This window comes from Dama dama, chromosome 33, assembly GCF_033118175.1.
Source record: "Dama dama isolate Ldn47 chromosome 33, ASM3311817v1, whole genome shotgun sequence".
Taxonomy (NCBI): domain Eukaryota; kingdom Metazoa; phylum Chordata; class Mammalia; order Artiodactyla; family Cervidae; genus Dama; species Dama dama.
This window is the reverse complement of record NC_083713.1, coordinates 77,084,549-77,156,637: the sequence shown is the minus strand read 5'-3', so window position 1 is coordinate 77,156,637 and position 72,089 is coordinate 77,084,549.

Below are 72,089 nucleotides of genomic sequence, written 5' to 3'. Positions count from 1 at the left end.
GGTCTAATCCAATTTACAGCACCTAAGATCTTTTGAAAATCATTTAAGGTTGATAATTTATCAGTACAGATCTGAGTTAGTTGGGGAATAATGCATTGTCTATTAACAACAAACCCTAGGTAATGGTAAGGTGTAGAGGTTTGAATTTTTTCAGGGGCAATGATTAATCCAGAGTTTTTTAAGCATAGTTGAGCTATATAAAACATGTGTTGAGTTTCTAAGATAGATGGAGCTGAAAACAATATATCGTCCATATAATGAATTACAAGAAAGTTAGGAAATTGTTTTCTCACAGGCTCAAGGCCTTTAGCTACATAATACTGGCACATGGTGGGAGAATTCATCATCCCTTGTGGCAGTACAGTCCATTGGTATCGTTTATGAGGTCCGATATGATTAAGATAAGGGAGAGAGAAAGTGAATCTCTCTAGGTCTAAAGGGTGTAACAGTATATTAAAAAAGCAATCTTGTAAATCAATAATAATAATGTGCCAATTTTGAGGAATAGTGGTAGGCAATGGGATTCCTGGTTGTAATGCACCCATAGATTTCATAGATGCATTAACTTTTCTAAGGTCCGTTAGGAGACGCCATTTGTTAGATTTCTTTTTTATAACAAAAATAGGAGAGTTCCAAGGGGAACAAGATTCCTCAATATGCTTTAATTCCAGTTGTGTATCTATGAGTTCCTTAGCTGCCTGTAATTTCTCTTTCATGAGGGGCCACTGCTCTGTCCAAATAGACTCGTCATGCTTCCAAGTTATTTTAATAACTGTATCACCTGTTAAATGAGCAGTGGCCCCTAGGAAAAATGTGGAATGGATATCTGAGTTTGCCTGCATAAGTAAATCCCTTCCTATTAGATTAAGGCGTGCATCTATCACATAAGGTCTTAATGTTGTAGGTTGGCCTTCTGGTCTCTCACATGGATAAATTTGAGTGCTCTGATAAGCCTTTTGTACTTTGGTCTGAGTAATCCCTGTAATTTGGCAAGAAACTTTTGTATAGGCCAGGATTTGGGCCATAGATGTTTGGAAATAATAGTAATATCAGATCCAGTATCGAGAAGGCCAGAAAATCGTTTACCATTAGTTTTGATATTGATATTCGGTTGGACAAATTCAGATATCAATGATGTCCATAAGGACTGTTTCTGATTTATATTGCCAAATATGCCCATCCGTACATTGTTAGAGGAGTTAATAGAAATGTAAGGCAAAAGGAGTAATTGAGCAATTTTATCCCCCTTTTTAAATAGCCATAAAATCTGAGATGACATCATAATTTGAATTTCTCCTTTATAATCTGAATCAATTACTCCAGGGTGAACAGTAATTCCTTTAGAAGTTAAACTAGATCAGCCAAGTAAAAGATCGAAGGTTTGTGGGGGCAGGGACCCAAAAAGTCCGGTAGGTATGCTAGAGAGGACTGCTTGAGGGTAAAGGAGAAAGTCATTTAGGGCTGGTATATCGACGGCAGCACTGCCGGATGTTGAGGGTTTGAGGGAGAAGATGGAATTTGTCTCTGGTTTTTGTTGCAGGGGACCTGGGGGGGTCCTCTGCTTGGAGTTTCCTGGAATAGGTTTCCCTTCAATGTCAAATTTAGATTTACAATCTTTGGCCCAATGCGTTCCTCTACGGCAGCGAGGGCAGATTTTTTTGGAGGTTTTTTTATTAGCTTTCTTAGGGAAGTCTCTTTTTAAATGGTTCTTATCTCCACATGTAAAGCATCCTTCATTTCCCTTTCTTAAAGCAGCAACCATTGTTTCAGCTAGCATTTGCACCTTTTGAGTTTCTGATCCTAGATTGCGACAAGCCTTCAAATAATCAATAATAGTCCTTGTCTCACGGATTGGGGCTGTAGCCTTTTGACATTCCTGATTTGCATTTTCATAAGCAAGTAATTTCTCTAGTTGCCTTTTAGCTTCTTCTCCAATTACAGTACAGGAAATAGCAGTTTCTAATCTAGCTAAAAAACCAGCAGGTTTCATTAGGTCCCTGCAATATTTTAGTGTAGCTACCTGTTGGTTCCCCTGGAGGAGTGATTTGAGCCCAGGCTTCAAGGGCCACTGTTTTTAATTGTTTGTGCAACAAAGGAGGGCATTGTATTTGCGCTTCTATAGCGTCAAATTGTCCGGTGCCAGTTAACATATCAAAAGCAATTTGATTTTGGGGATCGCCAGCTCAAGCATTTCTGTTAGCATGATCTCTGGCTATATCATGAGACCACGTTATCCATTGAAGACATTTTCCTGGTTTAAGGAAAGCTTTTATTAAAGTTTGCCAATCATGGGGAATAAAATTTCCAATAGTGGATGTTATAGAATTTAGAAGTGCTTTAGTAAAAGGTGAATGTGGGCCATACATAGTTACAGCTTTTTAAATTTGTTGCATGTGAAAAAAGTTAATACCCTCATATTGAGGTATTATGTGTCGTTGAGTGTCAGGATTTCTAAAAACTGGAAAGGCAGAGAAACCTTTGGCTTCAGAGACTTGTGATTGCAAAGCCAGCAATTCAGAGAGCCTCTGTCGTGAAGGAGAGTGAGTAGGCAGATTATTGTTATTCAGAAAGGTGTTGTCGGTTTTAATGTCAAAAGGTGACTTAGGGGGGTCATTGCCAGAATCATTAGGTTCTAGCAAGGGAGAGACTTTGGGATATGTGCCCATTGGCAGGGGAGGAGAGTTTGGAGCAACCAGGGCAGGCTTGTAGGAAAATTCTGAAATATTTTATGTTGTTTTCATTGGGCCTTTTGTAAGGTTTCATCGTCTAATTCATCTTCCTGTAATAAGTGTTCTGCTTGTTGCCGAATATCAGGAGGGCTAGAATTACCTTGGAATGACAGAATCACAGCTTCAGTGAGAGCCCATAGAGGCCAGAAATCTATCGGAATATTTTTTCCATCTGGCGGCTCATTCAACATTCTATTTGACCTGGTGCCAAATTTCTAAATCAAAACTACCTTCATCAGGGAACCAAGGGCTACACTGTCTGAAGGCAGGCCTCTATTTGCTGGCGCAAAACGGAAAGCACCTGAACTTTAAATAAGTGGTGAAGTGAAGTGGAAAAGTGAGGGGGCTTTCCAGCCGATTGACCCATGTCTTAGTACTTACCGGCCTCAATAGGCCCTGGGGTCACTCTGTCCGAATCTGCCACGTGTACCAGGCCCTGTTCTGGGCGCCACTTGTGGAGGTCCTTTAATGGACTGGAGCCTGGTGGTCCGGAGTCAATGATAAGAAAGTGAAAGAAGGAAAGACGGTAATATTCCCTGGATTATGCAGCCGGCCTTCATGCTCCAGGGAATCAGCCAGAAATAGAGAGAGAAAGACCCAGGGACCCAAGCTCTGATGGAACAAGGGTGCTTTATTGGATTCTGTAAGAGTATATATACCGTAATACAGGATAGCTTCTTCAGATAAAGATCAAGAGACCAGACTTTACAAGTTACCAAGGAAGCAAGGAGCAATAGAGGCCATAAGGCCAAAAAGTGATGCATATCAAAAGAGGGTCATATATAATCCCTTTCACCAAACGGAAAAGCTAATGAAGGAAATCCTATGCAAGCATCCCATCTCTTTGATCTCCATCCTGTGTGAGGCTTGCCTGCTCCTCTCACTGGACATGGCCTGGTAAGGAACAGAGGGCTCAAGAGAGATGGGAAACAGGGATCCTACTGTTAAACATTCCCTGACACACACTATTACTCATTTACTTAGGTTTTCAATTTCAGTGACCTTAAACAGCTTTACAAACTAAACATCAAATTAAATTATTTCACTTTCTCCTATTGTTTCCTATCATTCTAGGTACTTCATTAGTTCTAGTCTATTTCCGTGGACTTTACATGGCAATGATTCTCCATCCTGACACTTACTATAGTTATCAGTAAAAATGATTTAAAAAAAAAAAAAAAAAGCATTTGCCTAGTCTCCACCTGTGGGAATTCTGATTCAACTGATTTGATAAGCATTCTGAACATCCATATGTTTTAAAACTGTCTTCCTATGTTTCTAATATGTACAGTCTCTCAATTATTGATAGTTCCTTTCTTTCTTTATTAGAAGTGCAGTCGTCTCTAAGTATCCACCAGAAATTGGCTCTAGGACCTACCCCAGATACCAAAACCCGTAGATATTCAAGTCCCAGAGGTGGCCATGTGTATCTGCTGTTACTCATCTACAGCTCAACCTATCATGGTGCTTGCACTACCGTATGTATTTACTGGGGAAAAAAACGTGTGTCTAAGTGGACTCTTGCAGTTCAAACCTGTATCGACAAAGGTCAACTGTATTCAGTTTGATGTGGACTCATGGCTTCATCCTTTGTCAATAATCTTAATTCCCCTTCTCTTCGGTCCACAAAGCTCTTCAACCATAAATGGGCCCTCACTTCTGCATTTCAACTCTTCTAAATTTCAATTCCATCTCTTTACCATGGGCTTCTCTATTCCCCTTTCCTTCTAGTCTCTGATTATCAAGACTCAGAAAAACCTCCTTCCTTCTAGACCAGTCTATAGCCTGTGAAGGGAGATAGTTATACATATTCATTCTGCCATCTAGAGCAGCAAACTCCCAAATAATTTAAACTTTGTTGCATTTGTTTTGTCATGTTTTATTACTTAATTCAGGCTACCACAAAATCTAGTATGTTAATGTTAGTAACTCAGTCGTATTCAACTCTTTGTGTCCCCGTGGATGGAGCCCACCAGGCTCCTCTGTCCATGGAATTCTCCAAGCAACAGTACTAGAGTGGGTAGCCATTCCCTTCTGCAGAAGATCTTCCCCACCCAGGGATTGAACCCGTTTCCTTTATTTCAGGAGGATTCTTTACCATCTAATCCACCAGTGAAGTCAATTGTCATAATGGACAATATGAATTATTCAATGGAATATACAGTACTTAGCATTTCTAAAAGTAACTGGTGTATGAAATTCTGCCAATGTACCATTTTTTCCCTTTTTTTTTTTTTCCACTCTTTGGGAATTTCTTTTTTTTTTTTTTTTCCATTTATTTTTATTAGTTGGAGGCTAATTACTTTACAATATTGTAGTGGTTTTTGTTATACATTGACATGAATCAGCCATGGATTTACATGTATTCCCCATCCTGAGCCCCCCTCACACCTCCCTCTCTACCTGATCCCTCTGGGTCTTCCCAGTGCACCAGGCCCGAGCACTTGTCTCATGCATCCAGCCTGGGCTGGTGATCTGTTTCACCCTAGATAATATACATGTTTTGATGCTGTTCTCTGGAAACATCCCACCCTCGCCTTCTCCCACAGAGTCCAAAAGTCTGTTCTGTAATTTTTTTTTTTTTTAAATACAGGAACACAGAATATAAGCTCTGATTATAAAATACTCAGTTCATTCAGGGTTATGATTCAGGTTCATGATTGCTAATCATTCAGTCTGAATTTTCCATCAGATGTTATATTCCAGTTTCTTGCATCCAAAGTACTAAGTGATAGAAACTATAAATGTTAGATAGGAGCAAGTGAGATTCTTCCCTGTGCTCTGATCACTAAAGTCTGTGTATCACAGCTGAGCATTAAAGTGAACACAGACACCTCTCCCTTTAGAGTCACAAGTTGGCACAACAGCTTAAGACACTCATTAGAAAAACAAAAACACTGAGAATGGGCCTTTAGTCTTTATAGCCAGTGCTTTTCAGAGTTTAAAGGAAAGGCTCAGATTTATAAGTCCTCCTAAGAATTCAACTCACCCTACCCTGATTTGATTTGCACATCTCCTAGTTAAATCTATCTAATATTTTTAAATGGTCTGGATGTTTTCTGATGAGATATAGGCTACATTCTGGAGGCATGACAAGGATTCTAAGACTGATGATTTACCCCCAGAGGATCAGGTCCTCCAACAAGGGCTTACATTCCTGACAATATAAGAGAAACAGGGATTACTGTTTAATGTGGTGGCCATATTAAAGTTTCATGAAGAAGAAGAAGATTAATTTTTTTTTTTTTTTTTTAATGACCAAAGGCAGAAAAAGTGAATGGCCTGTCTAGCAGAGGGACCAAAATGCTTCTAGCATGTTTAAGGATGATAGACAGATAGAGTGTAGTACTAATATTAGAGAATAATGGATGGTGCAGTTGCAAAGGTACCATCAAACCAAATTCAAAGGGCATATATACTAGATTAAAGCAAAGTTGCTAAAAAAAAAAAAAAAAAGCAAGGTTGCTTAACCTTAACATCTGTGACATGTTGCATGAGACAATTACCTGTTGTGGGAGCTGTTCTGTGCTTTGAAGATTAAAAGAATCACCAGCCAACTGAAGGATTTTGAATGAGGGAAAAAAAAAAAAGGTGTTTTATGGAGATAATTCTGGTGATAATGTACAGAATATATTGGAAGTAAGAAGATCTCATTTAGGTGCTAAGTTGCAATAACACAGAAATCCAGAACTAATTGGTGACTCTGGGAAGAGGAGGACAAAATATTAGTAAGAAGACGGGAGTTAAGTAAACCAGGTTCATCAGAACGATGACTGAGTTTGAGGAGAGAGAAAAGAAATGCTGATGGTTTTGAAGACTTACATGGATACAGTGAATACTACTGTATTATTCCTTTTACTCTTCCAGGCAGATTTTATTGTGATTTCTTTCCCTCCACATTTATCCAAGTACAAGTTAAATATTTCTTCTTGATATGATGGAGAGAATAAGTTGATGGTGATTTAGAAATATCTATAATTTAAAGATGGAAAACAGTTTGTGAAACCAAGCAGGATGGGATAGTCCTGAATACAAAAGCCTTCTCATGTCCCTGTTTCTTCTTTGTAGGAAAAAGGCTTCAGCTTCCTAGACACTCTCTGAGTCCCAAAGGGCAGATTCAAACAGTTACTTCTTGGGAGAGGTAGATGTGAGGGAATACAGAAAGAATCAGTAGTGCAGCTATGGAGCAGGGTCCTGGTTCCTCCTGGTACTTCCTCAAAGAATATACATAACAATCTGATGCAGAGCTCTGAGTTTTTCTGTAAGAACTAAGGCCCCTACCCAGGTGGAGGATGGTAACTTTGGACTGAGCATAAACCTGAGGACACCAGACCAATTGGAACCAGAAGTTTGATTCCTGGACCACTCTAATTACTCACCACCAACCAACAAGAGGAAGGTCACACACCTTGCAGATAGTTCCCCAAATTTTGCCTATAAATCTCTTCCCCAAAAACCAGTGGAGAGTGTGCCTTTTGCCCATGAGCCACCCGTTCTCCTTACTTGGTCCTTGCAAATAATCTTTTTCTGTTCTAGACAATGAATCTGCTCCAAAGTCCAACACATCAATTTGTTTGGAGTCACTATGTGTTGGGCACATCAACTTGGGTTCTACAAGTTAAAAATTGGAAAATGACAATGTCATAGGTGAAGATCTTTATGTAGAGAGGAGGAAGAAGGCAGGAGGTGGGAGAAGAAAATGTCAGGAGGTAAATAAAGACTCTAAGTCAGAGACAGAAGAAAAAAAAAAAAAACTTTCAAGAAGAGTAATGTCAGCTTCAATATTTTGGACACTAAATATTGTGAGATCTAACAAGAAACCAAAATATTTGTGTGAATAAAAGATACAGGCATTTATTGAGTAGTTTTAGGGGCAGGAATTAGATGGATGTGAGCTATGGAATGGTGGCTAGTTATGTAGAGGCATAAGCTGAGTACTTTTTCAGTATTTTGTTAGGATAAGAAAATAAAGAAATGGAATGCTATCCTGGGAGTGATTCCAGTAAACACTTTCTGGAGGTAAGAGAGATCTACATACATAGGAGGAATGCATACATTAAAAAAAAAAAAAAGAAAGAAAGAAAGAAAACTTGAGAGGTGAATTCTAAATATTACAGATTTTGGTTAAATGCAGGCCTATCTCTGTGTTTTGTGTAACTGGGAAGAGCCAATTTTGACTCTTCTGTGGTAGATCTATTTTGGGGTGCACTTGAATTATTATAATTACACATAATGGCCTGCCTAGGAGAATCCTGCCCCTCTGCCTGACTGTTAAGCTAAATTGCCTTTGTTCAGAAAACTGACAACCTGTAGATTGCAGGAAGGAAGAAATTAACATATTTCCCTGGATGTGAGCTATGGAATGATGGCTGCTTATGTAGAGGCATAAGATGAGTACTTTTTCAATATTTTGTTAGAATAAGAAAATAAAGAAATGGAATTGTTGCAGGAAGGGAGAACCCTTCAGGGCCTGAAACTGAGCTCTTCTCTAACACTAAGAAATGAATTGTCCGAGGAGACACACGTGCTGACAAAGCAGGAGATTTTATTGGGAAAGGGCGCCCGGGTGGAGAGCAGGAGGGTGAGGGAACCCGGGAGAACGGCTCTGCCCCGTGGCTGGCAGTCTCGGGTTTTGTGGTGATGGGATTAGTTTCCGGGTTGTCTTTAGCCAATCCTTCTGACTCAGAGTCCTTCCTGGTGGTGCACGCCTTGTCCAGCCAAGATGGATGCCAGAGAGGGGGATTCTGGGAGGTGGTCGGACATGTGGTGTCTCCTTTAGACCTTTCCCAAACTCTTCTGCTTGGTGGTGGCTTATTAGTTCCGTGTTCCTTACCAGGACCTCCTGTTGAAAAACAGCTCGTGCAAATGGTTAATATGGTGCCTGGGCAGGGTGGACGTTCCAGTCAGTGTGCTTCCCCTGACAGAATGCTATCATGGGAGCGACTCAAGTAAACATTTCTGGAGGTAAGAAAGATATACTTATATAGAAGGAATGAGTAAATGAAAGAAAAACAATTGAAAGCTTGAGAAGTGAACTCTAAATCTAATAGATGTTGGTTAAATGTGAGCCTGTCTCTGTGTTTGTGTAACTGGGAAGAGCCGATTTTGACTCTTCTGTGGTAGATCTGTTTTGGGGGGCACTTTTGTTATTATAATCACACATAATGGCCTGCCTCAGAGAATCCTACCCCTTTGTCTGACTGTTAAGCTAAATTTCCTTTGTTCAGAAAACTGACAATCTGTAGATTGCAGGGAGGATGAAATTAACATACTTCCCTGCCTGAATCTTGCCATTCTAGGAGATACTTGAAAGATTAAATGGCTTTTTTAGCTTGTTTTCTCACAGCACCCCCCCACCCCCCATCTCTGATCCATAAAAGTTGGGGTCTGGCATCCAGACCCAAATAAGATGGTTATTTTGAGATACTAGTCTGCCATTTCTTGGTCAGCCTTGCCTCAGCGTTTCATCCCTTGGATTCACTAGCCTCTTGTATGGCAAGCAGAGTGAGCTTAGACATGGTAACTTTTGTGTAGACTTTCACAAATGAACTACTTTCTGCTTCAATATCTTTGAGCTGTGTTAGGAAAAGCATGTCTACAAAAAGGGAAAAGAAGTAACTGTGTTTTCCTAATGTCAAAATCATGAACAGAAGCACATCCACAAGAATCAATAAGACTGGTGTATTTCTAGCCAGTGCTTCTGGATGGAGAAAAAGGTGGCAGTTTTCTTTAGTGATCTTTGTACTCTGGCCATTTGTTTGTCTTTAAATGTTTGCCATATTTTTGCAAGAGGCCCTAAACTTTCTCAGTAAAGCTTGTTAACCATACATGCTAAAACATCAAAGTTCCACAAGCCATGTTTACCCAATTTGTTTCAGAAAAGCAAAGTAGCAGAAATAACTTATTTATTGGCTCTAAAGCAAGGAGCTTTAGTCATTTCAACTGAAATACTTTATTTTTGTTTTGGTTTAGACATCAAAATGAGGACTGACATTAAAATGCAAAGCCTCAACCCTGCCTGTCTATAGCTCACTCAGTTGCCTCCTGCCTGTCCCAGATTTCCACTGTTGCTTTCAGCTGGGGAAAGTAAAATATTCAAATAGATATGGGGTTGGCTCTTTGAGGTAAGTTAAAATTGTGGACAATATGAGCATTATTCAGTTAATGCTGTGTTTCAAGTCAAGGGTGAAAAATGACTGCAGTTACCAGATGCTATGAAATAATGCAACGCAGTTTTTTTATGTACAGTCACCCTTTGTATCTGCAGGGAATTGTTTTCAGGAACTCCTGTGGATACCAAAATGCGTAGTAGTTGTTCTGTTACATAAAATGGTATAGTACTTGCATATAACCTATACATATCCTCCCATATACTTTAAATCATTTATAGATTACATATAATACCTAATGCAATGTAAATGCTATGTAAATAGTACTATTTACAATATAGATGCTGTGTAAATAGTTGCCAGCATGGGGTAAACTCAAGTTTTGTTTTTTAGAAGCTTCTGAAATTTTTTTTGGAATAGTTTCTATCCTTGATTGGTTGAGCCCATGTATATAAGACCTCTGGATAATGGAGCCCAACTGTATGGTTATAGCTGGTTTTTGTTAGTATTTAACTTTAAATTTGCATACTTAGTTATTTAACATATGTTCCTTCACCACAGGCTCAAAGAAATCAGGCATCATCAATGTTTATTACTATAGATGTTATGAATTTCATCTCTGCTCCCACTTCCTACAAGTTAAAAACACAGACTGCAAAAGCTATTAGTTAACATGAACTCATTTGCCATCCCTAGCATTTTCTACCCACATTGTGTTCAATATTATTTACTGGAGAAAGACTGGAATTCCTTTTTTATGCAGGCCTTATACTAGAGAATAAGGATGAAAAGTGGAATGAGAAATACTTCCTACTCTCTTGTGGCTCAGAAGATGTACACGGTGTGAGTGGGGAGAAGTCAAGGAAACCTTGAACAGAGGAGACCCATGAATGATATGTTGAAATATGCCAGGTCATCAGTTAAGGTTACTGGGCATCCAGGAAATTAAAATAGCATGAACAAATCTGGACTCTGATAGGACATGATAGATTTGGGAAATTGTAAGCATTTCAGAATATCCAAAGCTTAGAGAATATGACTCCATGGTTAAAATAAGGAAAGATTTAGGAGTGAAAATGTGAGAAAGATACAATCAAAGGAATGTCCTGGAAACTACATTTCCCTAACAAAAATGCTAGGAATAGTGATTGAAAGTGGCTTTTGTGCTAATGGAGAATATAAGAGTGAGAAAGTCCATGCTGCCCTCCAAATCCAACATCTGGAGATTTCTCTAAGGATGGAATTTTTATAAGAAATTAGGCAAGAAAGTCAGGGACTAGATCTAAAAAAGCTTCTCTCCCTGTACTTTCTTGAGGTGATAGAAGTCATAAAATGTTCTTGCCAGGATGAGATACTGGTTTCAAAACTCAGGAGACCTATGGGATTCAGCAAAGTCTGGGCTGGAGTAGGTTAGGACTGGAGTGAGGGCCCTTTACGTAGGTAGACCCCTTTCTTGGAATTAAAGGACACAAAGATGTGACTGAGATGATGCCATGAAACTCCCGCTGATGACTGTGTAACAGATTGGCATTGGATTTGTCTGTCATTGATCATATGTTAATTACTTCTATTTTCAGGCAGTATCAGGTGATGTAGTCAGACAGTTTCAGATTAGACTTAGCCCAATCCTTAGCCATGAGACATCCAGCAAATTCTGAACCTACTTTCCTGCTTCCATCCTTTTCTCTGTTCCTTTCTTTCACATTAAAAATTTTATTCTTATGCATTTATTTGCATAGTATAGCTTATTTTTTAATTATGCCTGTACTCAATAAAAAATCAATTTTATGAAAACTGCTGTAAAAACCCAGAAAATCCCCACTTTCATCATCTCAACTCCCATTTCTTCAAGCAAAATATTATCAGTATTTATGTGTTATTTTGGTATTTGTATATTATTAGTGTTTGTATGTTATTTATATATTCCTTCAGGCAAGATATATATTATATATATAATTGGTGTTTATTTTGGTATTAGTATTATTTTGATACTCATTTCTAATTACCTTGTGAAATTTATTATTCTTCATTTGCATTAGAAAATTATACAGAAAAATTCTCCCATAAAATATGAAGTTCTAAATTTCTGTCACATAGTACTCTGCCTCTGATGGCACAGCAGGTAAAGAATTTGCCTGTAATTCAGAAATAGAAATAGAATGAGAGCTATATAAGTAAGTTTAAAGTTCAGAGCATTTCTAGGTTAAGGAGATCATTCATGGAAATATTGTTTCCAATCTTCACACAACTGTGTAAGGTAAGTATTATTATCACCACTTTAAAGATGAGAAAATACCGATTTGGAAAATAGTTGGAGGATTTCTTCAGCTAGCTGATTAAACCTGCATGTTCTACAGCAATATCACATGCTGCTGCTGCTAAGTCGCTTCAGTCATGTCCGACTCTATGCGACCCCATAGACGGCAGCCCACCAGGCTCCCCCAGATTCTCCAGGCAAGAACACTGAAGTGGGTTGCCATTTCCTTCTCCAATGCATGAAAGTGAAAAGTGAAAGTGAAGTTGCTCAGTCCTGTCAGACTCTTTGCGACCCCATGGACTGCAGCCTACCAGGCTCCTCTGTCCATGGGATTTTCCAGGCAAGAGTACTGGAGTGGGTTGCCATTGCCTTCTCCAAATATCACATGAAGATTGCATTAAATTTTTGTTTACAAGCATAAATTTAAAATGAAACAGAAGCAGAAACAATGACTATAATGTTTTTGGAAGGTGCAAAGCTGACAGATGCATGTGAAATAACAGAACAGAAAGTGATATTCTGTTAGCTAGCAGTGGGGGAAAAAGAAGCTCAGTATATATCAAAATAAAGGAAGAGAGAAAAGAAGGAAAGAGGAATAAAGAAAGGAAGAGAAAGAAAGAAAAGAAGGAAACCAAAATGTGCATAACTTCATTCTAACAGGTACAATAGTGGGGGTAAAGCCAGGACTAAAAACATTATATTTTCTCATAATGGAAGACATTTACTTCCTCTCCCACTCTGCCTAGTTGGACAGCTGCTTCATAAGGAAAAAAGGAAAGGTTTATTTTCTGTAGAATACAAAACAGTGTTTATTGTATTGGGGATACAAGCCCAAAATTATCCCCTTTGGGCCCAGAGGTATACCTGAGGTAAAGATAGTTACATTAAAAGAGGATATTTAAATGAACACTTATAAATAGAAAATCAAGTTAAATATGGTTAAAACTCTGAATACTCCAGACAAAGAAAAGATAATGGCAAAACTGAATGCCAAAAGATTAGAAAGCTAAATTGTAAATTCAGGACAAATATCTCCCAAACTAGACATCCTTACCCAACCAGTGTATGAGTTTGTTTTGATAATACAATAAACCTGTGATTGTTTATAAAGTTTTACTTTTCTTGCACTTTTCCTAAAAAAGATACTATAAAATATTCTCTATCCACCAAAACATTTAATGTCTTCAGGATAAAACACAGTGTGAACAAAATCAGATAATGACAAAAGAGAAAGATTTTACCACTGGACCTTCTCTTTTATAAAAGTGAACTACAAATTCAATTGCAATTTGTTTGCACTTTCAAATCGCATTACTTTGTAAGACTGTTCATTTGTACTATGCTGTTAGTAGCTTGTGAAGAAGGAAATGGCAACCCACCCCAGTATTCTTGCCTGGAGAACTCCGTGGACAGAGGAGCCTGGCAGGCTACAGTCCATGGGGTCACAAAGAGTCAGACATGACTGAGTGAATGAGAACATTAGTAGATTGTACTATGACCTGCAGATAGATAGAACTCAGGCCAGCTATGAAAAAAGTAAAAAAAAAAAAAAAAGACTGATGAGGCCAGAAATGTTTAAAATGATATGGATTCTTTAAATGAATCTATAATCCTCAATTTGCACACCATTTTAATATTAATTTCCTCTGACCACAGTCACTTCCAAACACACCCAATGCATTTAATCATCCCTAGTTCCCTATTTCTGATACAAGAACTGGGAGATTGATGGAACAGAGGTACCGGGCTGTGCTGGGACAGGCAGCTCCAGCAGAAAGCCTGAATAAGTATAGATCTGGAACTAAGGTCATGCAGCATGAACATTGTTAATCCCTTGGAAGAACCAACAGGAATTGATGAGCAGACAAGAAGACAAAGGGAGGAAATGGAGATTGAAACAAGGTTAGAAGAAACAGAATAAAGACATCGACTTGCATCTGGATTCAAAACAAACTTCAGACATCCTCAGAGCCTGCCATGGACTGTCCTGAGTTTCGGACATAGGACAGAACCAATGCAGTTCATCCTTATGTTTCCCCATTTTCTACTGAATGAAATCCAAAAGGTAGGACAACTGATTCTTTAGAACCTCGTCCTAACATTTTGTTACCAGTCTTGCTTCTTTAAATCAGCCCCATTCTTCCTTGACTGGTCTCTCTTCACTGCAAAGTAGATTAGTTTTGTAAGCATTTTCAGTTCGGTTCAGTTCAGGTGCTCAGTCGTGTCCAACTCTTCATGACCCCATGAACCGCAGCATGCCAGGCTTCCCTGTCCATCACCAACTCCCGGAGTTCACTCAAACTCATGTCCATTGTGTCAGTGATGCCATCCAGCCATCTCATCCTCTGTCGTCTCCTCCTCCTCCTGCCCTCAATCTTTCCCAGCATCAGGGTCTTTTCCAATGAGTCAGCTCTTCGCATGAGGTGGCCAAAGTACTGGAGTTTCAGCTTCAGCATCAGTCCTTTCAATGAACACCCCAGGACTGATAGCCTTTAGGATGGACTGGTTGGATCTCCTGGCAGTCCAAGGGACTCTCAAGAGTCTCCTCCAACACCACAGTTCAAAAGCATCAATTCTTCTGCACTCAGCTTTCTTCACAGTCCAACTCTCACATCCATACATGACCACTGGAAAAAAAATAGCCTTGACTAGACCAACCTTTTTTGGCAAAGTTATGTCTCTGATTTTTAATATGCTATCTAGGTTGGTCATAACTTCCTTCCAACGAGTAAGCGTCTTTTAATTTCATGGTTGCAGTCACCATCTGCAGTGATTTTGGAGCCCAGAAAAATAAAGTCTGACATTGTTGCCACTGTTCCCCCATCTATTTGCCACGAAGTGATGGGACCAGATGCCATGATCTTAGATTTCTGAATGTTGAGCTTTAAGCCAACTTTTTCACTCTCCTCTTTCTCTTTTATCAAGAGACTCTTTAGTTCTTCCTCACTTTCTGCCATAAGGGTGGTGTCACCTGCATATCTGAGGTTATTGATATTTCTCCCAGCAATCTTGATTCCAGCTTGTGCTTCCTCCAGCCCAGTGTTTCTCATGATGTACTCTGCATATAAGTTAAATAAGCAGGGTGACAATATGCAGCCTTGATGCACTTTTCCTATTTGGAACCAGTCTGTTGTTCCATGTCCAGTTCTAACTGTTGCTTCCTGACCTAAATACAGGTTTCTCAAGAGGCAGGTCAGGTGGTCTGGTATTCCCATCTCTTTCAGAATTTTCCACAGTTTATTGTGATCCACACACTCAAAGGCTTTGGCATACTCAATAAAGCAGAAATAGATGTTTTTCTGGAACTCTTTTTCTTTTTTGATGATCCAGCGGATGTTGCCAATTTGATCTCTGGCTCCTCTGCCTTTTCTAAAACCAGCTTAAATATCTGGAAGTTCACGGGGACTGCATCATATAGTAAATAAGCTCCCAAGGATGACTCACTGACTATCAGAAGAAGTTTACACTCTGTCTCACTATTGTCATGTAATGGAGACCCTGTTTCACTATTTTAAACAAACAAAAGCAAAGCATGACAGATCTCAAATGTAAAAAGATGACTTTCAGAATATACTGAACATGATTTTAACGTAATAGTTAAGTGTAAGCCTCTGGAAATTAATAGCCTGCATTCAGATCTCACTTCACCATTTACTATCATAGGTTCTTTGTCAAACTACTTAACTTTCTTATACCTTGATCTCCTCATCTCAAAAATGGGGTAATCACAGCAGAATCAATTTCATAAGGCTGTTTTGAGAATTTAAATGAAATGCAAAAATACACATATAAAAGTTGCTCATTTTAAATGCTCAATAAATGTTCACTATTATTAATTATTGATTGAGAAAACATGCATTGATAAAACAAGGCAGTATAAATTTTTATTTTATTCACAAGTGCATTTACATAAATTTGGAACAGGAAAACAATAGTTAACAAGCATATGGCATATTCGTAAATTCTGTAGATGATGTTTAGTCACATTTGGAATTTCAGATTGATTTCAATAGCTTTCTGGTCTCTTGGTCTAGAACCAGTGTGTCTAGTATAATTACATTCAAGACATTTTAATTTGCTAATCATATTACTTTTGAAATCAGTGTTTTTAAATCATTTTGAAATTCTATATCCTTTTTAAAGTCAGATAAAAGACTTTGATGTTCTCCTCACCATGGAAATGCACAAACATGAATATATATGAAATTAGATATTCTAATCTCACTAAATGAGTTAATACAAACATAGCCTTGAAATTATGTCTGAAACTGTCAACACATTAAATGATATGCATTAATTATAATTTATGTTTAAAAGAATGTGTAAAGGCATTTCCACCACATTTTATCATGAAAAAAAAGAAAAAAATAAAAATATCCCCCAAACAATTAGAAGAATAAGAACAGATCAAGTTGAAATTTCAATGAGACTAGGAATTACATATAATGTCCTCATAGTGTTCAGGGGAAAGCTAACAGATGTATTGAAAATTACATGAAAGAGTGGAGAGACACACAACCTGACCTCTATAGCTGGTGACCTCACACAAATGTAAAATCTGAACAGTTTTCTAGTGTAGATATCTTGCTTGGAAGGGTCAAATTCACATTATCTTTAGAACAGTGGCAATGGACTATTGGTCCAATAGTAAAAGTTTTCTTTAATCTTATTTCACATAATGAAGAAGCAGAGGAGCCACACCTGTTGGGAAGGACACAGAGAAGTCATTTCAGTAGGATGCTGTCTCTCTGTGAAGCACATCACACAAAAGAGGTTTTCATCACTTTGAGCAACCCACAGCTCTGATCTTTACTGCCTGGGAAGAAGTTAAAGTGAGATTTATGAGGGTGAAATAATTGTATATTGTATGGCGCTTCACTGAGATCTAGCGAGAACTTCTTCTGGCTTAGAATACTTCTCCAGTTTATTCCTACAAACCCATTAGAATAGCTGATACAAAGTATATATTTTATTCACAAGTGAGAAATGCTAAAACAGGCAGCAATACAATGTAGGAGACACTACTTGTAACACCAAAAGGACATAGGAGGTTAGAGACATGACGAAAAGTATAGAACCCTTGACAGGAAAGAAAAATCACCAAGCTGATGAAAGTGGTGACCACACATAAATCATAAAAGATGGAAAATACAAGATAAGGGTTGGGGATTAAAAGGTACAAATTACTATGTATAAAATAAATTAAGCTATAGGGCATATTATACAGTACTAGGAATACAGCCAATATTATATAACATATATATATTAAATGGAGTATAATCTATAAAAATATTGAATTACTATGCAGTACACCTAAAACTAATATATTTCAAAATAACTATTTGTCCATAACAAATAAGCAAATAAAATGAAATGATGTAAATTTTTGAAAAATGATAAGATAGTGACATAAAATCAGAGATATTCAAAGTTTAAGATGATAGTACAAAATAAAGTAAGATATGATTCAGGATCTGAGATCTTAGTTAAAACAATGAAAAATAAAAAAAGTGAAATAGAGGAAAATAAAATTGTGCCTGGAATAAACTCTATGTAAGAAGTAGCATAAAGACAAAATAGATACTGCTGAAAGCAGTTAGGTACCTACAAAGCAGAATGTAGGGGGAAAAAAATAAGAGAAAACAAACAACAAATTAAAAGGAAATAGAACTATTTCTTAGGAAAGACAAAAGAGATGCCACAGTTACATAACTATTGTCCTTTTGAACTACAAGAATCAAATTTGAAAAGTTCTAAGGCACAATGCAAAAAAAAAAAAAAAAGAAAATCAAAATTAAAAGAAAACCTAAACCTAGGCCCTGAGGGAAATATAGCTTTCTTAAAGAAAAATAAAAATGAAAATATTATCATTAACATTACATAGAATTGAAAATTGATGGATTAAAATTATTGGCTTTTGCAGGATGTTTAAGTCTTAATCCCCAGTAACTCAGAATGTGACTGCATTTAGAGATAAGACTTTAAAAGAAAGAACAGTAGTAAATCTACTCCAATAAAATGTCAAAAAGTAAAATAAAAGGATGCAAACTAATAGAGGGTTTGCCATGTGAAGAAACAATAAGAATTGCCAACAGCAAGCTGAGGAGAGAAGCCTTCAAAGACACAAACCTTCCTGGGCACCTCAACTTTGAAAATCCAGCATCCAGAACAATAAGAAAATAAATGCCTATTGGGTAAACCACTCAGTATCTGGTATTTTGTTATGGCACTCCTAGCAAACTGACGCTGGACTATTTAAGGCAAAATAAAATATCAAGCTATGTGGAAGGTTACAAAAAACCTGAGATAGGTCTTAGAGGACATTATACAATACCTCCAGAGCTCTAAGAAGCACAGTAGTTCCAGAATTTTATAGCTAACCAAACTTCTATGAGTTAAATGAAACAGATGAATATTTATAAATATAAGAGAACTTGGTATAGTTTGCATGATGCATATATGTTTATTTAAGAACCGCTATAAAATAAAATTTAGTGAAAGAAAATGCTGTTTAATTAACAACAAAATACCTCTCAGAGAGCAATCAGTTCAGTTCAGTCGCTCAGTTGTATCTAACTCTCTGTGAATCCATGGACTGCAGCACACCAGGCTTCCCTGTCCATCACCAACTCCCAGATCTTGCTCAAACTCATGTCCATAGAGTCGGTGATGCTGTCCACCCATCTCATCCTCTGTCATCCCCTTCTCCTTCTGCCTTCAATTGTTCCCAGCATCAGGGCCTTTTCCAATGAGTCAGTTCTTTGCATCAGGTGGAGTTTCAGATTCAGCATCAGTTCTTCCAACGAATATTCAGAACTGATTTCTTCTGAGATGAACTGGTTTGATCTCCTTGCTGTTCAAGGGACTCTCGATAGTGTTCTCCAACACCACGGTTCAAAAGCATTATACATTAATTTAAATTTATAATTGTCTCAAAATTTTGTGGCATTTTTGTTTATAGAACAAAACAAAAATCTTAGAAACTGGATGGATGGAAACTTAGAATATGGATGTAGAAATAAAATGACACAGATACAAAGGGAAGGAAGAAGGAATACTGGGAGTATTATAAACCACAATTACTTTCTCAGGTTTAATATGAAGGGTCAAAATGTAACTTAAAGGATATAAACCAAATAATAGATATATGAATGTAAAAAAATGAAACTAAGGAAAATAAAATAATGAAATATAATATGTGGTGAAGCTGAGAGGAGGAGGATGGGGAGATGTATAAAACTGTAAAGTATACTGCTATATGCACTTCTCTGTTAGAAGGTCAAGGGTTACCACTGAAACGAAAAGAAGACTGAATATACTGTAGAAAGCTATTGTTAAAGCAGCAATGGCTAGAAAGCTTTTCTTAGAAAAGAATTTAAATTATTAAAAAAGCATTTACATATAGAAAATTAATAGCAAACAGGAAATATAAATACAACCATATCAATAATCATACTAAATGCAAAGGACCATAGACCAATCAAAAGTTAGATAGTATCTGAATAGAGAAAATAAAGATGCAAATATATGCTGCCTTCAAGAGACAAACCTTACACTAAAAAAAAGTTTATGTTTTGTTTTAAAGGAATAGAATAGCACATTATAGAAACAATGAACATATTAGAAATAAAATGAATGTATTAGCATGAGACTAAATAGACTTAAGCAAAAAAACAAAAAACAAAATAGAGTCTCACTAGAGACATAGAGGAACTTTCCTAAAAGAGTCAATACACTAAAAAGACGTAGCAAATATAAGTGTACATATGTTATAACAGAGCATTAAAATACATGAGACAAAAATGGGAAGAACTGAAAGAAGAAAGAGACAAAACAGGAGTAACACTTGGAGATTTCAATACATGATAACCAATAATTGATAAAACAACAAAACAAAAAATCAGCAAAGACATAGAAGAGCTTAACAACACTTTTACCAACTTGATCTAACTTATATAAAAATGTTGACTCCAACTATTGAAGAATATGCACTATTTTTCAGCATACATGAAGAGTTTTCCAGACCATATGATATAATACAAAAAAATGTTTAAATATTAAAGCCATAGAAAGTATGCTCTCTGACCATTGCAGACTTAAATTAGAAATCAATACTGAAAAGAAATATGGGAGATTTCCAAATATCTTGAAGTTAAATTATCCTCTTCTAACTAATGAGTCAAGAAAAATTCATGGGAATTTTAAAAATACTTTGAACTTAATGGAAACAAAAATAGAACATTATCAACCTATCAACAGGTCAAATAGTATTTATAAGTAAATTTACATTTCAAATGCCTAGATAGGAAGAAAGAAAAGGATCGAATCAGTTAGCTAAACTACCATGAGGAGAAACTATAAAAATGGAAGAATACTAAACTCAAAGCAAGCAAAACATTTTAAAAATAGATCAGAAATCAATGAATTTTCTTTAGAAAGAAAATAGAACACAAGAGAGAAAGGCAATGAAACAGAAACAATGGCTTTCTGTACAGACCAAGAACATCAATATGCCTTCAGCTATATCAGAGTTTAGCAACTTGGCTTGTGCTCTGTTTTCTGGAAAAAAAAAAAAAAAAAAAAAAAAAAAACCTTTACTGCAGCATAGCAATTCCCTCTCCTTTATGTGTTGTCTGTGGTTACTTTTACATTACAATAATGGGGTAAATAAGTTGCAATAGACACTATGGCCTGTAAGTCCTAAAGCATTTTTTATCTAGTTTTTTACAGAAAAAAAAGTACCAATCTCTGATACAGAATGACTAATACAAATCAAAAAGACAAAAACTACCATATTGAGGAATAAAAAAGGTAACAATTACCACTCTTCAGAATATAGAATATGGGAAAAAAAAATAGATCAACAAATTAGACAATTTAGATGAAGCTAATCAAATCTAGGAAGACAGAAATTATTACAACTTACTCAAGACTACAGGAAAACAGAAAATAAATTTTAAAAGTTGAACTAACGATTAAAAAATATTAGTCCAAAGAGAAGCTTAGACTCAGATTGCTTCAGTGATATTTCTGCCACTTTATTTAAAGAAGAAATGCCATTTACAAACACTTCCTATTAATAAGACAACATTTTCCAGCTTATTCTATGAGTCCATTACCCTCATAATAAACCAGACAAATTGGAGAAGGAAATGGCAACCCACTCCAGCCTTCTTGCCTGGAGAATTCCATGGACAGAGGAGTCTGGCGGGCTGCAGTACATGGGGTCACAGAGAGTCGGACACAACTGGATGACTAACACACAAACCAGACAAAGATATCACAGCCAAAGGAGACGACAGACTAACATTTTTTATGAGCATAGACATAAAGATCTTTACCAAAATAGTAACAAAAAGAATGTAGCAACATACATAAAGAATTTTACACCATAAAAATTAAAATTTATCTTAGGAATGGAAAGTTGGTTTAATGACTAGAAATCAGTTAATGTGATACATGAAGTTAGTATAATAAAGCATATGAATATCTCAGTTGGTGTAGAAAAATTAACAATAGTTTATATAAAAATAATAAAACTCTTAACAAACTGGGAATATAAGGGAACTTGTTTAACCTCCTAAAGACTATCTATAAAAATCTCACAGCTAAAATTTTACTTAGTGATAAAAGACTGAATTCCACCCGCTCGAATATAAGGAAGAAGTTCAGGATGCCTGCTCTTGCCACTTTCAATCGATACTGTACTGTGTGTCTAGGCAGTGAAATCACGTTGAAGGAAGAAAGGGAGGAAAGGAGGGAGGAAGAGAGGAGATAAAGTTATCAAGATAGGAAAAAAAACAGCTCTCTTCACAGATGACATAATTGTATATGTGGAAAATATTAATACGCAAGAAGAAAAAAATGCTAAAAAAAAAAAAAACCCTCAAGTTTATTATAGTGGCATGGTATAGCATCAACACATAAAAAATAAAATCAATTTTACCTCTAAACACTATCAGTGAACAATCCAAAATAATATTAAGGAAACAATTCCATTAGCAATAGTCTCCAAGAAGAAAAAAAATTAAAAATAAATTAAATAAAACAAATCAAAATCTAAGTGAAAAATGGCAAAACATTGCTGAGAAAAATTTAAACAAAGGTAAATGAAAAATATTTCATGATCACAGATCGGAAGACTAAAAATTTCAAAATCAGCAATTTTCTACAAAACAATCCACAAATTCACCCTACTTCATATCAGTCATCAGTTCAGTTCAGTTCAGTCACTCGGTCGTATCCGACTCTTTATGATCCATGGACTGCAGCATTCCAGGCCTCCCTGTCCATCACCAACTCCTGGAGTTTACTCAAACTCATGTGCTTTGGGTCAGTGATGCCATCCAACGATTTCATCCTCTATCGTCCCCTTTTCTTCCCACCTTCAGTCTTAACCAGCATCAGGGTCTTTTCTAATGAGTCAGTTCTTCGCATCAGTTAGCCAAATTATTGGAGTTGCAGCTTACCATCAGTCCTTCCAATGAATATTCAGGACTGATTTCCTTTAGGATGGACTGCTTGGATCTCCTTGCAGTCCAAGGGACTCTCAGGAGTCTTCTCCAACACCACAGTTCAAAAGCCTCAATTCTTGGGCACTCAATCTTTTCCATGCCTTCCTCCAGGGGATCTCTCGATGCACAGATGGAACTCACGCCTCTTATGTCCCCTGCATTGGCAGGAGGGTTCTTTCCCACTAGTGCCACCTGGGAAACTCCAGCTTTATATCAACTTATATCAGCTATAATGGTTTTCATAAAAAAAAAAATAAAAAAAAAAAAAAAAACAGAAAATACAGAGTGTCGGTAGACACATAGAAAAACTGGAAACCTCAAGCATTGAAAATAGGAATGTAGAATGGTACAACTACAATGGAAAACATTAAATAAACTTTCAAAATTCTAAAGATAAATTTTTCATGTGACCCATCAATTCTACCTTTAGGAATTTATTTGGTCTTTGTAGGGGAGGAGGGTTATTCCCACAGACTTCATAGCAGCATTATTCATTTTTCTTTAGCGTTATTCATTGTAGTCAAAAGCATTAGGACAGTTGTCATCTTGTAAATGAATAAACAAAATATGGCATACTCCTGCAATAAAAATGAACCAACTACTGATAAGATATATAATCTCAAAAACATTATGAACGAAAAAAGCTAGACATAGAAGTATTGATATGAATCTTCAACTGTATTGATATGGAAACATTTTTTCTGCTGAGTGGTGTGGGTATATGGTTGCCCAACATATTTTTCAATATAGCATTTTAAGTATTTCATAATATTAAAAAGTACAAATTTTAAAATAGAAACAAACTATAAGAAATGCAAACAATAAGGGGGAGGATAATAAAGCACACCCTCTCCTTTTATAAGAAAATGATATCATAAAGTCTCTAATTTTTCCTAAATTCATCTATAAAATTAATAAATTCCTAACTAAATTGACAACAGGATTTTTAAAGAACTAGAGTAACTATTCTGGTGAATTCCCTAGTGGTCCGTTGGTTAGACTCTGTGCTTTCACTGCTGAGGGCCTGGTTTCTATCCTTGGTAGGGGAACCAAGGACCCACAAGCCATGGGAGTGCAGCCAAAAAAAAAGAAAGAAACAGTTTTTTTAAAGAACTAGAGCTATTATTCTCAATAAATATAAATGAATAAAAGCTCAGCTCATTAATAGGCAGGAAAATGCTGGCTATAATCAAAGAGCTGTGAGCAGAAATTAGCCCTGCTTGATACCAACTCGGACTATATAGCTACAGCAATTAAAAATAGCATGCTAGTGTGTAAATAAATAAAACATTAAAGAAACAAATGGAAAGTCCAGAAATATACTTAAATAAATACAGGAACTGAGCATATGAAAGTGGTAATGAAACTTCAGTGGGTTAAATATGTTCTATTAAATAAATGTTGAGGCATTTAATAGATATCTAGAAAATGAATTCACATAGAAAATTAATTCCAGATGAAACAAATATTAAAGGTGAAATATAAAATAGTTTAGGTAAAAATATGAGATTTTTATTATCATAACATGATGAACTTTTTTCAGAATATAATGGAAATTCAAACTTATTGAAGCTTTATGAATTTAAATTTAAAAAGGATTCTACATGTTTAACAATCACTAAGTCAAAATATAAATTAAAAGTAGAGGAATATCTTTGTAATCATAGTACAGGTGAGTAGATAACATCTTTTTTTTTATAACATCTTTAATAAATAGTCTCCTGAGTTATTAGGGCCATTTAATAAACCCTTTAGGAAAATAGCAAATGACGTGAATAAACAAGTCAGAAAATGAAACACAAGTGGCTCTGGGTAGATGAATAAAAATCATAATTTCATTCAAAATAAGAAATGTTTAAATTAAAATTATAATGGGATATCAGTTTTGCTTAGAGTAATAAATTTCAAACAAATGTATAGTATACTTCATGGTTTGATAAGGAAACAGAAATTCTCTTACATTACTACAATGTAAAATGATAGTTCTCTGTCGGAGCCGTTCAGGAACACTTATGCACATTTAAAATGCACACAAACTTTACACAACACTTGGATTTCCATGAGTGTGTCCTGCTAATATCAATACTATATGCATAATAATGAATGTACAGGTTGCATATTGAGTATGTGTGTGTATTAGCAAAAATGAAAGCAATCTAAATGCCCAGAAATATACTACTTGTTTAAAGACTGTATGGCAAATACATAAAACTGGATATCATGCTGCTGTGAAAAAGGAGAAACCCATGTATTGAGGTGGACGATTCTATAAGGTACATAATACAAATTAAAATAAAGCAGAAGATAGGACTACTTGTATATGAAACATTGGATTAAAAAATACAGTCCATATTCTATACATTAAATATCCCTGGATGGATACAAGAAACCAACAGCAAGAGTTACCCTGATAAAAGTCATGTTTGGAAGACGGTCAAGGACCTTAGAAGGATACATACATTTTACTACATATATATATATATACATACATACATATATATATACATATTCTATTAATTAAGTTTATTTGACTTGAATGCTCATAGAAATAAATGATGTTCACTTTTATGTAAAGCTTCTGGTTCAGTAATATATCTATTTGTATAGTATCAATTTTATGACATGTTCATATATGACTTATAATAAATTAATTTAAAAATATTCAGGATGGATGATAGAATAGGACTTTCAGTCTCCTATTTTTTAAATACCTCTCTTTTTGAAGATTAATTAAATAGTAGTGTTTGGCTGCGTTGGGTCCTTGTTGCTGTGTGCGGGCTTTCTCTAGTTGTGGTGAGCAAGGCTTACTCCATTTTTGCGGAGTGCGGGCTTCTAACTGCAGTGGGTTCACTTGCTGTGGAGTGCAGACTCCAGGTCCATGGGCTTTGGCAGTTGTGACTTTCAGGCTCCAGAGTGAGAGCTAAGTAGTTGTGGCCCATGGGCCTAGTTGCCCCCTGGCGTGTGTGATTTTCCTGGACCAGAGATCAAACCCACGTCCCCTGTATTGGCAGGTGGACTATTAGCCACCGAACCACCAGGGAAGTTCTAGTCTCCTGTGTTTGATTACAATTCTTAGTCTAAGAAGGAAACAAGACTTGCCAAATATTCCAAAGCAAAGTTCTAGACCATTGATGAGGGGGTTGCATTAACTTATATGATTGCTTGTTTATTAAAGTCATTGCTTATCTGTACTCTTGTTGCAAAAGTTTTCCCAATTTTTCACTTGTCTTTCACTTTGTTTTTTCAGAAGACTGGCAGCTCTCAGGTGTTAGGTTTTTTCCAAACTGCTGCTGGCTTACTATGGCCCTCATCTCCCACAGTCTCTCCTGAGCAACACAAGGGAAGATTTCCCTTCATCTTGATACACATGTAGGGAGTTTTAAGGAAAACCTTGCAAAAATTCACCTTGGAGTTGTGGAGTGTGAAACTATGCCATATAGAACCCTGAAGCTGTCTATTTTTGAGAGGATGACTCAAGAGTCTGAAGGGGGTTTCTGGGGAGCCAGGGGCATTTATAACTATTCTGGGCATAGGTAAATGTTTGTTTTATAATGGGCTGGTCTTGACTCGCACAGAAGGAAACTCAACTGGGTCACTGTCAATACTGGGTTGGCCAAAAAGTTTTTTTTTATTTTTCTGTAAGATAGTATGGAAAACCCAAATGAATTTTTTGGCCAGTCCAAGTAGAACTTGAAAAGACCTTCATCATCTTGGAAAGAGTGAGTCTCACCAGTTAACTTCAACAGAAACTGTCTGTCCAATGAGGTAAGCTTTCAGATCTGGGAGCACGCAGAGTGTTTGTAGCCATCACAGAAGATGTCAAGAAACTACCTGTTTCAGGGAGCTTCAGGAACGATGAAGCAAAGAATCCTCACTCAGCATCCAGAATGCACAGGAGATCCTGCCTGCTCAAACAGTCTTGCAGGAGCCAACCAGTAACAGACACCCAAAGGGCGCTGCAGATCCTGGCAGAGACGGTGGAGAACCCAGAGGGTTACCAACAGAGACAGCTGTTAGCACCTCTAGCGGCTTCCCTTGCAGCTCAGTGATAAGTCATCGGCCTGCCAATGCAGGGCACATGGGTTTGATCCCTGGTCTGGGAAGATCCCACATGCCGAGGGGCAACTAAGCCCATGCACAGCTATTGAGCCTGGCTCTAGGGTCCATAACTGCTGAAGTCCTCAGCCCCAAGGCCTGTGCCCTGCGCCAAGAGAAGCCACTGCAGTGAGAAGCTGGTGCGCTGTGACTAGACAGCAGCTCCTGCTGGCCAAACTAGAGACAAGCCCGTGCAGCCCGAGGCCCGGCACAGCCGAACATGTACACACACACACACACACACACACACACACACACAGACTGATCTGAAGCTTTAAACGTACACACACTCCAGGGAGGCAGGGACACTGAGCCCGATATCCCGGGTCCCCAGGCAGAAGCTGGAGTCCTGGCGGGTCTGTTAAACAGGAGACGGGACCACAGAAGAAATGTCACCGGAGACAAAAAGACAGGAAAGAAAGACCATGTAGTTTTTCCTTCCTCTTGATCTTAACATTATTTCCATGTTTTCCATTGGTCAAGCCCTGCCTGCCAGAGGCCACCCCCTTGCTGGATGTACCGTCACCAAGGGCCAGCTACCCAGAACTTCAGAGCAGAGGGGAAGGTGGAGGAATGCATGTGAGACAGAGGTGCTCAAAGGTGCTTGTTAGTCAGATGAGCTCTTCCTGCAGTGCCCAGCACACAAGGGACAAAAACCACAAGGTAGAAGACAGAGAAGAAGCCAATTGTTTTCATCACCCATCCTTCTCACCCCAAACTCTCCTCTCCACACAAAGCCTCTTCTCAGGGTGTCTAATCTATGTAATATTCAGCAGTCAAGAGTGCCCTAAGTCTGATCTGGCCCACACTGTCACCAAATCCTAGCCTCTGTGCACCACTCAAACTGAATTGAATCTCACAGACAGAGTTTTGGGTAAAGCAGAAAGTAGCTTTATTGTTTGCCAGACAAGGGGATCACAGTGAGCTAATGCCCTCAAGAGTGTGTGTTCTGATCTGGAGGGGGTAGTGACGAGTTTTATAGTAATGGTTAAAAGAGGGTGTGATCAGCTCATGTATATTCTTCTGATTGGTGGTAAAGGAGTCAGCAGCATAAGAATTCTGGTTCCAACGATTCTAGGGTCTATATGTTTTGGTTAGCAGTTTTCATCTGACTGGGGGTCTCAGTTCATTTCAGTCCTTCCATCATGTCCAAATCTTTGTGATCCATGGACTGCAGTACTCCAGGCTTAGCTGTCCAACACCAACTCCAGGAGATTGCTCAAACTCATGTCCACTGAGTCAGTGATGCCATCCAACCATCTCATCCTCTGTCATCCCCTTCCCCTCCTGTCTTCAATCTTTCCCATCATCAGGGTCTTTTCCAGTGAGTCGATTCTTTCATCAGGGTGTCAAAGTATTGGAGTTTCAGCTTCAGCATCAGTGCTTTAAATGAATATTCAGGATTAATTTCCTCTAGAATTGACTGTTTGCATCTCCTTGCAGTCCAAGGGACTCTCAAGAGCCTTCTCCAACATCACAGTTCAAAAACATCAATTCAGCACTCAACTTTCTATATGGTCCAACTCTCCCATCAATATCTTACTATTGGAAAAACCATAGCTTTGACTACATGTCAAAGCTGACTAATTTGTCTACATTGCTACATAATGACTACATGCTGACTAATTTGTCAGCAAAGAAATGCCTCTGCTTTTTAATAGCACTGTCTAGGTTTGTCATAGCTTTTCTTCCAAGGAACAAGTGTCTTTTAATTTCATGGCTGCAGTTACCATCTGCAGTGATTTTGGAGTCCAAGAAAATGAAGTCTGTCACTGTTTCCATTACTTCCCCATCTATTTGCCACGAAGAGATGGGACTGCATGCCATGATTGTTTTTTGAATTTTGAGTTTTAAGCCAGCTTTTTCACTCTCTTCTTTCATTTTCATCAAGAGGCTCTTTAGTTCCTCTTCATTTTCAGCCTTAAGGGTGGTGTCATCTGCATATCTGAGGTTATTGATATTTCTCCTGACAGTCCTGATTTCAGCTTGTGCTTCATCCAGCCCGGCATTTCTCATGATATACTCTGCATAGAAGTTAAATAAGCAGGGTGAAATTATACACCCTTGATGTAATTCTTTCCCAATTTAGAACCAGTCCATTGTTCCATGTCTGGTTCTAGTTATTGCTTCTTGTCCTGCATATGGATTTCTCAGGAATACCAGTGGTCTGGTATTCCCATTTCTTTAAGAATTTTCCACAGTTTGTTGTGATCCACACAAAGGCTTTGCCATAGTCAATAAAACAGAAATAGATGTTTTTCTGAAAATTTCATGTTTTTTGATGATCCAACAGATGGCAATTTGATCTCTGGTTCCTCTGCCTTTTCTAAATCCAGCTTGAACATCTGAAAGTTCACAGATCACGTACTGTTAAAATGTAGCTTGGAGAATTTTGAGCATTACTTTGCTAGAGTGTGAGTTGAGGGAAATTGTGCAGTAATTTGAACATTCTTTGGCATTGCCTTTCTTTGGGATTGGAATGAAAACTGACCTTTTCCAGTCCTTTGGCCACTGCTGAGTTTTCCTAATTTGTTGAATATTGAGTGAAGCACTTTCACAGCATCATCTTTTAGGATTTGAAATAGCTCAACTGGAATTCCATCACTTCCACTCGCTTTGCTTGTAGTGATGCTTCCTAAGGCCCACTTGACTTTCCATTCCAGGATGGCTGTCTCTAGGTGAGTGACTGCACCATTATGGCTGTCTGAGTCTTTAAGATTATTTCTGTGTAGTTCTTCTGTGTATTCTTGCCACCTCTTCTTAATATCTTCTGCTTCTGTTAGGTCCATACCATTCTGTCCTTTATTGTGCCCATCTTTGCATGAAATTTTCCCTTGGTATCTCTAATTTTCTTGAAGAAATCTCTAGCCTTTCCATGATATTGCTTTCCTCTATTTCTTTGCATTGTTCATTGAAGAAGTCTTTCTTATCTCTCCTTTCTATTCTTTGAAACTCTGCATTCAAAGGGTATATCTTTCTTCTCCTTTACCTTTCAATTCTCTTCTTTTCATAGCTATTTTTAAGGCCTCCTCAGACAATCATTTTGCTTTTTGCATGTTTCTTGGGGGCTGGTCTTGATCACCACCTCCTTACGATGTCACAAACCTCCATTCATATTTCTTCAGTCTTTCTCTCTATCAGATCTAATCCCTTGAATATATTTGTCACTTCCACTGTATAATCATAAGGGATTTGTTTTAGGTCATATCTGAATGGTCTAGTGGTTCCCCCTACTTTCTTCAATTTAATTCTGAATTTGGCAATTAGGAGTTCATGATCTGAACCACAGTCAGCTCCCAGTCTTGTTTTTGCTGACTGTATAGAGCTTCTCCATCGTTGGCTGCAAAGAATATATTCAATTTGATTTCAGGATTGACCAGCTGGTGACACCCATGTGTAGTATCATCTCTTGTGCTGTTTGAACAGGGTGTTTGCTATGACCAGTGCCTTCTCTTGGAAAACCCTGTTAGCCTTCACTCTGCTTCATTTTGTACTCCAACGTTAAATTTGTCTAGTATTCCAGGTATCTCTTGACTTCCTACTTTTGCATTTCAGTCACCTATGGTGAAAATAACATCTTTTTTGGGTTTTGGTGGGAGTATAATTCCTGTTTAAACAACATAAGAATGTGTGTCAGGCCTTTATGTCTTTCAGGAACTGTGAGTTTGGTGATTTTACCATGTGGCAGATTTTTGTCAAAATTATTACCTGTCCCCTAGCCCACTGGCTATTCTTTGTTTAAACATCTTCACATTTCCCAGTCATTAACTCCTGAGTCATCCTTTTACCTCAGAAGACAAGGACATAAAGCATTGTAAATGGTTTTAAAACTACACCAAATGTAGGTTCTGTACCACATGTTCAGGTTCTAGTCACTAGACAGCTCACCAGCAATAATAACATTTTTCCTAACAAAAGAAAGTAGAAATAGGAATTTCATGGATTCTGCTTCAAATCTGGCTCTGTTTTCATTGATACTAATGATTTCACTCAAGTTATTTAAACTCTCAGAGATGAAATATGCTTGTTGGTACTTGGGGATAACGAATTCAAACAAAGTTCATCCCCCAACCTGGGAAACCAGGAAGATGCCTAATGACTACTGGTCTCTTTCTACAATTTCATTAATTAGAATATTCTCAATCTTTTCTCCATCTATGAGAAACTCAGTTATTGGATAAAACCCACCTTGAGTCTCTTTTTCAAGATTAAATCTCTCATGAGTCGGGTTTATCCATACGTCTCTTCCCCATTTGTTGTTGTTCAATCACTCAGCCTTGTCCTGATCTTTTTGACCCCATGGACTGTAGCATGCCAGGTTCCCCTCTTGTTCACTATCTCCCAGAGTTTGCTCAAACTCATGTCCATTGAGTCAGTGATGCCATCCAACCATCTCACCCTCTGTTGCCCCCTTTTCCTCCTGTACTCAATCTTTTCCAGCATCAGGGACTTTTCCAAAGGGTTGGCTCTTCACACAAGGTGGCCAAAGTATTGGAGCTTCATCTTTAGCATCAGCCCTTCCAATGAACATTCAGGGTTGATTTACTTTCGGATTGGCCTGTTTGATCCCCTTGCCGTCCAAGGGACTCTTGAGAGTCTTCTCCAGCATCACAGTTTGAATGTGTCAGTTCTTTTATGCTCAGTCTTCTTTGTGGTCCAACTCTCACATATGTATGTGACTACTGGAAAAATCATTGCTTTAACTATATGGACCTTTGTTGGCAAAGAAACAACTCTGCTTTCTTTTCCCCCATTTATTTTTATTAGTTGGAGGCTAATTACTTTACAATATTGTAGTGGTTTTTGCCATACATTGACATGAATCAGCCACGGATTTACAAGTATTCCCCATCCTGAACCCCCCTCCCACCTCCCTCTCCACCGGATCCCTCTGGGTCTTCCCAGTGCACCAGGCCCGAGCACTTGTCTCATGCATCCAACCTGGGCTGGCGATCTGTTTCACCCTTGATAGTATACTTGTTTCAATGCTGTTCTCCTGAACATGCCACCCTCACCTTCTCCCATAGAGTCCAAAAGTCTGTTCTGTACATCTGTGTCTCTTTTTCTGTTTTGCATATAGGGTTATCATTACCATCTTTTTAAATTCCATATATATGCATTAGTATACTGTATTGGTCTTTATCTTTCTGGCTTACTTCACTCTGTATAATGGGCTCCAGTTTCATCCATCTCATTAGAACTGATTCAAATGAATTTTTTTTTAATGGCTGAGTAATATTCCACAGTGTATATGTACCACAGCTTCAGACATATACACTGTGGAATATTACACCTCTGCTTTTTAATAGCACTGTCTAGATTTGTCATAGCTTTTCTTCCAGGAAACAAGCATCTTTTAATTTCACGACTGCAGTCACCACCTGCAGTGATTTTGGAGCCCATGCTTCTTCCACATGGCAGTTATTCAATACCAAGTATGGTGCACATTAGCCACTAGACAGAGCTTGGATATTGTGATCCTTTGGATGTACAGGTAAGCTTTTAGATCTCCTGTTAAGTAACTTGTATACACTCAAGTGTGATTTGTTACTGGGGGAATTTTCTACTATTTATTTGTATTCATTCATTCATTTTGAAAGATTATCTTCCATTACATTTATCACCACAGAGAAATTCATATGCACAAAAATAATTGCCAAGATTCAGCCCCCAAAATACTTCAAACAGGCCTAATCTATTTTGTAGATGATTTTCCTAAAATAAATGACAGCCTGAATTGAATCCCATGGGAAAATGGAGATCTTATCTATAGCAATGTATCTATATGTATTAAAAAATTACATTTCTATATTCACTACCTTTGTGTACATTCCTTCCTCACATAATAAATATTAGGAAAATAACTTTCATCTATAGAACATATATTTTATTTTTTGCAATAAAGGAGATGAATAAATTTATGTTTTAATATATGTTTGACCTCTTTTCTTTACTATCCATTCTTATAAAGAGTTTTGGTCCCTGACTTGCCTCTGGTAAAGTCTACCTAGCCCTGACATATGGTGTCCTTCACACTTCAGATAGGCTGCAAAGGAGAGAAATCAATTACAGATTGGTCTACCCTGGCAGACGCCCTGACCTTCGTGAGCCATCAGCTACTAATTGACAGGGCTGCAGCCTCACACCTCACGTTTGTCTCCCTTTTCGCTGGCCTATGGTATTGTTTCTAAAACAAAAACTCCATATATCCACATTACAAAGAAGCCATGATTTTGATTGCCTTGGCTTGTGCTTTGTAGGTTCTCTAGTGAACACCTGTCATTTTTATACCAATATAGTTTAAAGCACTGTTTGTTCATTTTCCTTTCCTTTCCCCCTTTCTAAATAAAGGTTATATCACTACCCACTCCTTAATATTCACCCTGACACTCCTCTACCACCAAAGACATATCCAGCCAGGCTGCTTTATGTCCAATTTGTTTATTGTGATGAGAAATGTGAAAACCTTTGACAGAGGTCATTAATTTTATTGCTTGTGTTTCAAAAAGCAGTTCCTGGGCTATTTACATCTCTTGATATTAACACCTGAGAAGATGAATGTGCTGAAGATATAAAGTTGAAAGCAAATTTTGTTTGCTGTCTCCTTCTAAATATAATTCATGCTTTAGAAAAGATCTTTATGGTTCACGATCAAATATTTTCTTGTTGTTACATTTGATGTTTGTCTCAGTGACACTGAGCATCTTTGGGTCTTTTGATTCCAAGACATTTAGCTTCCTGGTGGATATTGTTACTCAGGTGAAATTATTACAATTCATCTTAGCAGGCACAATTCTTCTTTGAATTAACTGACATGAGTGTCATGAGTTGCAAAAGATTTTCAATTTAGGAAGCAAAATATGTTTAACTTATACAAGAGAAATTTAAAGGAATCTCAGCAATTACACAGTGTCATCTTATTTATTTCACTGGATTTTGAAGTTCACTTTTATTAGTGGGAGGGGACATGGGTAAACCTATGGCTGGTTCATGTTGATGTTTGGTAGAAACCAAACAATACTGTAAAGCAATTATCCTTCAATTAAAAATAAATGAAGTGAAAAAGTTAACCTTTATTGAGATATTCACAAAATTGTAAGATATTTATAGCATACATTATGGTGATTTATATTTACATATGTATACACACACATATAGTTATACATTGTGAAAGAATTCTTGCCATTTATCTGGTTAACATTTCTATCACTTCACATATTTATCTTTTGTGTGTCTCTGTGTGAGAAAATTTGATTTCTATTTTGTCATTAAAGTTCAATTATACAATATAGTGTTATAAGCTTTATTTTTAAAGGTTTTTTTTTTTTTTTTTTTTTAGGAGGCACTGCCCCACCACAGCTTATAGGATCTTAGTTCCCTTTTCAGAGATGGAACCCACATCCTCAGCAGTGAAACCACATAATCCTAACCACTGGACCACCAGGAAATTCTCTATAACCTTTAGTCAGCATTGGAACATTGAATCCCCAGAATTTACTCATAGTAAAAGTTTAGACACTTTTACCAATCTTTCCTTATTTCTCCCATCCCCGTACCTGACAACCATTTTCCTGCTTCTCTATATGAGTTTGATTTTTTTTTTTTAGATTGTATAAATAAGTGAGATCATAAATATTTGTCTTAATCTATTTGAATCATTACACTTAAGATAATGTCCTTAAGGTCCATCCATGTTGTTGAGGAAAAAAAACAATATTTTCTTCTTTCTTGTGGCTAAATACTATTCAATTGCATATTTATACCACATCTTCTTTATCCATTTATCCACTGATAAACACTGAATTTCTTTCCATATCTTGGCTATAGTCAATAATGATACAATGAATGGGGTACTGCATACATCTCTTCAATATCTTGTCTTAATTTCCTTTGGGTGTTTACCCAGAAGTGAGATTGCTAGATCATATAATAATTCCATCTTTGTGCCTTTTGATTCCAAGACATTTAGTTTAATTTCTTGAGGCACTTTCATACTATTTTCCATGGTGACTGCACTAATGTAAATCCCCACCAAGAGGCCACAATGGTTTTACTTACTCCACCTCCTTGCCAGCATTTGTTATCTCTTCTCTCCCTGACAATAGCCATCCCAATAGGTATGAGAAGATATCTAAATGTAGTTTTAATTTACATTTTCCTAATAATTAGTGATGTGCACACCTTTTCATGTACTTGTTCATTTTAAGTCTTCTTTGAGAAAATTATAGTCTGTTCTGCTGTTAAGTTTGTTAAATCAGATTTGCATTTTTAGGGTCTTTTTTTTTTTTTTTTTTGCTATTGAGCTTTATGCCTTTACTATGTATTTTGAACATTAACTCATTATCAGGTATATGAATTGCTAATTTTTTCCTATTCTATAGGTTGCCTTTTCACTTTGTTGATGATTTCATTGCTTATGCAGAAGCTTTTTAGTTTGGTGTAGTCTCGCTTGTTTTATTTTTACTTTTGTAACATTTGTTTTTGGTGTCACATAAAAAAAAAAAAATCATTACCATGACTAATATCAAATAGTTGACCCATCATGTTTTATTCTAGAAGTTTTGTGACTTTTGATCTTATGGTCAAGTTTTTGATCCACTTTGGATTGATTTGTGTGTGTGTGTGTGTGTGTGTGTGTGTGTGTATGGAATAAGATAAAGAACCACTTTCATTTGTATATTAACTTGTATATCCACTTTTACTAGCACCAGCTATTTAAAAGACTATTATATCCCCATTGTATATTCTTGGCTTAATTGTAATAAGTTAATTTGACATGTATGCATATGCTTATTTCTGCCTCTCTCTCCTGTTTCATTGGACTATCTCTGTATCTTTTTATGTCAATATTCACTTTTGATGACAGTGGCTCTGTGATAAAGTCTGAAATCAGAAATTGTGATTTCTTTAGGAACATTCTTCTTTCTTGGAAATGCTTTGACTGATCAGTGTCCTTTGTACTTCCATACAAATTTCCGGTTTTGTTCCCTATTTCTGTAAAAAATTCCATTGGAATTTTGATAGACATTTTATTGAATCTATAGATTGCTTTAAGTAGTAATGGACATTCTAAAAATATTAGAAAAATATGAATTTGAGGGAAAATAATTAAATAAAAAGCTAGAAGATTTGGTTTCAAGAGAACAGCATTGAAACATGTATATTATCTAGGGTGAAACAGATCACCAGCCCAGGTTGGATGCATGAGACAAGTGCTCGGGCCTGGTGCACTGGGAAGACCCAGAGGGATCAGGTAGAGAGGGATGTGGGAGGGGGGATCGGGATGGGGAACACATGTAAATCGATGGCTGATTCATGTCAATGTATGACAAAAACCACTACAATATTGTAAAGTAATCAGCCTCCAACGAATAAAAATAAGTGGAAAAAAAAAAAAAGAAAAAGAAAACAACCCAACTAAAAAAAAAAAAAAAGCTAGAAGATTTGAAAGACAGAAATAGAGTCACAAACGTAGAAAACAAATTTATGGTTACCAGGGGTGACAAGGGGAGATGGAGGAATTGGGAGATTGTGATTGACAAATACACATTGCTATATATAAAAGAGATAACTAATGAGAATCTACAGGCTTCAGCAATACGTGAACCATGAACTTCCAGATATTCAAGCTGGGTTTAGAAAAGGCAGAGGAATCAGAGATCAAATTGCCAACATCTGATGGATCATCAAAAAAGCAAGAGAGTTCCAGAAAAACATCTATTTCTGCTTTATTGACTATGCCAAAGCCTTTGACTGTATAGACCATAATAAACTGTGGAAAATTCTGAAAGAGATGGGGATACCAGACCACCTCACCTGCCTCCTGAGAAACCTGTATGCAGGTCAGGAAGAAACAGCTAGAACTGGACACGGAATAACAGACTGGTTCCAAATAGGAAAAGTAGTATGTCAAGGCTGTATATTGTCACCCTGCTTATTTAACTTATTGCAGAGTACATCATGAGAAATACTGGGCTGGACAAAGCACAAACTGGAATCAGGATTTCTGGGAGAAATATCAATAACCTCAGATATGCAGATGACACCACCCTTGTAGCAGAAAGTGAAGAAGAACTAAAGAGCCTCTTGATAAAAGTGGAAGAGGAGAGTGAAAAAGTTGGCTTAAAGCCCAACATTCAGACGACTAAGATCATGGCAGGCAGTCCCATCACTTCATGGCAAATAGATGGGGAAACAGTGGAAACAGTGTCAGACTTTATTTTGGGGGGCTCCCAAATCACTGCAGATGGTGACTGCAGCCATGAAATTAAAAGATGCTTACTCATTGGAAGTAAAGTTGTGACCAACCTAGATAGCATATTAAAAACAGAGACATTACTTTGCCAACAAAGGTCTGTCTCGTCAAGGCTATGTTTTTTCCAGTGGTCATGTGTGGATGTGAGAGTTGGACTATAAATAAATCTGAGCACGGAAGAATTGATGCTTTTGAACTGTGGTGTTGGAGAAGACTCTTGAGAGTCCCTTGGACTGCAAGGAGATCCAGCCAGTCCATCCTAAAGGAGATAAGTCCTGGGTGTTCACTGGAAGGACTGATGCTGAAGCTGAAACTCCAATACTCTGGCCACCTGATGCGAAGAGTTGACTCATTGGAAAAGACTCTTATGCTGGGAGGGATTGGGGGCAGGAGGAGAAGGGTATGAGAGAGGATGAGATGGCTGGATGGCATCACCGACTCGGTGGTCATGGGTTTGGGTAAACTCCAGGAGTTGGTGATGGACAGGGAGGCCTGGAGTGCTGTGATTCATGGGGTCACAGAGTCGGACACGACTGAGCGAATGAACTGAACTGAACTGAATGAGAATGCTACTGTATAGCACAGGGAGCTCTGCTTAATACTCTGTAATGAACTATGTGGGAAACGAATCTAAAAGACAGTGTGTATATGTAACTGACTCACTTTGTTGTGCACGTGAAACTAACACGGTAAAAATATTTTCAAATATTGAAAGGAAAATCAGGGCTTCTAATCTGTAATTGTAATAAATCAAATATCAATATTGAAAAGCTAGGAGAGAAAAATATGACATAAATTTATTAATGAATTTATTAATAAAAATAAATATTTACCAGCAGCTGCTATGAGCCAGGCACTGTTGCAGAAGAGAAAATACAGTGTAGTAAGCAAGATAGATAATGGCATTTCCCTCAAACTGCTTACATTTTTATAGCAAAATACACTTGGGAAAAAAGACAAATGTAATATAATGTTCAGACAGCAGTTAAGTAATAAAAAGATAGTTAAGTAGGTTAAAAAAAAAAAAACTAAAGAGTTACAATTACAAAAAAAAAAAATGACTCTCTCTTGCTGTCACAGAGAACACATTTATTTCTTGGATTTAAAGGAAACCTGTAGTAATAGTAAGGATTGAGAGAGTGATAGTTGAAGAAATAATTTTAAGGCAAAATGAGGTTAATTTTGATAAGTGACATGGGCTGTGAGATAGTGAGGGATAACTTTCAGAATTTGCAAAACAATAGAAGAAAAATCAGGACCTGGGAGAACTGAAAGGCATTCTAAGATTGGGAGAGATGGATGAGATATACTTTGATAGCTGATCCTTCTTTTGTCTAATAGGGACAAAAAATTAAAGGGCATTGCAGACATCAGGATCATCCCATGTGGAGAGGAGATTATTCATGTTTGCAGTGCTATGGATGACCAGGCATGTTGGAAAGATAGGGTATCAGTGTGTGTGTGTGTGTGTGTGTGTGTGTGTGTGTGTGTGTCTGGGTGTGTGTGTGTGTGATAGGGTATCTGTGTGTGTGTGTGTGTGTGTGTGTGTGCGTGCATGCACGCATGTGTGCACATGTGCACATCCAGGCCACAGATGCTGAAATATGATGAAGCACTCATATGTTGAGAGAACTGAACTGAAGAGGGCATGAAGTTCGAGAGGTTGGAGTCAAGTTTAGAGGGTCTTATATAGAATCCCAATGAGTCTGAGCTTCATCTTACAATGTGTCAGTAAGATCTACAGTGAGGTTTGCAGTTTTGAACTATCTGTCCTTATCATGGGCAATGAAGGGAGGTAGGATAGAGACAAAATTAGGCCATCCTATTTATCCCACCTATCCTCGAATTTTATTTTATACATTAATCTCCTGAGGAAGTCATGAAAAAGGATCAGGAAAAGATTCTGATCCACTGTTTGGAGCCAGAGTTTTTGTATTTACAAGATTTCTATCAGCCTGAAGTTATTGGCTTACAAGCAAGACACATGGGCAGGACTTTGAAAAGTAAGGGTAAAAAGTCATTTTTCTGACCCTGATGAAGCGTTGAGGCTGTAACTGTTGTCATACACCTTTTAGGTATTAACCAGGTGATTTCCTGGTTAGTAGTATTCATGATAGCCAGCATGCATGAATATCAATCGTTTCCTGGTATAACCACTTGAGAATGTTCACACAGGATGGTTTCCTCTGCACTTACCTTCTGTGTAAATCAAAACCACACCCTACTGGCATGTTTGTCTTCTTTGTATAAATACCCATTTCATGAAGTTATATGTCCAACTGACTTTTCTAATAGAAATATAAAAACAGATAACAAATTGTCATGCATTTTTCTAATATTCACAGGATAAAGTTTTTACTCTGAACTGGAGAGGTGGTGTAAATTAAAGACATTCCTTGTCAAACTATGTTTGAACACGAACATAACAAAGCATCTGGTCTCTCTCCTGTACAAACTGACTTGAGAATCTGTATTTGTCAGTAAAAAGAGATCTCTTATGTTTCAATATTCATCCAGTGATGTGAGTGTATTGCTGTACTTGTTTATTGATTTTAGATCAAAGTGTTGCTGAGTATTCATTCTCCAAACACAAAAAGAAAACTTCTGTCAAATTTTAATTTTTGTCTATTGGGCCAAGCCATTCCCTAAAGTAACTTTTCCTTCATTATTTGACATAAACTTCGTATATGATTTGCAAGAATAGCAGATGAATAGGAGCTTGTCGTGGTTGTAAAATATTCTCTCAGATTCACCGGAGGCTTCTGTTTCTTCCTGTGCTGTGCTGAGCTGTGCCGAGTCACTTGGCCAGGCCCGACTACTCACCCGAGGCTTCTGTTTCTTCCTGTGCTGCGCTGAGCTGTGCCGAGTCACTTGGCCACGCCTGACTACTTGCAGCCCCGTGGACTGCAGCCTGCCACACTCTTCTGTCCATGGGACTCTCCGGGGAAGAGTACTGGGGTGCCCTCCCCCAGCTATTTCTTTGTATCTCATGTTTATTCTTTCTTAGCTTCTAGACTCATTTCTAGTTTCAACTGGGAAATTTTCATACTCAAAATTTTTTACTCCTCTAAGTTTCTCTTAAAAAGTAGATATCTATCAAATAAAAGCAAAAAAAGGTGGTGATTTTTCTTTTTAATTTTTTTTATGGCATCCATTAGATATATTGTCAAAAACTGTGAAGGATCAGAGATTTTACTTTCTTGCAAGCCAAGAAGTTCACCAGCCAGTTTCAATGTTCTCTGAGAAGATGCGAGCAAGACTCCTAGGTCAGAATCATAGGACATTTATTCCTGGAAGTCAGGGCATAGCATCCCCAATCCTGCTGATTTTCTTGTTTCCTCAGACTAGTTCCACAAGGTTAGAGAGTAGAGAGTCCCAGATGGATGCTGTCCATGCAGTGAGTTCCTATCACTGCCAAAGAACCATGAGCTTAGGGAATCCAAATCTTCTATTTCTGCTAGAAGAAGATATGATCTTTATCATATGAATAGTAAGCAAATCTGTCTTTTCCTCTGAAGGGAGACACCATTTCTATATCCTAAACTGCTCACTCTATAAACATCCTTGAAAATACAGTTGAACAGAAAAACTGTCACTGCCACTGGTTGAAAGAAGTATAGGAATGTGAGGGGTCCATGGACAATTGCCTTCCAACTCTTATCAGCAGATTTCTCTAATGTAAGATGTAAACTTTATTTTTGTCTGTTGGGTCAAATCAGTCCCTAAAGTCAGTTTTCTTTCATTGTTTGACATAAACTTAACTTTGTATATGACATGCAAGAATAATGGATGTATAGGAATTTGATTTAGTTGTGAAATCTTGACAAATATAAAAGTTTACTTTTTAAATTTCATTTTGAAATGTTGCCGCCATGAAAAGTCATCATTACACTTCTCAAAGAAGGAAGCATTAAAGAGCTTTGGATTTTGAAAGTCATGAATTTAATTGTGGCTTGGTTATAGCTAGATGAACAACTTTGTACAGTATGTCTTGCCTGTCTAAACCTCAGACACCAGGAACCTAGGGAAGGCATACTAGTATTTCTATAATGCAGATCTCCCCAGACAATGCCTGGATCATTAAAGACATTCACTCAGTATGTCTTTGGTTCATATCCTTCTTTCCTTCCCTTACTCTGAGAGTTTACTCCTGTAATTAGGAGCATACTGGCCTTCTGACTTAATTCTAAATAGTCGAGAGAAGAGCTCACCTGTCTACCATTTACTTTCAAACTATTCTATGACTCATCAACGCAGAGGGAGAAAAAGGAAGTATAATCTAGACCAGTATATTTAGAGGTACAAAAAGGAGAGACACTGAACCACACACCTTATTGCAAAAAAAAAAAAAAAAAAAAAAATTAAAGCAATTGTTACAGTGATGCAACTTGATTGGTGTATCTATAAGCACCTTGTATAGTGGTTGGAAAGGCACACAAACATTGGAGCTGTGCCACCTTAAACCCAACTCTGTTGGCTTTGTTCATAAAGCTGTAAGGTTATCAAAAATGGATGGTTTCAATGTTCTATGAGTAAAATGAGCTTTAAAATATTCATCTTATTCATCCCAACTGTTTTGTTGGGCTTTAATGAGATAAAAAGATGAAACACCTAACATGCTATATTACAGATACATTTAAAGAAATGTTTATTTCCTCCAAAAATTAGCCATTTCTTCCCTGTGTCTAATATTTATGTTATAAATGTTTCTCTTAAGTATACATTTGAGGCCTTCCAGATGATGCTTGAGAAACATCTCACTTGACCTTACTCTTCATTTCAACTATATCCTGCTTCTTCCTCAAACTACCAGAATTCTCAAATGAGTGACTAATGTCAGTTTTTCTTAAGTGAATTTCTTTAAGCATGACCCCTTTTACTGACTACAATTCTGAAATGCACGCATGCATACTAAGTTGCTACAGTCATGTTCAGCTCTGTGTGACCCTATCAACTGTAACTTGCCAGGCTCCTCTGTCCATGGGATTCTCCAGGCAAGAATACTTGAGCTAGTTGTAAAACTCAGTTCAGTTCAGTTCAGTCGCTCAGTCGTGTCCAACTCTTTGCGACCACATGGACTGCTGCACTCCAGGCCTCCCTGTCCTTCACTAACTCCCAGAGTTTACTCAAACTCATGTCCACTGAGTCAGTGATGCCATCCAACCATCTCATCCTCTGTCATCCCCTTCTCCTCCTGCATTAAATCTTTCCCAGCATCAGAGTCTTTTCCATTTTGAATCAGTTCTTTGCATCAGGTGGCCAAAGTATTGGAGTTTCAGCTTCAGCATCAGTCTTTGCAATGAATATTCAGGACTGATTTCCTTTAGATGGACTGGTTGGATCTCCTTGCAGTCCAAGGGGCTCTCAAGCATCTTCTCCAACACCACAGTTCAAAAGCATCTCAACTCTTCAGCACTCAGCTTTCTTTATAGTCCAACTCTCACATCCATACATGGCTACTGGAAAAACCATAGCTTTGACTAGATGGGCATTTGTTGGCAAAGTAATGTCTCTGCTTTTTAATATGCTCTTTAGGTTGGTCATAGTTTTTCTTCCAAGGAGCAAGCGTCTTTTAATTCCATGGCTGCAGTCACCATCTGCAGTGATTTTGGACCCGAAAAAAAAAAAAAAAAATAGTCTGTCACTGTTTCCATTATTTCCCTGTCTATTTGCTGTGAAGTGATGGGACTGAAAGCATTGATCTTAGTTTTCTGAATGTTGAGTTTTAAGCCAAATTTTTCACTCTCCTCTTTCACTTTCATCAAGAGGCTCTTTAGTTTTCGCTTTCTGCCATAAGGGTGATGTCATCTGCTTATCTGAGGTTATTGTTATTTATCCTTGCAATCTTGATTCCAACTTGTGTTTCCTCCAGCCCAGCATTTCTCATGATGTTACATAAGTTAAATAAGCAGGGTGACAATATACAGCCTTGACATACTCCTTCCCCGATATTGAGCCAGTCTGTTGTTCCATGTCCAGTTCTAACTGTTGCTTCTTGACCTGCATACAGATTTCTCAGGAGGCAGATCAGATTGTCTGGTATTCCCATCTCTTTAAGAATTTTCCAGTTTATTTTGATCCACACAATGAAAGGCTTTAGTGTAGTCCATAAAGCAGCAGTAGTTGTAAAATTAACTAGCAATTATAATGGGGATTTACTGTACCATACTCTAGGGGGTCTTTCCGACCCAGGGACTGAACCTATGTCCCTTACATCTAACCTGCTTTGTCGGGGTGATTCTTTACCACTAGCACCACCTGGGAAACCCACAACCCTGAAATAAACCCATCCAAATCCAATGCCAAATCACCTTCTCTAAACATTCTTTCAAGCATGTTTCATTCTGTATGTTGTGATAGGTTTTTCTAAAAATAGCCACAGCAATATTGCAACCCCCCTCCATACTCTGTGAAGACCTTGCCACTCCCTATCAAGAAGTTGGATATTTCCCCTTCTTTTAGGCAGATCCCTGGCTACCAGGACATGGAAGGAACCTAAATGTCCATCAACAGATAAATGGCTAAAGATGTGGTACATATTCAATGGAATGTTACTTGGTCATAAAAAAAGAATGAAATAATGCCATTTATAGCAACATGGATGGACCTAGAGATGATTATACTAAGTGATATAATTCACATAGAAAAGGACAAATATCTTTGTATCACTTATTGTGGCATCTAAAAATAGAGTCATATAGATAAACTTATTTACAAAACAGAAATAGATTCACACACTTAGAGAATGAACTTATATTTATTGGGTGGAGGGGTGGGGGAAGAAGGATAGATTGGGAATTTGAGGGTGAACAGAAAAGCTTAGGATTCTTCAAACACCTACTTAAATTGGACTATAGGCACCTCACTTGCCTCGTCTGAGCTCTGCTTCTTAATCTTTTCTAAATATACTTCCCTGACAAAATCCTAGCTGCCTATATCTGTAATCCAGTAATAGAATGAGCAAGCTCACAAGTTTGACTTTCTGGGTTTGAATCCCAAATTTGCACTAACAAGCTTTTTCACCACCAGGGATGATTCTTACTCCAAGTACTTAAGTTTTGTCATCTATTAAATGGTCATGGTAACATGTATCTCTTAAGGCTAATGGAGGCTAATTAATGAAAATAAAGATCTTAAATACATGCCTATAAAACAAACAAAATTGACTATTATTATTCACCATTATAATTGTTTTCCTATCCTTACATGTCTCTGCATAATAATTTATATGTATGTGACATTGGATTTATGGTCAGAATCTAAAATAACACTCTATTTGAGTCTCTCCACTGCTCATACTAACATTATTTGACTCACTATGCTCAAATTTAAAATAAACTTTGAACTACTGTCTTCCTTTAGCCAATTTTAGTAACTTTTGGTAATGAAACTCACTGTAGCCTTCTCTCCTTTTTCATCTAGTGTTTTGGACTCTAGATAGTTGATGAAATTTTGGATAGTATGAGAATTAGCATTTAGGGGTGTTTTACTGATATCTCAGTGGGATCACCACCCCCACCCAAAGAATGAAAATAAATACATACTGCAAGTAGCATTCCTCTGGCCACTCATTGCCACTTCTGGCTGTCATGTGTCAGTCACACCAAAATTCTTCCAAGGTCTCTCATTGTGCTAAACTCTTCTTTTCCCCTCCAGTTCTCTCTCATCACAAAAAGGGCTGAATTCCCTACTTGTTAGTTCAATAATTCAGCACTACTGTCAACCTCTACCTGTCACAGGTTTACTATCAAGGCTATCCAAAAATGTAAACTAGATTAACTTATTTGGTTTCATTTTCCATTAATACATAAAATATATTTTCCCAAGGAGTCTCCTGAATGTGCTATAAAACAAAATTGCTAATTTAAATTTGTGCCTTTGTGTACTGTAGTTCATTATAGTTTTTTTTTTTTCATGATACACATGACACTTTTTCAGCTTTGACCTTTCTAATTGGCCACAGTTAGTGTATAAATATTAGTATTATTAAGCATTGCTCAATATTACATAGTACTGAAGATAATTTTCCAATCAAATGAGTGAATTGCAGAAAAATATTTTAAAGGATACCAGAAAGAGAAAAATCTGTCATGGAAGACTAGCAATTTGATTTATTAAAGGAAAGAAAGCAACGATTTTGCAGGATGATATCTCAAAAGAGATTGCATTTTGCAAGAGAACTTTTCCTTCCTGTAAATATTGGACAGTTCATAAATAATTAAGAATCTGTGATCAAAGATTGATAAATGGTAGATAAAACTTCCCTCAGGAATTGAACAAGGGACAGATGACTGAGTACCTTGAAAGTCTGTGACTGATGCTTCCCTTCAAGACACTGTTACTTGCAGCTTGCTGTCGTTGTTCAGTCGCTCAGTTGTGAGCGACTCTTTTTAGAATGTCTCTAATTTGAAAAACAATGAAAAGCTGTCATGGGAATTCTATTGGAATATCTAATTTCAAGTCATAGAAGTAACATCTGATCCTCACCCTCACCATCTATAGTATTTAATGTCAAAAGTTAAGCCTATTAACAGAAAACTATAAAAGCAAATATATATGCTCCAAAAACATAATGCCTTTATGATGACAAAAACACAAATTGCTATAGAGCATACTGCCTCATCCCTGATATCTTATGATTAACAAAGAATATATATACACATATACATATACATTTTCTTAGGAATTTAAGCTTAATAAAGTTGACAAAATTTTTAAATACCTTAATAAAAATAGGAATATTGGCATGAGCTAGACAGACTAAATTTTTTATTTCATTTCTACAGTTTACATCCTTGAAGGATAATAAACAAATAAAAGAAGAAATATGCTATATAATCTTAAATGAAAATAGGTGTTTTTCCAGAAAATAAAGCAGGAAAAGAAGTGGGAAACTGACTAAGGGGTGAATGAAAGCATGATTTTTTTTACGCAATGGGGTAAAAAGTCTTTGAGGAGACATTTTTACAAGCATTTGAGTAAATGTGAAGAGAGCCTTGCTTAGCTGGCATTTTAGTAATCATTGCAGTAAGTACAAAGGCCTTAGAGCCTGAAGAAGCAATTAGCCTGTCATATTTGAGAAAGAACAAGAAAATTGGAACAGCTGGGGTGGAACAGGAGGTCTAGACCATGTAGAATTTTGATGGCCAAGGTAAGGACTTAAGCTTTCATTATACATGTGAGGTAAACCACTGGAGGTTCTGAAATGTGGAGAGATATGATCTTATTTAAAATTAAAAAATATCATTCAGGAGTAGAAACAGGGAGAGCCACTGGGGGCTCTTTAAATAAGAGATGATACTGTTCAATAATGGGCATTCATGAAACAGAGTGGAAAATAGCACATTTAGATCTAATAAAGGAAGAAGAGACCAAATCCATCGATCAGTTCAACCTGTGATATGGCAGAAATGGGAAAACCAAAAATAGATCACTCCTTTTTTAGTTTAGTTTAGTTTTTGTTTTGTTTGTTTTGTTTTTGTTTTTTGCCCAAACAACTGGGAAACAGTGGAAACAGTGTCAGACTTTATTTTGGGGGGGCTCCAAAATCACTGCAGATGATGATTGCAGCCATGAAATTAAAAGACACTTACTCCTTGGAAGGAAAGTTATGACCAACCTAGGTAGAGCATATTGAAAAGTAGAGACATTACTTTGCCAACAAAGGTCCCTCTAGTCAAGGCTATGGTTTTCCCAATGGTCATATATGGATGTGAAAGTTGGACTGTGAAAAAAGCTGAGCACAGAAGAGTTGATGCTTTTAAACTGTGGTGTTGGAGAAGACTCTTGAGAGTCCCCTGGACTGCAGAGAGATCCAACTAGTCCATCCTAAAGGAGATGAGTCCTTGGAAGGACTGATATTGAAGCTGAAACTCCAATACTTTGGCCACCTCATGAGAAGAGTTGCCTCATTGAAAAAGTCCCTGATGCTGGGAGGGATTGGGGGCAGGAAGAGAAGGGGATGACAGAGGATGAGATGGTGGGATGGCATTACCCACTCAATGGACATGAGTTTGGGTGAACTCCAGGAGTTGGTGATGGACAAGGAGGCCTGGCGTGCTGCGATTCATGGGGTCGCAAAGAGTCAGACACGACTGAGCGACTGAACTGAACTGAATAAATGATCTGGGAAAAATGGGAGAAAGTAGGTCTTTGGAGAATGTCAGATATAAAATTCTTTTGGGAGTCACAGTTTAAATTGTCTCTTAGCTGTGCAGATAAGAATTTAGAGCAGGCAGAGGAATATGCCATAGTTCATTAATTCCAGTGTGTATTTTTCTTTCACATTTTAATATTGTTGTAAAATGGGAATGCCTCACCCAATTGACGGGAAGCCAGGTGGTGGTCATGATGTACTTGTCACTGACAGATCATGCACAAACTTAGTGGTCAATCTGTTAATATTTTTAGGACTTCCATTAAGTGCTATGTAGTGTTAGTCCTTTGCTACATAAATGCCTTTCTTTTAGTTATAGAAATGTTTGAAACTATTTAGCTATAAGTAGCATTTAAGACATAGAGGTGGATGAGATTCCCAAAATGAAGTTGTTAAGTAAAGGGGCTATGAGTTGCAGCCAGAGTGGGATTGGCTTTAAAAGGCACAAACAATGCTGCTTTAGCTGCATCAAGAACTTTCTTTGCGTTAAGTAGAGGGGAGGTCATCTGCCTTTGCTAAGAGTAGGCAAAATGATCTAAAAGGCAAAGGACCATACACTAAAGTATTCCAGGCCTCCAAGAGCCTCCTCTGTCAAGTGCGTCCACACCACATGCCTTTCCATAATGTTCAGGACACTACAGGGACCCATGCAAGGTGAGATGCCAGGACAGTTTGAACGATTCAAAAGAGTCTACCAGAACAAGATGCTAAGGATGCTTTTCATCAGTCTGCTGTCAGCAACACTTTCTCCTCCACGTGCCAGTGTGTCTCTGAGCACCACCCCACCAGCATCCAATTTATTAGCATTGATAAAAAGTCCTGCTGGGGGAGAAACCGTGAGTTCCAGTCCACAGAGCTTGTTGCATACTAACAGCTTGCATATCAGGACAATTTGGAAAGTACTCAGTGCCCTGAGTCTCCTGGTGTGACTTTTTTCAGGGTGTGATGTCTGCCCAAGCACCACCAGGCACCCCCCGAAGCCAACAACTGTCGTGCTTCAGAGGAATCCTTGAAACCCTGGGACTCAGGAAGAGACGTCAATATCATACATTTGCAGAGAATTAGAAAACGTGAGAGAACTTTACTGGGATTTGCTAAGCAGAGGTTTTAGGATTTCTTTTCTTTCTTTAGCAACTTGAGATATGCACTGTATGTATGTTTTATTGATTAGTGTCCAATCAATTCTGTAGATATTTGAGGAATGCCTACATTTCAGGTATGGCCTTAGTCTTGGGGGACTCAGAGCCTAGCAACAACATTGATACACAAGTAATTATCTCAGGAGAACTGAATTAGGAGAGACAAATTTAGAGTTCCCCAGTGGAATGAATCAACAACTGTCTCAATATCAAGTTGGTACCTAGAATCCTGATTATATATATATATACATATATATATATATATATATTTTATATTTGACTATAATTGATTTGTAATATTGTATTAGTTTCAGGTGTATAGCAAACTGATTTGATTTTATATATATATATATATATATATGCATATATATGTATATTGTTTTTAAAATTTGATGAATTGATAGATGTATACTTTGTGAAATTATTATCATAATTCAGATTAATTAACACATTCTTCACTTCACTTAGTTATCTTTTCTGTGCATATGTGGTGAGAACATTTAATATCTACTGTCTTAGCAAATTTCAAGCCAAAACATAGTATTCTTGACTTTGATCCCCATGCTATACATTAGATGCCCAGAGCTTATTTATCTTATAATTGAACAATTGTACCTTTTGACTGATCTCTCCCCATTTCCTCCATCCCCCAACTCCTGGTAATCATCATTTTACTCTGTTTCTATGAATTTGACTTTTTAAATTAAAAAAAAATTCACATGTATATCACAGTATTTTTTTTAATCTAGCTAATTTCACTTAGTATAACATCTTCTAGGTTGATTCACTTTGCTAAAAATGTTAGCATTCCCTTCTTTCTCATGACTAAATAATAGTCATTGAAAACATGCATATGTTTTTGGGTATTCTTTTTAGGTATGGATATACATATTTATGTATCATATATTATTTATCAATGTGTTCACTGACAAACAAGTACTTTCTGTGTCTTTGTGAACAATGCTGCAATAAATATGGGAGTTCTGATAGTTCTTCAAAATGTTGATTTCATTTAATTTGAATCTATACCTAGAAGTGGGATTGTTGGATCGTATGGGATTCTTTTTTTTTTTTTTTTTTTCTACTTCTATTTTTTTTTTCCATTTATTTTTATTAGTTGGAGGTTAATTACAATATTGTAGTGGTTTTTGTCATACATTGACATGAATCAGCCATGGATTTACATGTATTTTAAAATGAACTATCTCTAAGCAATAATTTAAATAAAACACTATTAATCTGCTCTAAAATAATGATCCCCATTGATTTTCTTTTTTTTTTTTAATTTTTTTATTTTATTTTATTTTATTTTTTATTAGTTGGAGGCTAATTACTTCACAACATTTCAGTGGGTTTTGTCATACATTGATATGAATCAGCCATGGATTTACACGTATTCCCCATCCCGATCCCCGCTACCACCGCCCTCTCCACCCGATTCCTCTGGGTCTTCCCAGTGCACCAGGCCGGAGCACTTGTCTCATGCATCCCACCTGGGCTGGTGATCTGTTTCACCATAGATAGTATACATGCTGTTCTTTTGAAATATCCCACCCTCACCTTCTCCCACAGAGTTCAAAAGTCTGTTCTGTATTTCTGTGTCTCTTTTTCTGTTTTGCATATAGGGTTATTGTTACCATCTTTCTAAATTCCATATATATGTGTTAGTATGCTGTAATGTTCTTTATCTTTCTGGCTTGCTTCACTCTGTATAATGGGCTCCAGCTTCATCCATCTCATTAGGACTGGTTCAAATGAATTCTTTTTAATGGCTGAATAATATTCCATGGTGTATATGTACCACAGCTTCCTTATCCATTCATCTGCTGATGGGCATCTAGGTTGCTTCCATGTCCTGGCTATTATAAACAGTGCTGCGATGAACATTGGGGTGCACGTGTCTCTTTCAGATCTGGTTTCCTCAGTGTGTATGCCCAGAAGTGGGATTGCTGGGTCATATGGCAGTTCTATTTCCAGTTTTTTAAGAAATCTCCACACTCTTTTCCATAGCGGCTGTACTAGTTTGCATTCCCACCAACAGTGGAAGAGGGTTCCCTTTTCTCCACACCCTCTCCAGCATTTATTGCTTGTAGACTTTTGGATAGCAGCCATCCTGACTGGCGTGTAATGGTACCTCATTGTGGTTTTGATTTGCATTTCTCTAATAATGAGTGATGTTGAGCATCTTTTCATGTGTTTGTTAGCCATCTGTATGTCTTCTTTGGAGAAATGTCTGTTTAGTTCTTTGGCCCATTTTTTGATTGGGTCATTTATTTTTCTGGGATTGAGCTGCAGGAGTTGCTTGTATATTTTTGAGATTAATCCTTTGTCTGTTTCTTCATTTGCTATTATTTTCTCCCAATCTGAGGCCTGTCTTTTCACCTTACTTATAGTTTCCTTTGTAGTGCAAAAGCTTTTAAGTTTCATTAGGTCCCATTTGTTTAGTTTTGCTTTTATTTCCAATATTCTGGGAGGTGGGTCATAGAGGATCCTGCTTTGATTTATGTCGGAGAGTGTTTTGCCTATGTTCTCCTCTAAGAGTTTTATAGTTTCTGGTCTTACATTTAGATCTTTAATCCATTTTGAGTTTATTTTTGTGTATGGTGTTAGAAAGTGTTCTAGTTTCATTCTTTTACAAGTGGTTGACCAGTTTTCCCAGCACCACTTGTTAAAGAGGTCTTTTTTCCATTGTATATCCTTGCCTCCTTTGTCAAAGATAAGGTGTCCATAGGTTCGTGGATTTATCTCTGGGCTTTCTATTCTGTTCCATTGATCTATATTTCTGTCTTTGTGCCAGTACCATACTGTCTTGATGACTGTGGCTTTGTAGTAAAGTCTGAAGTCAGGCAGGTTGATTCCTCCAGTTCCATTTTTCTTTCTCAAGATTACTTTGGCTATTAGAGGTTTTTTGTATTTCCATACAAATTGTGAAATTCTTTGGTCTAGTTCTGTGAAAAATACCGTTGGTAGCTTGATAGGGATTGCATTGAATCTATAGACTGCTTTGGGTAGAATAGCCATTTTGACAATATTAATTCTTCCAGTCCATGAACACGGTATGTTTCTCCATTTGTTTGTGTCCTCTTTGATTTCTTTCATCAGTGTTTTATAGTTTTCTATGTATAGGTCTTTTGTTTCTTTAGGTAGATATACTCCTAAGTATTGTATTCTTTTTGTTGCAATGGTGAATGGTATTGTTTCCTTAATTTCTCTTTCTGTTTTTTCATTGTTAGTATATAGGAATGCAAGGGATTTCTGTGTGTTAATTTTATATCCTGCAACTTTACTATATTCATTGATTAGCTCTAGTAATTTTCTGGTAGAGTCTTTAGGGTTTTCTATGTAGAGGATCATGTCATCTGCAAACAGTGAGAGTTTCACTTCTTCTTTTCCTATCTGGATTCCTTTTACTTCTTTTTCTGCTCTGATTGCTGTGGCCAAAACTTCCAACACTATGTTGAATAGTAGTGGTGAGAGTGGGCACCCTTGTCTTGTTCCTGATTTCAGGGGAAATGCTTTCAATTTTTCACCATTGAGGGTGATGCTTGCTGAGGGTTTGTCATATATAGCTTTTATTATGTTGAGGTATGTTCCTTCTATTCCTGCTTTTTGGAGAGTTTTAATCACAAATGAGTGTTGAATTTTGTCAAAGGCTTTCTTTGCATCTATTGAGATAATCATATGGTTTTTATCTTTCAATTTGTTAATGTGGTGTATTACATTGATTGATTTGCGGATATTAAAGAATCCTTGCATTCCTGGGATAAAGCCCACTTGGTCATGGTGTATGATTTTTTTAATATGTTGTTGGATTCTGTTTGCTAGAATTTTGTTAAGGATTTTTGCATCTATGTTTATCAGTGATATTGGCCTGTAGTTTTCTTTTTTTGTGGCATCTTTGTCTGGTTTTGGAATTAGGGTGATGGTGGCCTCATAGAATGAGTTTGGAAGCTTACCTTCATCTGTAATTTTCTGGAAGAGTTTGAGTAAAATAGGTGTTAGCTCTTCTGTAAATTTTTGGTAGAATTCAGCTGTGAAGCCATCTGGTCCTGGGCTTTTGTTTGCTGGAAGATTTTTGATGACAGTTTCGATTTCCTTGCTTGTGATGGGTCTGTTAAGATCTTCTATTTCTTCCTGGTTCAGTTTTGGAAAGTTATACTTTTCTAAGAATTTGTCCATTTCATCCAAGTTGTCCTTTTTATTGGCATAGAGCTGCTGGTAGTAGTCTCTTATGATCCTTTGTATTTCAGTGTTGTCTGTTGTGATCTCTCCATTTTCATTTCTAATTTTGTTAACTTGGTTCTTCTCTCTTTGTTTCTTAATGAGTCTTGCTAATGGTTTGTCAATTTTGTTTATTTTTTAAAAAAACCAGCTTTTAGCTTTGTTGATTTTTGCTATAGTCTCTTTAGTTTCTTTTGCATTTATTTCTGCCCTGATTTTTAAGATTTCTTTCCTTCTGCTAACCCTGGGGTTCTTCATTTCTTCCTTCTCTAATTGCTTTAGGTGTAGAGTTAGGTTATTTATTTGGTTTTTTTCCTGTTTCTTGATGTAAGCCTGTAATGCTATGAACCTTCCCCTTAGCACTGCTTTTACAGTGTCCCATAGGTTTTGGGTTGTTGTGTTTTCATTTTCATTCATTTCTATACATATTTTGATTTCTTTTTTGATTTCTTCTATAATTTGTTGTTTATTCAGAAGCGTGTTATTTAGCCTCCATATGTTTGAAGTTTTAACAATTTTTTTCCTGTAATTGAGATCTAATCTTACTGCACTGTGGTCAGAAAAGATGACTGGAATGATTTCAATTTTTTTGAATTTTCCAAGACCAGATTTATGGCCCAGGATGTGATCTATTCTGGAGAAGGTTCCGTGTGCACTTGAGAAAAAGGTGAAGTTGATTGTTTTGGGGTGAAATGTCCTATAGATATCAATTAGGTCTAGCTGGTCCATTGTGTCATTTAAGGTTTGTGTTTCCTTGTTAATTTTCTGTTTAGTTGATCTATCCATAGTTGTGAGTGGGGTATTAAAGTCTCCCACTATTATTGTGTTACTATTAATTTCCTCTTTCATACTCGTTAGTGTTTGCCGCACATATTGCGGTGCTCCTATGTTGGGTGCATATATATTTATAATTGTTATATCTTCTTCTTGGATTGATCCTTTGATCATTATGTAGTGTCCTTCTTTGTCTCTTTTCACATCCTTTATTTGAAAGTCTATTTTATCTGATATGAGTATTGCAACTCCTGCTTTATTTTGGTCTCCGTTTGCATGAAATATTTTTTTCCAGCCCTTCACTTTTAGTCTGTATGTGTCTCTTGTTTTGAGGTGGGTCTCTTGTAGACAGCATATATAGGGGTCTTGTTTTTGTATCCATTCAGCCAATCTTTATCTTTTGGTTGGGGCATTCAACCCATTTACATTTAGGGTAATTATTGATAGGTGTGGTCCCGTTGCCATTTACTTTGTTGTTTTGGGTTCACGTTTATACAACCTTTCTGCATTTCCTGTCTAGAGAAGATCCTTTAGCATTTGTTGAAGAGCTGGTTTTGTGGTGCTGAATTCTCTCAGCTTTTGCTTATCTGTAAAGCTTTTGAATTCTCCTTCATATCTGAATGAGATCCTTGCTGGATACAGTAATCTAGGTTGTAGGTTATTCTCTTTCATTACTTTCAGTACGTCCTGCCATTCCCTTCTGGCCTGGAGGGTTACTATTGATAGATCAGCTGTTATCCTTATGGGAATCCCTTTGTGTGTTATTTGTTGTTTTTCCCTTGCTGCTTTTAATATTTGTTCTTTGTGTTTGATCTTTGTTAATTTGATTAATATGTGTCTTGGTGTGTTTCTCCTTGGGTTTATCCTGTTTGGGACTCTCTGGGTTTCTTGGACTTGGGTGGCTATTTCCTTCCCCATTTTAGGGAAGTTTTCAGCTATTATCTCCTCGAGTATTTTCTCATGGCCTTTCTTTTTGTCTTCTTCTTCTGGAACTCCTATGATTCGAATGTTGGGGCGTTTCACATTGTCCCAGAGGTCCCTGAGGTTGTCCTCATTTCTTTTGATCCTTTTTTCTTTTTTCCTCTCTGCTTCATTTATTTCCACCATTTTATCTTCTACCTCACTTATCCTGTCTTCTGCCTCTGTTATTCTACTCTTGGTTCCCTCCAAAGTGTTTTTGATCTCATTCATTGCATTATTCATTTTTAATTGACTCTTTTTTATTTCTTCTAGGTCTTTATTAAACATATGGGATTCTATTTTATTTTTCCCCCTGTTTTCCATCATGGCCAAAGTAATTTACATTTTCATCAATGGGGCAAAAGACTTCCCTTTTCTCTACACCATTTATTATCTCTTGTCTTTCAGGTAAAAGGCATTCTATTTGACTTGAACTATCCTGATAGTTAGTGATGTTGAGCACCTTTTCATGTTCTATGTATATGTCTTCTTTGGAAAAACCTCTATTCAAATCTTTTAAATATTTTAAAATCATGTTTGCTTGCTTTTGCTATTGAGTTGTGTAAGTTTCTTACATCTTTTTATATTATATTAATATCTTAACTGATATATAGTCTGAAAGTATTTTTCATTCTGTAGCTTGTCTATTCACTCTGTTGATCATCTCCTTGCTGTGAAGAAGCTTTTTGATTTAATTTCATTCTACTTTCTGACTTTTTTTTTTTCTTTCTTGCTCTTTTGGTGCCATTTCTAAAGCATCTGTGCCAAAACCAATGTCAATGAACCCCTTTTCTATGTGTTCCTTTGGGAATTTGATGGCTTTAGATCTTCCAGTCAAGTTTTAAATCCACTTCAAGTTAATTTGTGTGAGTGATATAAAATTGGAGTCTAGTTTTATTTTTTGCATATGTGTATGCAGTTTTCACAACACCATTTATTGAAGAGACTATTCCTTCTTCATTTTTTGTCCTCAGCACTCTTATCAAAATTAGTTAACTATACAGGCTGGAGTATATCTGAGCTCTCTATTCTGTTTCATAGATCCGCATGTTTCTATGACCATACCATATTGGTTTGATTATACAGCTTTGTAATGTAGTGTAAAATCAGAAAATGTGTTGCCTTCAACTTTGTTGTTCTTCCTCAGGGTTGCTTTTGCTATTCAGTGTCTTGTATGGTTTCATATGAATATTAAAATAGCTTTTTTTTTCTAGTACTACTAGTGAAAGTCACTCAGTTATGTCCGACTCTTTGTGACCCCACTGACTATACAGCCCATGGAATCCTCCAGGCAAAAATACTGGAGTGGGTAGCCTTTCCCTTCTCCAGGAGATCTTCCCAACCCAGGGATCAAACTCAGGTCTCCCACATTAGAGGTGGATTCTTTACCAGCTGAGCCACAAGGGAAGCCCAGCTTTTTTTTTTTTTTTTTTTCTACTTATGAGAAAAATGCCAGTGGAATTTTGATGGGGATTACAGTAAAGTTATGGATTACTTTGTTAGTATGGATAATATTTTAAAACTATTAATTCTCCCGATCCATGAAAATGAAATATCTTTCCACTTATCTATGTTTTCAATTTACTCATCAATATCTTATAAATTGGTCTTGATTAAAGTATACAGGTCTTTTATCTCCTTGATTAAATGTATTCCTAGATATTTAATTTTTTGATGTTAATGTAAATGGGATTACTTTTTAAATTTATGTTTCTGCTAATTCATTGTCAGTATATGGAAATGAAACTGGTTTCTGTATATTGAATTTGTATCCTAAAACTTTGTGGAAGTTGTTCCTTAGTTCCAACAGGTATCTTCTCTATATACCATGTAATCTGCAAATGTAGACAGTTTTACTGCTTCCTTTCTGAGTTGGATTTTTTTATTTTTTTCTTAATTGCTCTAGCTAGGAATTCCAATACTATGTTAAATAGAAATGATAAGAGTGGGCAGCTTTGTCTTGTTTTTGAACTTAGAGGAAAAGCTTTCAGAACCTCATCATTTAGCATAAGGTTTGTGGTGGGCTTGTCATTTGTGGCTTTTACTATGTTGAGGTGCATTCCTTCTATACATGATTTCTTGAAAATTTTAATCATGATGTTGAATTTCATCCAATGCTTTTCTTTTTACATCTATTGAGATAATCATATAATTTTTACCCTCATTTTGTTAACATGGTGTATTGCACTGATTTGCAGATTTGACTCATTATTGCATCTAATGGATAAATGCCACTCGATCATGATATAAGATCCTTTTAATGGAAATGGGTTTTCTAGTATTTTGGTGAAGAGTTTAGTATTTATATTCACCATAGATATTGATCTGTGTTTTTTTTTTTTTTTTTTGGTAGTATTTTGTCTGGCTTTCTATGGCAAGGAGATCCAACCAGTCCATTCTGAAGGAGATAAGTCCTGGGTATTCATTGGAAGGACTGATGCTGAAGCTGAAACTCCAATACTTTGGCCACCTCTTGCAAAGAGTTGATTCGTTGGAAAAGACCCTGATGCTGGGAGGGATTGGGTGCAGGAGGAGAAGGGGACGACAGAGGGTGAGATGGCTGGAAGGCATCACCGACTCGATGGACATGAGTTTGAGTAAACTCCAGGAGTTGGTGATGGACAGGGAGGCCTGGTGTGCTGCAGTTCATGGGGTCACAAAGAGTCAGACACGACTGAGCAATTGAACTGAACTGAACTGAGCTGTCTGGCTTTGGTTTCAGGGTGAATTTGGTCTTGTAAAGTGATTTTGGCCTGGTTCCATTTTCAATTTTTGGAAGTTTAGAAAGACTGATATTAATTCCACTTTAAATGTTTAATGCATTTCACCAGTAAAACTACCAAGTCTGAGTCTTGTCTTTTCTAGAAGGTTTTTGATTACTGAATAAAACTCCTTACATGTTAAAATTCTCTTCAGATTTCCTATTTCTTCCTTATTCAGTCTTGTTGTAAATGTATGGAAATATATCCATTTCTTACAGGTGATTCACTTTGTTGGCATATAATATTTTATAATAGTCTCTTATGAGTCTTTGCATTTCTGAGTTAACATTATAACATCTCTTTCACCTCTAACTTTTTTTTGTTTGATTCTCTCTCTCTTTTCAGAATTGATGCTTTGAACTGTGCTGTTGGCTCACTCCAGCTGCTAGATGACCTGAGAACCCTTTTCCTCCTCCGAGGGCCCCAGCCACTTCTTGCCGCTCTCCCTCCTCCCCCATCACAGCTACTTCCAGGCCCGAGGAGCCCTGCCAGCAGCTTGCGCAGCTCCCGGCCCGGCGCTGCGTTCTGACTCAGGATGCTGGTCCGGCCACTCGAGCCCCGCCTGTGCCCCGAGCACCAGCTCCTGCGGACTTCAGGAGGCTTTGGCCGAGGCTTGGGCACATCCTCCCACCACACACTTTTACTTAGCTTTAATTTCTTTATGAAATGGAAGTTTCAAGCTCTTTTCTTCTACTGTATTACAAGTTGAAAGTATGATCAAATGAAATAGTGAGAAGACTTTGGATATTACTTAATGAAATGTGAAGCACTTTGCTTGCTGTTGTTATATTTTTTATATGAAGGGTAAAGGGAGATGAAGAGAACAGTCTTCTAACCCTTCAGGAATCTGTGTTTCCTTCTAGTAACCAAGGATAAACAAAACTTTATCTTATTATTACTTTTTACAGTGGAAAATCATGAATGATATATTTGAAGTAACATACAAATCACTTTCCACTCAAGCCTGAAAAATAACCAGCTAAACTGGGTAGTTTGAGGGCAAGGCCAGATCCCATTCTTTTGTTACACCATAGCTTAACCATTAGAAATAAAGGAGGCTATCACTTTACACTGGTCAGAATGACCATCATCAAAAATCTACAAACAAAGGATGCTGGAGAAGATGTGGAGAAAAGGGAACTCTACTGTACTGTTGGTGAGAATGTAAATTGATATAGCCACTATGGAAAACAGTGGATATTTCTTTAAGAACTAGGAATCAATTCATTTCAGTATCTCAGTCTTGTCTGACTCTTTTTGACTCCATGGACGGCAGCACGCCAGACTTCCCTGTCCATTACCAACTCCTGGAGTATAGAAAAACTCATGTCCATCGAGTTGATGTTGCCATCCAACTATCTCATCCTCTGTCATTCCCTTCTTCTCTTGCCTTCAATCTTTCCCAGCATCGGGGTCTTTTCCAATGAGTCAGTTGTTCCCATCAGGTGACCAAAGTATTGGAGTTTCAGCTTCAGCATCAGTCTTTACAATAAACACCCAGGACTGATCTCCTTCAGGATGGACTGGTTGGATCTCCTTGCAGTCCAAGGGACTCTTAAGAGTCTTCTCCAACACCACAGTTCAAAAGCATTAATTCTTTGTCACTCATCTTTCTTTATAGTCCAACTCTCACATATATACATGACTACTGAAAAACCATAGCCTTGAGTAGATGGACCTTCGTTGGCAAAGTAATGTCTCTGCTTTTTATTATGCTGTCTAAGTTGGTCATAGCTTTTCTTCCAAGGAGCAAGGGTCTTTTAATTTCATGGCTGCAGTCGCCATCTGCAGTGATTTTGGTGGCCCCAAAAATAAAGTCTGTCACTGTTTCCATTGTTTCCCCATCTATTTGCCATGAAGTGATGGGACCAGATGACATGATCTTTGTTTTCTGAATGTTGAGTTTGAAGCCAACTTTTTCACTCTCCTCTTTCACTTTCATCAAGAAGTTCTTTATTTCTTCTTTGCTTTCTGCCATAAGGGTGGTGTCATCTGCATATCTGAGGTTATTGATATTTCTCCCGGCAATCTTGATTCCAGCTTGTGCTTCATCAAGCCCAGCACAAAGCTAGGAATAAAACTACCATATGACCCAGCAATCCCACTACTGGGCATGTACCCTGAGAAAACCACAATTCTGAAGGGTACAGGCACCCCAGTGTTCATTGCAGCGTTATTGACAATAGCAGGACATGGAGCCGACCTGGCTGCCGACCAACAGATGAGTAGAGGGGGATGTTGTGGTGCTTGTATGTGGTGCGATGCTGCTCAGACAATAAAAGGAACAAATTTGAGTCCTAGTGAGGTGAATGAAGCTAGAGACTATTATACAAAAAGAAATTAGTCAGTTTAGGGAAAGAGCTGAGACACAGACATACAGAATAGGCTTGTGGACACAGTGGGGTGAGGAGATGGTGAGACAAATTTAGAGAGTAGCATTGAGACATATACATTCACATTAATATGTAAGATAGATAGCCAGTGGGAGTTTGCTGTATGAGGCAGGGAGCTCAAGCTGATGCTCTCTGACAAGCTCATGGGGCTCAAGAGGGACGGGACATGTGTATGCCTATGTCTGACTCATGTTGATGTATGGTAGAAACCAACACATTATAAAGCAACTATCTGCAAATTAAAAATAAACAAATTTAACAAAATAAAGGAGACTAATGCAGTATAAAGGCAAGTGGATAAAGAAATGTATGCCTATCAAGTCTCTTTTATTTAAAATGTGCCAGTTCTCCAGCCCTCAAATCTTTCACTATTAAGATCTCAGATTAGGTTTCATTATTAAAAATGGATCCCGTTTGGAATTTGATATATTTTCTAGATTTATTATTGCAAACTAAATTAAAATACACTTAAAAAGAAAAACAAAGAGTTCCATATTTACTTGGTGATACCCAAGGAATGAACTTTATTACTTGAGATGAGAAAAGGGAATTAGACTTTCTATTCATGTTTTTAAAGTTTATTTTGTATATTTGCCCACATTTTATGACTTTTAAATAATTTTAAACTACTGTAAAATGTACAAATATGCTATTAAACTAGTTATTCAGTAGCATATGCATATACTTTATAACTAGAAACTCTGCAAGTACTTATATAGATGGTACATGGTAAAAATATTTTGATCAGTCAAAAAATAAAATCTGAATGTCTTTTTGTTGGTTAGAATAAAATTCTCAACAGATTCTTTCCTCCTCCTGCAATAAAATCACCCATAATATTTTAATCTATTCCACACTTAAATTATACAAAACAGTGTTGAGCTTCCTGACCATTTGATGTGGTCTTACATCACTCTGCACTTGCACCCTTCAGTAACCTGTCTAGAATTTTATTTTTTTCTCACTTGCCAAATTTTTATATCAAAACTATATCAGATCTCACCTTCTATGGGAAATATTTCATGAATTTTTAAGCATTTTTTGAAACTTCATGTACACACCATAAAATCCATAATTTTAATATGTATAAATCAGTGGTTTTAGTACATTCACAGATTTACCCCTTCAACACTGTTATGCAATTCAAGAATATTTCATCACCTTCAAAAAGCTGTATCTATTAGTAGTCACTACCACTATTTTTGATTTGAAAATTTTTACAGATGGAGAAATTAAAACAATGTATCACTAGGATAAGATTAGTGTATATATTTTAATAAGATAAAATTAAAGCTTAGAAATAAACCTTTGCATATATAGCCAATTGATTTTCAACAAGGATGTCAAGACAATTAAATGGGGAAAGGATAGTCTTTTCAAAAAATGATGCTAGTCTTAACAGGATGTTCACATACAAAAGAATGAAGTTTGATCCCAACCTCCTATCTTACACAAAAATTAATATACATCTAAATGCAAAAGCTAAAACTGCACAATTGTTAGAAGAAACTTGAGTTGGGCAGTACTTTCTTGGATATGACACCAATAGCACAAACAACAAAGGAAAAACAGGAAATATGATTACCTTGAAATTAAACTTCTGTTTTGTAAATGTATCATCAAGAAAGTGAAAGGACAAGCACTAGAATGGGAGAAATATTTGAAAAAAACATTTGTGTGGTAATGAACTAGTATCTAGAATGAAAAAGAACAATTTAATGCAAAAATAAAAAGATAAATAACCCAGTTAAACTGTACAGATGATTTGAGTCTATATTTTACTGAGAAGATAAAGAACTGGCCAATAAGTTAATGAAAATATACTCAACATCTTTCCCCATTAAGGAAACCATAACTGTGAGGTACCACTTTATATCCATTAATATGGCTACAATCAAAAACAGGAGTGAAGAAACGGCACCCATGCACGTTACTAGCAGAAATGCAAATAACAGTCATTTTGGCAGTTCCTCCAAAGGTTAAGTGAAATACGTTAATTACATATGACCCAGCAATTCCACTCTTAGGCATATTCCAAAGAGAAATAATAAAAACATTGTCTATTTTAAGCACATGCTTATCTCTTAACAATAAACTCATTTATATCTTATTTTAAACTGTTTCTGCCATGGTACATGGCTTCCCAATTGGTGCTAGTGGTAAAGAACCTGACTGCCAACACGGGAGACATAAGAGATGTGCGTTAGATCCCTGAGTCAGGAAGATCCCCTGGAGGAGGGCATGGCAACCTTCTCTAGTGTTCTTGCCTGGAGAATCCCATGGACGGAGCAGCCTGGTGGGCCACAGTCCATGGGGTCACACAGAGTCAGACATGACTGACGTGACTAAGTGTGCGCACGCCATGGTAGATTACAAACTTCTTGAGGCAAAGATTGTTTTTATTGATTACTGATTCCCTAGAAATAGAAAGCAATGTCAAGTATTATATTATTGGTATAAAATATAAAGTAAATATCAATAATACCTGGTTAAAGTAGGTATCTGATATAAAGTTGGCATCACTAATACCTTTGACCAGAGGAGCTTCATAAAATTCTGTCAGCTAGGGCTTTAATGAGGATTAGTGGATGTTCATTTAAGACTTCCATGGGTGAATTTTGAGTTGATGAGATAGGAATATAAGAAAGATAGAAGCCAAGAAACCTAAAGATTTTTAGCTTCTCAATTTTCCTGGAGGCCAGTTAAGATTTCTGTAGCAAATTTTATGTCATCAGAATTATTCCCTTTGTCATATGAGATGAGCAGAAATTAGAGCCTCTGATTTTTGCTGCCAAATAACAGTGAAGTTTTCCTTAAGTCCTCATCATCAATTTTCTCTCAATCATCTTATTTTTTCATCTTCCATCATCTTGTTCTCTCTTCTCTTTTTTTTTTTTTTCACCAGACTCCATTTTTCAGGAAAGATGCTTGGTAGTCACTTAAATGAAGTAAACTTAAGTCACAGTGCTCATTCTCCAAGGGTACTGGAGTTTGTAGTTGCCTCTTAAAAATAGTCTAAAAATAAAAATATATTAAAGAAATGGTGGAAAAATTAGGTGGTCCATGCCTCTGAAATTATTTCATGATGAACATGACTTATCTATTTAACCATAACCATGGCCCCTCTGTTTCTCATAAGTCTAAGAATCAAACATACATATTAGAGCTCTCCTGCATATAACTGACAAAATTAAATCAACAAAAACATTAAGAAGAAAAAAGGCAGAAGTACTTCATTTATTTGCAACCTTATGCTTGACTTCTGGTAGGTACACAGATGGGGAACTTCTAAATCTATGGTACATGAAATACAATTTATTCTTAAGCTTTTGCCAAATAGTGCTTGAAAATATATATTTGTTCTTCTGTTTGGAGCTTATGCTTGTGTTTTCAGAGTGAATCTTGGGTGAATTTTTTCAACTGTCAGAATCTCAATCTAATAGCAGGCTTAGATGGGCATGAGCAATAACCAATGGCAAAGACAAACAAATAACAAAACACTTTTCAACTGGTTTTCTTGATTATCTGTCAGCTTTATTACAGTCATTTTTCTCAAAAATATGACACTGAACTTGGCGAAAGCAGTTCAGCCTTCCTAGATGGAAAAGACTGTGGTCCTAGTTCTTGGAACTGTGAACAGAGGACTTTTCTTAACAGAAAAACCCCCTTCCCATCTCCGCCCCACGGTCTGCACTTGGCAGTGAGTTTGCTCAGGGGTCGTCGGCTCCCAAACACCGTGTGCTGACAGAGGGATGTGTGGATTGTCCGTGTCAGGGAACCGCACCCGTAACAAACATCCGATCTGCCCATGGTTACCATGATTCTGACACAGATATTTCTTCCCTTCCACTTCACTCTTTGCTTTGCACAGGCTCATGTTGTTTGTTTTAGATAATTCTTGTATCAATAAAGGCCTAAATACTTTGAAAAAAGAAAACAAAACAAAATACCAAGAGGCTTATTGAAAATGAAAGCTGGCTTCCTAAAGTTAACCCTCATAAGCAGCATAAATATTCAATATCGACACAGGGGGCTACTGAGCCAATGGGTAAACTTATTAGTCTTGATACTGGTTTTGGAGATCATAATAGTGACCATTTAGTAAGGAACTATTGTGGGTTTAGCTTGGTATCAGGAGATTTATATGCAGTATGAATCATCCCTCTTCTCAGTATCATTTATCACGAGGCTCCTAGACATGTGGTCTTGACCTAGATGCTTCTCACCTGCTCTATTTGTATAAGAATAGCTTTTAGTTTACTGTGCAACCATCACTTGCATTTTCTGTGTCATATATATATATAAATGATCTGGTGTTTGATGTGGTGCTCCACACCTAATGCTAAGATAGAAGAGTAATACATACAGCACTAGACACTACTTCTTAAGTAGCATATAAGCATACGGCACTATGCTAAATGTTTTCTACTTATGGATGATGATAATATTGGCCACTATATGACACACACCTTCTATTTACTAGACACAGTGTTAGCATTATTGAAACTGGTATAATAAATGTGTAAAATGTTGGCAGGCAGGGGAACGAGGTTCCGAGATATTCAATGCATCATGTAAGGTCACAGTTCAGGGGCTTTTTATTGAATCTGGGCTAGGTGAAATCAACAGTGTGATTGAACTTCTGCCCTCTTGTGACACGGCTGGTGTGTTGGTGTGAGTCCGTGTGTGTGAGTGTTCAGGAAACAGTGAGGTCACTCATTTTGTGCTGCCTGCGTACACACCTGAAATAAAGGCTTGTGACAGAAGACTCAACACAGTTGACCTTTTTCAAGACAGCCTTTTAAGAACTAAAATTGTGCCTTATTTGGAGCAATGAAAGCCTTTAAAAACTAAATTGGATTTATTCAAACCATGATTAAAGTGATAGATTTGATTTACTCTTTAACAAATATATTTTTAAAATCCTACTTATTCAAGAAAAGGATTATTTTTCTTAATTTATGGGAAATTAAAGGCTGAATTCATCAGCGAAGAATGTTGTAATCATATATTTGTAGGTTAAAAATAATCACACAATGAAACAAACTAAAAACCAGAGTTTCTCTAAAGCAAGGCAAGTAAACAGAGACCATTATCTATAGTCAAAATTAAAATAAAATAAAACAAAAAGCCATGCATAGTTGTAATACTTTAATCATCACCCTCCTGCTTTATGTGCTCAGATATAACCAGCTTCATAACAAATAGTTAATATACCTGTGATTATAATGGTGTGGCATTTAGGTCAGATGTACATATGATTACATTCCCAGTATTTCTATGTCATGAAAGATAAAGGTGTCTTAACAAAATAATATAAGAATTTGAATACATTGGTTTGTCAAGGACAACACAAGATATAGTTTAAAGGGATATTTGTTTTGTACTCTCTCTCTGTCTGGACCTTTGGAGAATTCTACTTTCTGTATTCAGGTACCACTGTCCATTGGTGATGGAGGTCTAGCATCCCTGCTCTTTCCATGAAATAACCAGAATCCATCTCACATTAATTTCTGCCTCCTGAGTCATTCCATGGGTTCCTGACTGATTGCCTTATGCCCTGTCATTAGTTTCTTGCTCTGGCTCTTATTCTTCTTCTGGTAATTTTTTTTTTTTTTTAATGTCAAAAATGAGTGTTTCCTGCCCTTTGGGTCAGCTGTCTTCTGTTGGCTCTGACATGTCCCTCCCATGTCAATTAGGCACAAATCTAATCCATTCTAAAATATGATATAAACATCCCAGGTTTATGGGGGACTTCCCGACGAGGACCAGAACGTTCCCCTTCCCCACTGCCACCCAAATCACTGCTCTGTAGGTTTTCCGTTTCCCAGTTATGCAGAAGCACCCTTCCTGAGCTGGCCTTCTCTAAGTGGCCACTGATTCATGCCTTCATCTTAGCTTTATCCGCTTTCTTTCCCTTTCCCCTGCACTTCCTGTCATTCAGCTCTCACAGAGAAAAGAGATTTGAGAAATTACTCAGGATCAATACACAATAGCATGAGGTAGAGGGAATGCTTGCAGGCAACAAGTTACTTTCACTTCCTCTCAAATCACAATTATTTAAGTATCTATATACTTTTAGACCAGGGTTTGAATTAAGAGCAATTGGAATTATTAAAGAGATATCTTTAGACTTACAACTTTTCATGAATCATATCTTAAGTACCAGGGAGGAAAATACAGTTACTCTACGTATATGCAGAGCTTCATACTCATAAACTGTACTCATAAACTTGATGTTATAATTAACTCAATTTTATAAATTTATAAATTTATAAAATTTATAAATTTTATAAAGAAGAAAATTAAGTATTAGAGAAAGTTTGCAGTTCCATCATAGGTGGATGAACATAAATTCATGGCCAAATCTATTTGTCTTCAAAAATGACAATTATATCTCATTACATATTTCTTGGGAATAGGATTTTAGGAGAAATGTGTAGATTAGCAAAGTATGTTTTTTCTTTCACATGTATATTCTCCTATCCCCTCTCCTTCTCTGTATAAAATTACCATTCATTTTATCAGACTCCTTATTCACCTGTCAGTAATTTAATGATAAATAGCTGTGCTATCACATAATTGATTTAAAATCGTTGTATGAGATTCCCTGGTGGCTCGGATGGTAAAGAATCTGTCTGCAATGCAGGAGACCTGAGTTCAACCCCTGAATCGGGAAGATCCCCTGGAGAAGGGAATGGCTACCCACTCCAATAATCTTGCCTGAAAAATTCTATGGACACAGGAGACTGGCAGGCTATAACCCAAGGTGTCACAAAGAGTCAGACACGACTGAGTGGCTAACACTTTAACATGACCTACATGAAGGGATAGTGGGATGAGAAATTACATTTTCATTCAAAGATTCTTGAAGCATCAATGATCTCTCAATGAGAAAAAGAGTTTTGAGAGAAGGGACCAGAAGTTACTCAGTGCAGGTGAGAACCAACCATTACTAACCCACAGATGTTCTGTTAGTAGTAGAACTGGTGTTGCCTTTGGCAGTAGAATAAATCCCATGTCCATACTAAGTAGAGTTGGGGCCACACGACTGCAACACCATTTGGAGCAGCGGCATATTTCATCCTGTCTACAGCTCTTCTTAATGACCAAGATCAACTGGGGACGAAGATATAGAGGACAAGAAAGTGGTGGCCATACCATCAAGAGCTTATCAAAAGAAGAAATGGGGCGGGGGGAAGTGATATTTAGCCTGTGACAGAGACTTAGGCTGCCATGATTGCTGCCTTCACACATTTAGTAAATAGGAAGGAATTGTCAGGCTATTTCCATTTTGTTGCCACCGAAAGAACTAAGATCTATAAGTGAAAAATATGAGGAGCTACATTTGCACTTAATGGAAGAAAGGACTTTCAAATCATTACAGTTTTCATGAAATGCAATGAAATGTCTGGTGGGGCGGTGAATTTACTATCACTAGAAGTGTGCAATAAGAGGCTACAGGATCACTTATTTGGAATGTATGCATATAGTTAGAGGGCTAATATAGATGACCTCATCTAACTTTCCATTCTGAGAGCCTATGATTTGATACTCAGCTGTATCTGTTTCAGGAATGTTTTAATGTAATTATACAGCCTGAGCCAACACAATTTGGTGGATCTATGACCAACTTGGCAGACTCTGGATTTTTATTTTAAGTGTTTTATTATTTGTTATGTGTCTTTTTGAAGTCCATTATAGTTGGAGTCAATAAATTGGTTCTTTTATGTTGATTAGTGTTTCTAGTCTAAGCTTAGGTCTGTCTTCCACAGAGAAAGAGGATGCAATCAGCTATAATGTGTACAGAGGTGACGGCCAAATGCTCTTCTGAAAAATCTCTTATTTTTCTGAACAAAGACTAACTTTTTTTTTGTTTATTTCGTCCTTTGTGATTCACAATTTGTAAAATTAGGAAATTGTTGTAAAATCTTTTACAGTGGAAAGATCATTAGGATCACACAGAAGGTAACTCCAAAACGGGGCTATAACTTTGTAAGTTTTTAAATTCATGAAAGTGAATATGTCAACCAGTGCAATAAATCTCATTCTTTTTAGTCAAAAATACAGAACAAAGAGGGAGGGAATCTCTCCAGAGAAAGAGCAGATGTAGTGAATTTCTGTAGTCAATTTATGTGCCCCTCATGTCCACAAGAGACACAACACTACTACTCACAATTTCTATAGTGATAGGATCCTGAAAAAAAAAGTCATAAAGAAGTTGAATATTTGCTACATACTGTCCTTTTTACATTGTTTTACATCATTTTTTAGAAGAATATACACTAACAATCTATGTATTTGCATTTAAGTAAGCCTTCACAATAAGCATTAATACATTAACAACATGACAATTGTGATGAGTTAATAAAAGTGAAAGTCACACAGTCGTGTCCAACTTTTTGTGACCACATGGACTACACAGTCCATGGAATTCTCAAAGTCAGAATACTGGAGAAGGTAGCCATTCCCTTACTCCATGGGATCTTCCCAACCCAGGGATCAAACCCAGGTCTCCCACATTACAGACAGATTCTTTATCAGCTGGGCCATCAGCTTCCCTTTATCAGGGAAGCCCATGATAAATGAAAGCAAAGACTAAGTACATAAAGTACTAAGAGATCCCTGGCCTCTTGAACATATTAAAACTACACATATGATTTGCTCTTGCCCCTTCAAGTCTTAAACATTTCAACTTGATATATACATATATATATATATTTAAATTTTAATATCTCATTTGTTTTTCTATATATTTTACTATTTTCTAATGTCAATAGTGATTTGTTATCTCATGGATGCATTCAGTTCAGTTCAGTCACTCAGTCGTGTCCGACTCTTTATGAACCCATGAACTGCAGCACGCCAAGCCTCCCTATCCATCACCAGCTCCCAGAGTTTACCCAAACCCATGTCCATTGAGTCAGTGATGCCATCCAACCATCTCATCCTCTGTTGTCCCCTTCTCCTTCTGCCCTCAATCTTTCCCAGCCTCAGGGTCTTTTCGAATTAGTCAGCTCTTCGCATCAGGTAGCCAAAGTACTGGAGTTTCAGCTTCAGCATCAGTCCTTCCAATGAACACCCAGGACTGATCTCCTTTAGAATGGACTGTTTAGACCTCTTTACAGTCCAAGGGACTCTCAAGAGTCTTCTCCAACACCACGGTTCAAAAACATCAAGCCTTTGGCACTCGGCTTTCTTTATAGTCCAACTTTCACGTCCATACATGACCACTGGGAAAACCATAGCCTTGACTACATGGACCTTTGTTGGCAAAGCAATGTCTCTGCTTTTTAATATGCTGTCTAGGTTGGTCATAACTTTCTTTCCAAGGAGTAAGCATATTTTAATTTCATGGCTGCAATCACCATCTGCAGTGATTTTGGAGCCCAGAAAAATAAAGTCAGCCACTGTTTTCCCTGTTTCCCCAACTATTTGCCATGAAGTGATGGGACCAGATGCCATGATCTTAGTTTTCTGAATGTTGAACTTTAAGTCAACTTTTTCACTCTCCTCTTTCACTTTCATCAAGAGGCTCTTTAGTTCTTCTTCACTTTTTGCCATAAAGGTGGTGTCATCTGCCTATCTGAGATTATTGATATTTCTCCTGGCAATCTTGATTCCAACTTGTGCTTCCTCTAGCCCAGTGTTTCTCATGATGCACTCTGCATATAAGTTAAATAAGCAGGGTGACAATATGCAGCCTTGATGTACTCTTTTTCCTATCTGGAACCAGCCTGTTGTTCCATGTCCAGTTCTAACTGTTGCTTCCTGACCTGCATACAGGTTTCTCAAGAAGCAGGTCAGGTGGTCTGGTATGCCCATCTCTTTCAGAATTTTCCATGGTTTATTGTGATCCACACACTCAAAGGCTTTGGCATAATCAATAAACAGAAATAGATGTTTTTCTGCAGCTCTCTTGCTTTTTCACAGAGAAGGCAATGGCACCCCACTCCAGTACTCTTGCCTGGAATATTCCATGGATAGAGGAGCCTTGTAGGCTGCAGTCCATGGGGTCACTAAGAGTCAGATGCAACTGAACAACTTCACTTTCACTTTCACTTTCATGCATTGGGGAAGGAAATGGCAACACACTCCAGTGTTCTAGCCTGGAGAATTCCAGGGACAGGGGATCCTGGTGGGCTGCTGTCTATGGGGTTGCACAGAGTCGGACATGAATGAAGTGACATAGCAGCAGCAGTAGATCACTTTTTCAATGATCCAGCGGATGTTGACAATTTGATCTCTGGTTCCTCTGCTTTTTCTAAAACCAGATTGAACATCTGGAAGTTCATGGTTCACGTATTGCCGAAGCCTGACTTGGAGAATTTTAATCATTACTTTACTAGTGTGTGAGATCAGTGCAGTTGTGCGATAGTTTGAACATTCTTTGGCATTGCCTTTCTTTGGGATTGGAATGAAAACTGACATTTTCCAGTCCTGTGGCCACGGCTGAGTTTTCCAATTTTGCTGGCATTTTGAGTGCAGCACTTTCACAGCATCATCTTTCAGGGTTTGAAATAGCTCAAGTGGAATTCCATCACCTCCATTAGCTTTGTTCTTTTGGATGCATTATGAATTTTCAAATTGCTTTGGGCCTCATCATTGTATTGCATGGACTTGCAGCTCTTTCTGTTCCCCTCTTTCCTGCTTGTTTATCTGTTGTTTATCCTCTCTTCCATTTCATTAATGGCAAAAACAGGTTAGATGCAACCAACTCTCATCCCCATGGCACTTCATAGGAAAGCCTCTTAGCTGAATAAACTTTATTTGTCAACTGCCATTACATCTAGCCTGTTGGTCATTCTTCAATCCATTAGACAGTACTTCAAATATAAGTCAGGGTGAATTTATGATTTTCAATCATCTAGCAGAGCTCAGACATTTTGGTCCTTTTTGCTAATTGTTAATGTTAATCAAAATTATTTTCCCATTTGTATTATTACAGAATATTGGACAGAGTTCCCTGTGCTATACAGTAGGTTCTCGTTGGTTATGTTTTAAATACAGTAATGTGAACAAGTCTGCCCTAATTTGCCAGGGTGTCCCTCTCCTCCACCTTTCCCCTTTGGTTACTATACATTTTTTTTTCTATGTCTGTGAGTCTATTTCTATTTTGTAAGCAAGTTCATTTGTGTCATACTTTAGATTCCACATACAAATGATATCATACGGTATTTGTCTTTCTTTGTCTGACATACTTCTCTTAGTATAACACTCTCTAGGTATGTCTATATTGTTGCAAATGATATTATTTCATTTTGTTCTTTTTTATGACTGAGCAATATTCCATAGTTATCCACTTATCTGTCAAGAAGCATTTAGTTTGTTTCCATGGCTTGGCTATTGTAAACAGTGCTGCAATGAACATTGGAACATGTGTATCCTTTTGAAACATGGTTTTCTCTAGATATATGCCCAGGAGTGGGATTGCTGGTTCATATGATAGCTATGCTTTTAGTTTTTAAGGGATCTCCATACTGTTCTCCTATATGTTATTTTGAAGGAAATGGAGGATGGAAAATTTTGGAAATTCCAGAAAGACAGAACAGCATTTTCAAATTCAGTGACATAAAATGATAACATTTTGGAGAACTGTGAACTTTTCAATTTTTCCCTCTTCTGAATGTGACAGTTGCCATCCACTATGGACTGTGCTTCAGCTTGGGAGACTAGCCTCACCTAAAAGCATGCTTTTCCTAGGGAAGCCCTTTGTGGTCACTGAGCAAAGTCGGGACATCCAAGACTGAACTTTGACTGACCCCATGAGACAACTCTACCAGCCAGTATACACTCCAGAGTCCCCAGCAGTTTGACTGAGACTTTCCGGGCCTGCACTACAATCCAACTTTTCCTTTCACAGGTGTTAACTCCTAGCAACACCTTACAATGTAAACCCTGTATCAGTGCATGCTTCTGGAACCTCCAGGCTGTCACAAGGGAGCAGGTGTTGGCTGCCTCTGACATACGATGCCCTCTGAGGTCCTAAAGGAAAACCTCTTTTGATACTTAGCATTTTTATTTTCAGTTGTATTCAATTTTTCTTAGTGAATAAAAATTTCTTATGATTTAAACTGTTTTTCACAACCTTTTCCCATTAGAATGCAGGGTGGTTTTGTTTTGTTTTGTTTTTTAATGAGAGGCAGCTGAAATTAGGGCATTGAAGGGCTGAGACAGGAAGGAGAGACTAAGAAATTAGAAAGCTGTGAAATGGAGGAGGCCTTAAAGGAGTAACCAGGTCAGATATCGGGTTGGTCCCTTGATGAAGTAAGTGCAAAGGTCCAGAATGGGAGAGATCAGGATGAGAATACAGGAGCTGCCTGCCAGGGTGAGGAAGAGGCTAATCTCATAATGCCATGAGACAGTATCTTGCACATAATAAGAACTCAATAAATAGTGACTGTTTATTATTATTGTCTATTGCTTTCACTATAATGATTTTCAGAAATAGAAGAAAGAGAGAGTGATGAAGACAAGTTTCAGCTACTCTGCAACTTTGCCTAGGGCCAGTCTTCTTGCCCATACAAACTGCAGAAGAAATGCTTAGCCTCATTACTAAGCAGAAATAACTGAATAAATCAACTATAATTTTCTGCAAAGTCTTTATACAAATGTAAACATGGGGAAATAAGAAAGAGAAATTAGGGATGAAAATAAAACTTAAGATAATGAGCATTTGAGAACAAATGATGATTCATTCTTTTAATTGCAATACAGATAAGAAT